We start from the raw sequence: 56776 nt of genomic DNA on the forward strand, positions 1-56776 counted from the left end.
AGATTATAACAAATACTGAAGGGAACACTTTTAGAAAACTCCTCCTTTCACTATGAGAAGGCATGGCTGACAGCAAAGAGTTAACTGCCACTCTTCTTAAGAGGGGAGGGAAGCTACAGATGTCATCACAGAGTTGCTCATTCACCTGTGGCTAGGCAGAACTACATTATTCATACTGTTTACATAGGGTAAAATGGCGCCTTATAAATATGACTTGAAGTCACATTGAAGCAAGTATTCCTATGCGCACGCTTGCTTGGGCACACACCCTCCTCTGGCATGAATTTGTCAGTATTGTGAGAACTTTATTACAGATAAGGCTGGCCCGCAATGACCAATAACCTCGCCTTACACTCAACCAATCAAGCCAGCTAAGGACTCCCTCACAACTGTCAGAGCATCAGACAGAGCTTCGACCACCTGAAAGTGTTTGAGACACGGCTCCAGGCATCCTAATGACCCTCTCTTTGACACATCACTGCCTCATGACCTGAGGGCCACCATCATCTGTTACAACCTGACGACTGCAACAGCCAACCAGAGAGGACCACTGAGGTAAAGCCTACATAGACTCATCCACCACCAGAGGAGCTTGGGACTTGAGCTTCTGACTAACCGGTATCTGTATTGTGACTCACTGTGGAACTCTTCAGCACTTTGACAAGAAGACAGTCCTTTGACTGACTCAAAGACAGATATCCAGAGTGACAGTCTATCAGCTCAGACAGCATCAGCAGCCTACACCTCTGACCAGGTAAGTCTACGGGCACACCTGGGCTTGGGAGAGATGTTTATAATTTTGTAATTTTTTTATTTAACCTTTTATTTAACTAGGCAAGTCAGTTAAGAACAAATTCTTGTTTACAATGACAGCCTACCAACCTTGTTCAGGGGCAGAATGACAGATTTGTACCTTTTCAGCTCGGTGATTCGATCCAGCAACCTATCAGTTACTGGCCCAACGCTCTAACCACTAGGTGGATTTTTAATGATGAAGTGGTAGACTTGCTTGAACTATGTAAGGATGTAGAGGTGGTGGTTTTGATCAGTGTGATTTAAAATGAGTTATATTCATGAGGATAGCAAACTATGAAACCAGTTTGATAGGATGTGTTTCAGCCAGGGACTGAGACTGTAGCAGTGGACAATTGGTGTTGTAGCTACAGTACCAGGCCATTCTTTACAGAAGGGGTCACAGTTCAAGACACTGATGATGCATGTTTGAAGGAAACACTAAGTTTATATTCACTTTTTCACTCTTTTACAGTTTTTGAGCACTTTCAAATTCCCTTGTTTTTACTCGCAATATCAGAGGTGATTCTCTTTTTCATGGCATTTTCATGCCCCTCAGATATAAAGTGCAGGTGATTTTCTTTCCTTTTTATGCACTGACATTTCCTGATTTTTTCTTGCATCCATGGAAAGTGCACAAAACTGCTTGTTAGTAATCACTCAATAGCAATGTTTTTCATTTTTATTAACAATACCCCAAGGGGAACAAAACCAGTTCAACAGGTTGTAATGAGAGTTTAACCACTCTCTGCTAATGATAATGTGTGCCTGAATTCTGATTGAAAGTTTAGAACAATACAAACACACTCAGATTTTTTTTTTTTATGTTGGTAAAGTAGCTAGATAAAGAAATAGGTGTGCATTTGAAAGTAGCCCTCCCTTTGATTAATGTGTGGGAGAATGCAATGAGTAATGCATGACCAAATATCTTCATGTCGACTGAATTCCTCTGATATCAGTTTACCATTGTTACCTAGCAAGGTATATTTTTGGAGCCAGTGCTTTGTTCTAAAGCAGTATTTCTTTCATGTGTAGTATAATAGTCACGTGCATGCACACATACCCACAAAGGAAAACATAGAAATGGAGCATGACTGTAAGACACTTCAATAAAGGGAAAGTATTCTTTGAGTAGAACACCATGTAAAATCATTCATGTTTTAATAGTTTTGAGAATTCAATTGAGATGTATTCATTCTAATGAGCTATTTCATTTTCCATAGAAGATGAATGGCCCCCATTTTACAGTATTTAGTCAATTAACTTCCCTGTAATAACTCACCAATTATGTTACACTTAGTCTTGGAAACGATAAGCCATATGATCTGACCAAACCCCTCAAGCACTAAATAGTAATAAAACTCAGCAGTGTAAAGTACTTAAGTAAAAATACTTAAGTAGTTTTTGAGGTATGTGTACTTTACTTTACTATTTATATTTTTGACAACTTTTACTTTAACTCCACTACATTCCTAAAGAAAATTATGTATTTTTACCTCATACATTTTCCCTGACACCCAAAAGTACTCGTTACATTTTGAATGCTTAGCAGGACAGGAAAATGGACCAATTCACGCACTTGTCAAGAGAACATCCCTGGTCATCCCAACTGCCTTTGATCTGCCGGACTCACTAAACACAAATGCTTTGTTTTTAAATGATGTCTGAGTGTCGGAGTGGGCCCCTGGCTAACGGTATATATATATACATTTTAGCTTTTTATATATATATATATATATATATATATATATATATATATATATATATATATATATATATATATATATATATATATATATATATATATATATATATATATATATATATATAAAAAAAGCTAAAATGTTGTGCAGTTTGGTTTGCTTAGTATAAGGAATTAGAAATTATTTTTACTTTTACTTATGTTTTAGCAATTGCATTTACTTTTGATACTTAAGTATTTTTAAAACCAAACCATTTTAGACTTTTACTCTTGTAGTATTTTACTGGGTGACATTTTCTATGAAGGTATCTTTACTTTAACTCAAGTATGACAAGTGGTTACTTTTTCCACCACTGTAAAAACCTAAACGTCTTTCCCATGTGATATCTGGAAGGACAGGTATTTTAACAAGCCATGTCAGTCAGCAGTAAAATGTTATTTGATGTGATATGGATTTGCTAAGATAATTGGCGTGAAAGCGTGTCATGGTCTTGCGTGCCTAGTCCATCACCCAAAGACAAAAGCACCTGAAAACACACACCTAGGGGTAAATATCTCTTCCATGATAATCTCTCTCAACTCTAGTCATTTTGGGAGGAAAAGCTCCTAGGCTCAAACAGCTGCGCTATACTGTCGTTTGTACACCTTAGTGTCAATGGCAACAGTACAAGCTGCAGCATAAGTCATACATAAGGATGGTGCATTCTGGTTTTAGTGCCCAGAGGCACAGCACTTCTCAGCAGTGTAATCCCTCCCGCTAAGTGAGCATGGACAGGGCAGCATTATGAGCTGTTGCGGTCACACCATGGATATGGGCTGGGTTATTCATTATCCACCTTTTATCGAATATGCCATGACGGCAAGGACTTTCTTTTTTACTATTAAGCTCAAATCAATCTTGGTGCCTGAAAAACTTAACCCTGTCAGTGTCCACCAGCACATGAGCAACCAGCCAAACTTCCTAGGCCTAAGACCTTAGTTAATAAGTGCTGATTCAGCTGTCATTGATACAGTATTGTATGACATTATTACTTGACATTACAATATGTCTGTTACCTCAGGGTAAGATAAGAGAGTCAGTGTCCCCCCCCCACCCCATAGAATTCTGTTCTCACTGAACTAACTGTCACTCTGGTATCCAACTGAACTGTCATGTTTCACCTGCAGGGTTTCATCCTATAGGGTTACTAATTACATCACAAAAAGTCAGGCATTCAAGATTCTTACACACCATACTCAAATGTGCTACTCTACATAATGAAATGTTGTTTTTATGAAAAGAGATTGTTTAATTCAACATTTTGAAGAAAGTACCAACAGACCAAAGAAAATGTATGAAATGTCATGTTTGCTTTAGGATTACTACTGTTTAAATATTTGGCCATTTGGTCTTGGTTTCAATGCAGCATAAAGACAGAACTGTCTGAGAGAAAATAATTCCATGTCAATTTAAGGAAGATAAAACAGTCAAACAAAGTGACTAGAAAAGTGTAAATAGAAAGTGTCACTCATGGATGACAGTTTCTGTTCTTCATCAGATATTATTTAAAAAAAAAGTTTGTTCTTACTCATTTAATTTACTATGTCAATATATTAACAGTTTGCCATTGAGTTCGCTATTGTTTCCAATTGAGCCTCATGAGATACCGAAATTATATTTAGGTGTATCCAGTATAAATCCCTTTATACAACATGACTGATGGAAGTCTTCCTTTGTTTTCTCCAGCACTGTTGAAGCTATGGGGAGTCCAGGCTGTGACCGCGAGGGGAGCACAGTGCCCCTTCCCCTGATGAGTTTCAGTGACTACTCCCACAGTGGGTCTGCCCTAAGGGCCTGGGAGAAGGAGGAGGACACCAAGCCGCCCCGGGGACTGATAAGTGTGCCTAAACACACCGCTCCTGAACGCAGTCTGCAAGGGGTCTTCCTGCCCTGCTTCGACATGCTCCTCACTGAAAACAGCTCGTGGCTGTTGAAGAAGTCTGACGTAGCGCCCCCTGTGCTCCCCTGTAAGGCCCTGGAGCAGTGCCCTGTCATCAACAGCCAGGGCCTGGGGCTCCCCTCTGGGCTAGAGGGACAGGTTGAGGAACGCTGTCTGGAGCAGGTTCAGAGCATGGTGTTGGGAGAGGTACTGAAGGACATAGAGACTGCCTGCATACTGCTCAACATTACTCCAGGTAGGAAAACTGTTAAATTACCAAGCTATTGTTTGCCTATAAGTTGATACAACACCATGTTATTACCACCTTATCCTGTGCTATAAACTGTGCTACCGTTTCATATGTTAAGTTCTCCGAAAGGTATAGACCTCATGCCTCTATCAGTCTCAGGGTCTATTATGTTCTCTACAGTTGAGCATGTGACCTGTCACTGTCAGTAGATTGGCTGAGGATAAGGATTAAAGAGCACAGAGAAAAGAGCACCTTTCATGCACTACTTTAACAGTTGAAGTACCTCCTTATGCACTATTGGATCTTACTTACAGCAAAGCAAACTAAACAGTGAAGGTCACCACTTAGGTTGGTCTTTCTTCATGCGACACTCCGACTTTATGCTACTGACGATAGGCTAAACCCAATGAAAGGAAGTGTCTAGGGCCTCCCCGCCCTGTGCAAATGGCTCTGTTGACAATTCATCATTTCACACACTCACCAACTCGGTACTTGTCATAAAGCAACACAAATATGAGTTCAGAAATTGCGTACAGTACAATGCACACACACCTCATCTCCTTCTCCTCAAAGGCTCCTTAAAGATGCACTAGCTCACATTTGAATAGGTAACCTATGCATTTGCATGAGTGCCAACCAGTGATTTATATATAGACTAGATGACTGACGGGGTGCTGTTTTGAAGCTTCCGCGACTCCATCTTGACACTCCCCCACCATGTTTAAGCTATAGAAAAGCATTTGTTCATGCTTACATTTGTTTTTCCCACATTTATTTGATTACAGACACCTTATTAATGCATACATTTAATTTAAACCATTCACAGAGACAAACTGCAATCTTTCCGACAGATAAGATCTAAACCAGGCCAGAACTTGTCCGTGTAGACCAATTTGTGTTTCCAATCTCTCCAAAAGAATGTGGTGATCGATGGTATCAAAAGCAGCACTAAGGTCTAGGAGCACGAGGACAGATGCAAAGCCTCGGTCTGATGCCATTAAAAGGTCATTTACCACCTTCACAAGTGCAGTCTCAGTGCTATGCTGGGGTCTAAAACCAGACTGAAGCATTTCGTATACATTGTTTGACTTCAGGAAGGCAGTAAGTTGCTGCGCAACAGCCTTCTCTAAAATTTTTGAGAGGAATGGAAGATTCGATATAGGCCGATAGTTTAAAAAAAAATATTTTCTGGGTCAAGGTTTGGCTTCAGCCAAAACCTCAGAAAAAAATGGTAGACCTCCACAAGTCTGGTTCATCCTTGGGAGCAATTTCCAAACACCTGAAGGTACAACGTTCATCTGTACAAACAATACTACGCAAGTATAAACACCATGGGACCACGCAGCAGTCATACTGCTCAGGAAGGAGACGCGTTCTGTCTCCTAGAGATGAACGTACTTTGGTGCGAAAAGTGCAAATCAATCCCAGAACAACAGCAAAGGACCTTGTGAAGATGCTGGAGGAAACAGGTACAAAAGTATCTATATCCACAGTATATCCACAGTAAAACGAGTCCTATATCGACATAACCTGAATGGCCGCTCAGCAAGGAAGAAGCCACTGCTCCAAAACCACCATAAAAAAGCCAGACTACTGTTTGCAACTGCACATGGAGACAAAGATCGTACTTTTTGGAGAAATGTCCTCTGGTCTGATGAAACAGAAATAGAACTGTTTGGACATAATGACCATCGTTATTTTTGGAGGAAAAAGGGGGATGCTTGCAAGCCGAAGAACACCATCCCAACCGTGAAGCACGGGGGTGGCAGCATCATGTTGTGGTGGTGCTTTGCTGCAGGAGGGACTGGTGCACTTCACAAAATAGATGGCATCATGAGGACGGAAAAGTATGTGGATATATTGAAGCATCATCTCAAGACATCAGACATCTCAAGTTAAAGCTTGGTCGCAAATGGGTCTTCCAAATGGACAATGACACCCAGCATACTTCCGAAGTTGTGGCAAAATGGCTTAAGGACAACAAAGTCAAGATATTGGAGTGGCCATCACAAAGCCATGACCTCAATCCTATAGAACATTTCTGGGCGCAACTGAAAAAGTGTGTGCAAGCAAGGAGGTCTACAAACCTGACTCAGTTACACCAGCTCTGTCAGGAGGAATGAGCCAAAATTCACCCAACTTATTGTGGGAAGCTTGTGGAAGGCTACCCGAAATATTTGACCCAAATTAAACAATTTAAAGGCAATGCTACCAAATACTAATTGAGTGTATGCAAACTTCTGACCCTCTGGTAATGTGATGAAAGAAATAAAATCTGAAATAAATCATTCTCTCTACTATTATTCTGCCATTTCACATTCTTAAAATAAAGTGGTGATCCTAACTGACCTAAAACAAGGCATTTTTACTAGGATTACATGTCAGGAATTGTGAAAAATGAGTTTAAATGTATTTGGCTAAGGTCTGTAAACTTCCAACTTCAACTGTATAGACATTTAATCCTTAATAGTATATATTTTTAAATGTAAAATGTTACTGTCCCCATTACAACAACAAAAATAATTAAATACATGTTATTTTGTCCTTGAAACATTTAGCTGACTGTTCCTTCGGGGGAGTGCCAATATGGACGACTGGTGGCTTCAATGCCTCTCACTGGGCAGTACATAGCATCAGCAATACAGGGTTTATATACATCATTGGTGCCAACAGTGCCATTGTATTTAACTGTATATATAACTTGCTGTGGATAAATGTTTACCATTATATTGGTCCATCATGAACAACTCCTCTCCTGTGCAGACCCCATGGAGTGGAATTGTGGGAACGTCCAGAAGTGGCTGCTGTGGACAGAGCACCTGTACAGACTACCCCAGGTGGGCAAGGTGTTCCAGGAGCTCAGTGGAAAGGATCTGTGCTCCATGACAGAGGAGGACTTTAGGCAGCGCTCAATGCAGTGTGGAGACCTGCTATACGCTCATCTGGACATCTGGAGATCAGGTAGGACAACTGACAACCTTCAATGGGTCTGTTTACTTGTACTGTGGTATACATAACATGGCATGTATTTCATCTTCGGTGTGGGTCATTCCATTGTAAAAGTATTGCGTGTTTTATAGCCACAAGCAGAAGGAATACCTGGTTCATTCACTACACAGATTGCGCTGTAGTTTTCAGGTATTTTCTTGTGTCAAGATCACAAATGTGTAATTCTGTTCTATGTTGTTTTGTCACAGCTGCATGCATGAAGGAGCCCTGCACACCAGGCGATAACAGGTTACATGGTGCTGAGGAGTCGTGGCCAAAGGCAGACTCCTCCTGCTCAGGCCAGCCCATCCACCTGTGGCAGTTTCTTAGAGAGCTGCTCCTCAAGCCGCACAACTACGGACACTGCATCCGCTGGCTCAACAAGGAGAAAGGTGAGTGGGCAGGGAGAAGCCATAAGGGTGGAGTGCATGCGGGTGTACGGTGTACATTTTAGGGCAACCCTCCTAGGTTTGAGGCTGAGGGTGTCCTAAAATGTACACCATACAGGTGAGAAAAGTTTACCATGGGTGCTGACTTGGATTATTCAACATTGGGGCTTATTGTGCATTGGTTGCTGAAAAAGGTGAAATGTTCCATCTCTCAAAAGTAGTTTTTCTTATAATCAACAGGAATCTTCAAAATAGAAGACTCGGCTTATGTGTCCAGGTTATGGGGCATCAGGAAGAACCGTCCAGCTATGAACTATGACAAGCTGAGTCGCTCTATCCGACAGTACTACAAGAAGGGCATCATCCGTAAGCCTGATGTGTCCCAGAGACTGGTCTACCAGTTTGTCCACCCTGTATGAAGCTGTGGGGCAGCCAGCCAGAAGAGAAGATTAGTGTTGATGATGACTGGAGACCACTATCTAGCCAAACAGGTTTTGGCAAAAGGATTGTTTTAGCTCCAGCAACGCAGTGTATAGACTGCTTCCTGCATTGTGCACTCCTGCCTAATTCATATATTATTAGGTCAACTGATTGGATATGGGGTTTTGTTATTTTTTATTGCCACATTGCATTAGATATGCAAAGTTTTACATTTCAAATATTTTCAATACTAATTGTCCAATATTTCATTTTCACAAAGGTCAAAGTCTGTATTCTTTTTCTCTGATTGTGACTTCACATTACTGTAACCACCAGTAGTTACTTTTTAAGGTGGTTCCTCTTTCATTACCATTACACAATGTCCCTCGGATATAAAAGCATTCGTACAGTTCATGGCATTTTGTTACATGCCGGGTGAATATTGGAGTGAATGTGTGCAATGTGTTTACTACTGATCTGTAGTGGTATTCCCATGTGTGGGGCTATTCATGAGTCACAAGTAACCACAGCTGTTTAATCACACAGATCTGATGTTTACGTTGGTAATTTCATTTAAGTATAGAGAAATTATTTGACTCCGGGGCCTGTTCACTGGCGGAAGAATCAAGTCTAATAGGAATTTGTGAATACAGTAAACTACTGTAATAGAAGCATTTCAATATCATTGCCACATTTCAAGTGCTAGAATCCATATGTAGAGACAAACACCAGTGATAGAAGCCCTGTTTATACCTGGTTCTAACATGCTGCCTTTGTCCTGATCTTATCCACATTCTGATTGTGCCCACATTTTTAGACAAGTGAAGACGATTAAAAGAAACATTATGATCAAATCTTATAAGTGTAAACAGGCAAGATCAAGTCAAGATCATGACGAAGGACGCGTGTTAACGGCAGGTATAAACAGGGCTAGAGATTAGTGACTGAATCCATACTGTACACATGTTAGAACATAATATTGAATATTTATAATGAGTGTGAGCAAGATGTCGTTTGTAAATATTTAGGTATAATGACCTAAAGCATACTGTATACCCTTCTATGTGTTTACATACTGAATGTGTCTAAAATAAAATGACACAATAATGTGTATTTTTTCTGCTTTCTCATCAAGCACCCTGAGACTACAATCCTAGCATATCACAATGTACAGTCAAAATCCATTCAAGAAACACACAAATGACACAAAACGTTTTGTTTGTATTCTCAACAAACTTGTTTTCCCCTTTCAAACCAATATCGCAATATTGACACCATCACAACAACTTTGATTCAGGATTTTCATTACTATCATAATTATTATCATAATCATAATCATCTTTATGCATATTTAAATGAACCTTTTGTTACATTAAGATGAACAGGCACTACACCAGTTAGGAGATCCAATTACATCACTAACTAGAAACATACATACACTGCTAATACAGGGGTTTCACGACATGAGCCGTGTCCCCCTTGTGTGCATAAGGAAGAGAAAAATCAACATTAAAAAGCATTTACATATACACTGTTTTGACTGCCTCAATGTAGTTAGGTTTCCTTTCCAACTCAACACAGTTGTACAGTTACAATAGAATATCATCTTTAAATTACATCATCATATACAAATTTGACAGCGTGGGGTAACGTCACGCTCTGGTACATTGACAATTCCATTGCAATGAAATTCATACGATATGGTACCTATTACTTAATATGCTTTTCCTTTGCTGTTAACACATTTACATGTATGACACTACATTTTTCTTAGTATTCGATCACTTGCATTTGTTCTTTTTTTTTTCTTTACAATTACACAACTCATGATGATAAGGATGTTTGACCCCAAAATATCTACCCGAGATGTGTGTGTTCCTGTGTGTGTGTGTGCGTGTGTAAAGGACATAGGATATCTCAATGATATGAATTATTTTTGCTAGGCTGGACAGCTTACACTAATACACATTACTTGTGAGCTGGTGATGTGATCTCTCAACAGTGATACCTAAACCTGGTGAAGTCTCCTCTTAAGCCTCAACATAAACACATCCTGTCGTTAGAGAATGTTCTACGACATCAAACTTGAAGAGAGACCTACTGCATAACCTCATGTTCATGAGCATTCTGCTCTCACAACATCATTGCATATCTGATTTAAACAGCTTACCATTGGCAACCATATTTGCATCGGACAACATCTGATAAGTTTGATTTCTCAACAAGTACTGTAGTGTTTTCTGTATATTTAAGCAATAAGGCACGAGGAGGTGTGGTATATGGCCAATATACCACGGCTAAGGGCTTTTATTATGCACGAGGCAACTCGGAGTGCCTGGATACAGACCTTAGCCGTGGTATATTGGCCATATACCACAAACCCCAGAGGTGCCTTATTGCTGTTATAAACTGGTTCCCAATGTAATTAGAGCAGTAAAAGTACATGTGTATTCAAAGTGGGTGCTGCATTAGGTGTGAGCATGTGAAGTATACTACTGGGAGCATTCTAAAGTAGAGTTAATTACTGTAGACAAAGAAATGATTTATTATGTACTGTGGTCACTGTTGTATGCAACTGGCCTACCTGGTTAAATAAAGATTAAATAAAAAATAAATATAAAATGCTCTTGTCTTCCCCCATGTGGATCGCCTATTGAATGAACACAGAAATATTCAGAGGACAGGAAGCAGTTAGTTGCATGAGTTGCATCTTGACAAGAAAATCCTTGACAGGGTTATGTGAGTTATTGCATGGATAGAGAGAGTTTTATGCATTTTCGGATTTCGGTCATTCTTTGGCCTAAGTAGGTAAAGGGGCTCAAAACCACTTTTTTTCTGGTAGCGTTCTCTATGACAATGGAGCAAAACATGCCTAGTTAAATACAGCATGTCTCCTTCCATGCCCCTACAATAGTACATTCATGTCCACGTTTCCATTTTAAGACAAGGATCTGCAGCATGGTACCGTCAAGATTGATGTTCCTATTTTACCAGGAGACAACCATCGAACAGTAACATAGTTCAAAGCCATTTTTCCTATATGCTGTTTTCCCCCTACAGCAGGAAAACAACTAAATTCACATTAAATATGCCTGAATACTTCACCTGAACAATCAAATTGTCCAAAACGTTCTTGTCAGCATGACAGATTAAATCAAAGCAAGCTGGTGATAATACCTTGCCTACTGACCCTAAAATGTTCCCTCACAGGTATTCTAGATAGAACACAGCAATAGATCCAAATGAACAGATATTCTAAAAATACCTCGCAATGAAATGGAAATGAGACGTTATGATTCAATGGTGGTGATGGGGAAGAGAGAGAAAAACAGCTATCCAGCCTCTCCACTTCCGGGGATGAAGGCAGACACAAGCTCATGGTGTTATTCCAATGCTGTGTCTGTGTCTAATGGTGAACTCTGGTCCTCTGCATTGGTCATATCAGGGGATTAGTTGCATCTTGTAGCCGTAATATGGCTTGGAGGTTAAGGAAATGCATGTTGCATAGCACATGCTGCTATTGCAAACCAATTGAGAAACAGAGACAACAGATACTGTACCACTGCACAACTGGTAAAAGGGATGAGACCAAATCACAAAAGAGAAAATAATCAAATCTAGGATACATTTTGTGGTACTTTTAACACTACACAGCATTCCCAATGTAAGGAGGAGGACTGAACACACAGCATCGAAACTGCTACACAAAACGGTGTCATATATACACAACGCAGGCCGAGTAGCTTGTTCTGGTTAAACCGGCAGGTAAATATAATTGGTTACATTATCGTCACACTGTTATAGGAGAATATACTGCAAAAACGTTGAATCATCCGCATCATCTTTATATTGAACACAGCTACACAAATGTGTCCCTGCATTGGCTTGATATTACAGTATGTTTGAGTGTGTGTACTCTGGAATAAATGCTGCTCCTGTTTTAGTGTTTATGTCCTCCTCACTCCAAATACTGGATAAATATAATATAATATACTACTAATATACTAAGATTTTATTTAGGCAAGACTCTGATTTGCGCATCTGTTGGGCAAGGGATGTGTTGCTCATAAGTCTCTGGCTATGTGCAGTGCGATTGGATGAGACAGTCCGAGCTGCCTCCAATGGCATGTCCTCCTCCTTTGGGGTCATTAGATCTCCTCGACGTAATTGGCCGGGTACAGTCCCTCTCGGCCTGTATCCAGGCGACCTCTACACCAGCCTTGGTCATCTTCATCCTCAGTCTTGGTCAGTTCATCACCTGTGAAGAACATATGTACATTACTTAGTCAACATGCATTCTATGCTCTTTTCCATGGTCAATAGTACATCTGGTCACCTTCATCGTTTCCTTTATCATGTCACTATTAGCAAAGATCAGGCAGGATGTGCATCATGTGGTTATGAAGGCCCTACTAACACCATCTAACATAGGGACATTCAGAAGACAATTGCTAATAACTAGCAGGTGCCTGTAATTGAAGGAAGTGGAATATGGCCATTATTGACAAACCACTACTATCTTCCTCCAGTAATAGAAGGGCTTCGAAATGGGATGAACAGAGATAGCGGGACATTTCCTGTGACCTCATCTCCACCCCCTATCTAGCCAGCCTGTCCATGATACACCATGTGATACTGATAGTGTCAATTACAGAGTTTGTCTTACACTGTTGGACTGAAGAATAGGCTTTAGCTGCAAATGCATTGTAGCAAAAATGAAGAGACATCAAAGATGGTGAAGTGTTGTCGTTGCTTACCAGCTTTGAAGGTGAGTTCGTCTTGTTCCTGTCCGTCATAATCATATAGAGCACGCACTCGGACCCCGGATGCGGTCCCGGTCCCTGCACCCCCTTTCCCTGCACTGCCAGAGTCTTCCTCGAAGGAGTTTCCATTTCCACCCCCGTTGGTCTCACCGCCTGAGTAGGCTGCAGGTGCATCGTCATCGGACCACTCAGTGGAGTAGGCCTGGTTCTTTTCATAGCTGCTCACACTGCAATGGAAGAGTTAGGGAAGATACAGGGGTTTGATCTGGAGAATTGTATCAAGAATACAAACATTGCTGTACCGTAGACTAGAGCAACTGTTATTAACAGAGTGAATGAAATACAAAAATAATCAACATCAATCCAGTTAATTATATGGAGACTGCAAAAAAAGTCATGGCATCATGTTAGATCCCAGGGTGTATGATACAATTTAAATAGTTGGACTAGGGTAGGTCCCGGCGTTGCAGTAGCTGGTGTGTGGCAGTAGCAGGTGTGTGTGGCAGTAGCAGGTGTGTGTGGCAGTAGCTGGTGTGTGGCAGTAGCTGGTGTGTGTGGCAGTAGCTGGTGTGTGTGGCAGTAGCTGGTGTGTGTGGCAGTAGCTTGTGTGTGTGGCAGAAGCTGGTGTGTGGCGGAAGTAGCTGGTGTGTGGCAGTAACAAGTGTGTGGCAGTAGCTGGTGTGTGGCGGAAGATGGTTTGTGTGGCGGTAGCTGGTGTGTGACAGGAGCTGGTGTGTGACGGTAGCTGGAGTATGTGGCAGTAGCTGGTGTGTGTGGCAGTAGCAGGTGTGTGTGGCAGTAGCAGGTGTGTGTGGCAGTAGCTGGTGTGTGGCAGTAACAAGTGTGTGGCAGTAGCTGGTGTGTGGCGGAAGATGGTTTGTGTGGCGGTAGCTGGTGTGTGACAGGAGCTGGTGTGTGGAGGTAGCTGGAGTATGTGGCAGTAGCAGGTGTGTGTGGCAGTAGCAGGTGTGTGTGGCAGCAGCAGGTGTGTGTGGCAGTAGCAGGTGTGTGTGGCAGTAGCAGGTGTGTGTGGCAGTAGCAGGTGTGTGTGGCAGTAGCTGGTGTGTGGCAGTAACAAGTGTGTGGCAGTAGCTGGTGTGTGGCGGAAGATGGTTTGTGTGGCGGTAGCTGGTGTGTGACAGGAGCTGGTGTGTGGAGGTAGCTGGAGTATGTGGCAGTAGCAGGTGTGTGTGGCAGTAGCAGGTGTGTGTGGCAGTAGCTGGTGTGTGTGGCAGTAGCAGGTGTGTGTGGCAGTTGCAGGTGTGTGTGGCAGTAGCAGGTGTGTGTGGCAGTAGCAGGTGTGTGTGGCAGTAGCAGGTGTGTGTGGCAGTAGCTGGTGTGTGTGGCAGTTGCAGGTGTGTGTGGCAGTAGCAGGTGTGTGTGGCAGTAGCTGGTGTGTGTGGCAGTAGCTGGTGTGTGTGGCTGTAGCTGGTGTGTGTGGCAGTAGCTGGTGTGTGTGGCAGTAGCTGGTGTGTGGCAGTAGCAGGTGTGTGGCAGTAGCAGGTGTGTGGCAGTAGCAGGTGTGTGTGTGGCAGTAGCAGGTGTGTGTGGCAGTAGCAGGTGTGTGTGGCAGTAACAGGTATGTGTGGCAGTAGCAGGTGTGTGTGGCAGTAGCAGGTGTGTGTGGCAGTAACAAGTGTGTGGCAGTAGCTGGTGTGTGGCGGAAGATGGTTTGTGTGGCGGTAGCTGGTGTGTGACAGGAGCTGGTGTGTGGAGGTAGCTGGAGTATGTGGCAGTAGCAGGTGTGTGTGGCAGTAGCAGGTGTGTGTGGCAGTAGCTGGTGTGTGTGGCAGTAGCAGGTGTGTGTGGCAGTTGCAGGTGTGTGTGGCAGTAGCAGGTGTGTGTGGAGGTAGCTGGAGTATGTGGCAGTAGCAGGTGTGTGTGGCAGTAGCAGGTGTGTGTGGCAGTAGCAGGTGTGTGTGGCAGTAGCAGGTGTGTGTGGCAGTAGCTGGTGTGTGTGGCAGTTGCAGGTGTGTGTGGCAGTAGCAGGTGTGTGTGGCAGTAGCTGGTGTGTGTGGCAGTAGCTGGTGTGTGTGGCAGTAGCTGGTGTGTGTGGCAGTAGCTGGTGTGTGTGGCAGTAGCTGGTGTGTGGCAGTAGCAGGTGTGTGGCAGTAGCAGGTGTGTGTGGCAGTAGCAGGTGTGTGTGGCAGTAACAGGTGTGTGTGGCAGTAGCAGGTGTGTGTGGCAATAGCAGGTGTGTGGCAGTGGTGTTTGATCAGTGTTTTGGTCCTCTCACCTGCCACGGTCACCAGGTGGTGCCACATGATCAGCGCTGATGCTGATCAATTGAAGGAAGACAGAAAAACAAATGATATGGCATCATAGGAGATATTGATATGAACCCTGGCATGTCATTGTGTGTGTGTGTGGGTGTGTGTGTGTGTGTGTGTGTGTGTGTGTGTGTGTGTGTGTGTGTGTGTGTGTGTTTGTGTCAGTAGTAGTTTGACCAGTGGAGTGGTCCTCTCACCTGCCACGGTCTCCAGGTGGTGCCACATGGTCAGTGCTGGGGGTCGGTGGGGCCCCAGCCGGCTTCTGCACCTTCTCCCTCTTAACAACAGCAGCAGTAGCATCTGGGTTGTACTCCTGGAGGTCAGAGCAGAGGATTAATACTTCTGAAAGTCTATACTGAAGCAGAGCCTCAGATCTGGCCAATGTCCTTCACTTTTCCTTTTAAATCAGAAAGTAGGCTAAATCAACAATCTTACAAATATAAGAAACGGTATTAAGAAGTCGTAACAAAAAGCAATATTTGCATCTGTGGGGGAATTAATTTTAAAAATACCTGAACCTTTGTTACATGTTGTAAATGATCCTGAAAAGCAAGCATATGGATGAACTACAGAGTATATAGGCCGCAGTACCTCAAACATCGGCCAGTTCATATGCATGCCAGGGCCATGGTGGTTGCTAAACCACTGCAGGTCCTCCTGTGTGTTGGCACCCAGGATGGTGCGCTCCAGTTCTCTGTAAACTGTGCCATAGCTGGGGAGAGGAGGACAGAGAGCACATTGTGACACGCAGAGAGAGAAGGAGCCTGTTTAATTAAGCAATAAGGCCCGAGGGGGTGTGGTGTATGACCAATACACCACGGCTTAGGGCTGTTTTTAGGCACAACGCAACGTGGAGTGCCTGGATACAGCCCTGACTGTTTTGTCATACCCATGGTGTACGGTCTGATATACCATGGCTGTCAGCCAATCAGCATTCAGGGCTTGAACCATCCAGTTTTTATGGGACAATAACACATTAGGGCTGCCAGCGCCAACTGTCCAGCACTAATGGTGCTGTTTCCTGTAGAGTTTCTAGTTGTTTATGAAGCTCCACTACTCAGAACAGGGTGAAATAATTGAAAAACAAAGCCATTCAGTCAATTCATAGCATGAGGTGAAGCTACACAGAACACAGACAGTACATTTGCATTAAAATTGGCGTAGTGAGGTGGAGTCTCGACAGATGGATATTATTTCACCAGAAGGTGGAGACAAAAACACAGAATAACTGACAGTCAAGCCCTCCAAATGACGACATTTCATGGTGATAAAACTGCCAAGAATTGAGGAGTAAGATGCTATAATGAACAATAAAATGGACGATTCAAATGCATTCACAGCACATAAAAGTTACAAGTGATTTTTCTCTTTTCACCGCTGTCACTGGGACACTGTCTGTATTTGCATAACTGTATTAGAGGGAGCTGAGGACTGGGTTTTTAGCTATTAGCTTACCATTACCCTGTCTATGGTTGATTTATGGGTTATCACCAATACTGTGGCTGAAAGGCCCATGTTAGTACTCCACACCACACTATAAAAGCCTATACTCATCCTCCATTCAGATCATAAACCAAGACTGTGCATCCAGGAAACAGCTTGAATTAACTCCTTATTCCAATCACCATGGAACCTGGCTTTGTATCACATGCAATTTGATCCACAGTCAAGAATATGACAAGAGTTCACTCTGACATGATGCAATTTGGCTGAAATGTCATTAACTGCATCCTCTGTATAATTGGTGTTGTGACTCTGAAAGACTGAAATGTGTTGAAACTCATCTATTTGACAGGAACTGTAATGAAAGCAACATCATAAGCACATTGGAGTAAATTCCCTCTGAATGTAATATTTCAACTAATCCATAGACACGACTAATAACAAAAAGGAATGCCGACGAGCGCTTAAAGAAGAGATCAATACTGTAATGAAGGTATTCGGACTATATTAGATACACTAATGTAGAAATCTTTTCAAGGCAGATTTGCTGTTGTGTAGATGACTCCAAGTTGATAATATGTACATACGTATACGTACTGTACCAACTGAAATTGAAGACACACATGTTTTTCCTCTATAACCTTTCAATTCAAAGGCCATGTGGGAGGAAAGGTTGATGGAGGTGATTTAATACAGCAGGATGGGCTACAGTATGTATGGGACGATAGAGGATAACACCAGTCACTGACCTTTGGTTCTCAGTGAGATTGAGGTGGCGTTTGATGTCCAGCAGGATCTCCTTGAGGAAGGTGAGTCTCTTGACCTCATGCTGCTGGCACTGGTCAAACACCTGCTCCATGCTCTCCTGGTACGGGGGAGTGACAGCACTCAGCTCTGACAGAGACTTCTCATACTTCTCCTTAGCCTGGGGGAAGATAAGGACAATATCAGCTCTGACAGAGACTTCTCATACTTCTCCTTAGCCTGGAGGAAGATAAGGACAATATCAGCTCTGACAGAGACTTCTCATACTTCTCCTTAGCCTGGGGGAAGATAAGGACAATATCAGCTCTGACAGAGACTTCTCATACTTCTCCTTAGCCTGGAGGAAGATAAGGACAATATCAGCTCTGACAGAGACTTCTCATACTTCTCCTTAGCCTGGGGGAAGATAAGGACAATATCAGCTCTGACAGAGACTTCTCATACTTCTCCTTAGCCTGGAGGAAGATAAGGACAACACGAGGAGTTGGACACAGTGTATTTCATCCACAAGAGGTGAGAAGAGCTGTGTTACTGCAGATAGATGTCATGTATAATTATAATCAACAATAGCAGTGCAAACATTTCTGCTCTTTTTGTTTCCAGAGCCCGTGAATAGAGTGGGAGATCCACCTTCATGGATGATTGTGGTGGCAGGTAGACTAGTGGTTAGAGCATGGGGCCAGTAACCAAAAGGTCCTGGATCGAATCCCGAGCTGACAAGGTAAAAATCTGTCGTTCTGCCCATGAACAAGGCAGTTAACCCACCGTTCCTAGGCCGTCATTGTAAATAAGAATTTGTTCTTAACTGACTTGCCTAGTTAAATAAAATGAATGTCCTGTCTGATCACTAGAGTAATCTGCCACACTGCATTGATTCTGTTTTTCACAGCTTATTTCACTTAAGCCGCTAACAGAAACAGATGAATGTACTTACGGTAGTATACTGCAATAACACACACTATGGTGTTAATAGCACCATATATGTTTTAAAACAGATGGAATGACACTAGATAACATGGAATTTTCTCCTGTTTGATATGGAGAACGTCAAATGGCATTGTGTAAAGTCTTACCTTTTCATACATTTGTACAGAAAAGGTTGTCATGTCATTTTGTTGCTCTATCTTCCATTTGTCAGACCCTGAGCCTCTCTGTCTCACCTTCTGAACGTCGTGTTTGCACTTGTCTGTTTTCTCGTGGAGTTTCTTCTGCTGGTCAGTTGTGACGGAGGCCTGTGTCTTCCCATCTGCCTCACGGGTGGCGGCCAGTTTCTCCTCCTTACATGCCATGTGGTATGTTTTCTTAGCAGTCTCCATCTGTGGAAGCACACACAGAATCTTAGTATCCCTATAGATAAACTGTATAAATACTAATACATCTAAGCATGACAGTGACTTAATTGAGTTACTTTCGCAAAGACAATGTTGTTCTCTGATGCTAAGCTTGGATGAGTGATGCAGCAAGAGTCATTATGGTACACAAAACAGAACTAACACATATGCCAATAGCTACAGTACCTAGATGTTTGGCAGAGCAACTTTTATGTTGACTCAGATGTAAGTAAAACAGCCATTGTTTTTAAGATGGCCTCTGTAAACCCTATTAGGGCTGATTCAAGTGGGTCCTAGTCCAAGGACAACTGTGTAGTATGCGTCACCTATCCTACACACATGCAGTACCTTTGCAGCCAGACACACACTTCGGGAAAAAAGGAGATAACTAGAACCTTAAGGGTTCTTCGGCTGTCCCCATAGAAGTACCCTTTGAATTCCCTTTTTCATTTCAGGTAGAACCCTTTTGGTTCCCCTTCAACAGAGGGTTCTACCTGGAACCAAAAAGGGTGCTCCTATGGGGACAGCCGAAGAACCCTTTTGGAACCCTTTCTTCTAAGAGTGCAGACTGATGCACAGCCAAATGAACTAATCTAACCAGTTGTGGTCTCAGAGGTCAGTCATGAAAACAGCCAAGTGCATCAAATGCCTACTCACATATCAAATATAGTGTCCCCTGTATTGGATTTAAAAATAACATGGTTTTCCTGTTAGAAATGCAAGTACACATGGAGGATACAACAGATCCCCTTCCCTAACCCTTCCAGTCCATTTACCTCTTTGAGCTTCTTGGCCCATGGTTTCTGGGCCTTCTTGAAGCCCTCGTCGGCCTCTTTGGCCTCCTTGAAGCCTCCGATCATCTGCTTGTGGTACGCCTCCTTCTGCCAGTTCTTGACCTTCTCCAGGTCTTCGTTGAGCAGGCCGTTCTTCACCTCCTGGTGCAGCTCACTCACCTTCTCAGCCTCGGTCATCACACCCAGCCACGCCCTCTCCACGGTGCCATACTGTGGTCCTGGGGTTAGAGAATATCACAGGGGGACATTCAATCACAACATATAGGTGGCAGAAAAATATGATGGAAAATATGAACGTGACCAACTCAGTGTTAGCCCTGAGATTGGAAGGTTGGGAATTTGATCCCTGATCAAGTCATACCAAAGACTGGAAACATGAGACCCAATGCACTTGTGCATGGCACTAAGCATCAAGGAGATAGATTGGGGTTAAGGCCCTGCGATAGACTAACATCCTGTCCAGGGGGTGTACTTGTACATCAAGCTGCCTCGTGCTACAGAAACAGGAAATAGGCTCCTGCTCCTATGAGGTGTTCCGGCTCATGCAAGGCTACTTACATTCAATCAAAACATATATGTTTCAGAAAATATGACTGTTGTCATCTTACAGAAAACACTCACAATACAGCTGAGCAGTGAGATTAATCAAATTAATTTAATATGGGATGAAGACCTCAAAACAGACTGCAACAAAAGCCACCATATGAGTAGCTTCTAATCCACACAGTAAGATTTGGTTCATTGATTGAACCTCTCCAATCCCGATATTGACCTTTCTCGATCAGCTGTCTCCATCTCTTGGACCAGGCGGTCAGCTGGTCACCATAGGCCTTCTCAATCTTGGCACGTTCCTGAAGGCAGCCCATGAGGTCATTGCAGAGCCGGTGGCCGTCGTCAATCCGCTTGACGGCACGCTTGTAGTTCCCCACCTGAGAATAGTGAGAGGTTAAATTAAAGGTCCAAGTTACATAAAATAGGAAAACACAAGGCTTTCCTTGAATTGACATACTGGTATCAATGATTGAGGATGAGGATGCAGTCATTTGCACACAAAAAAATCTAAAATATGTAAGTGCAACACGCCAAATCTCTAAGACCACTAAGATATTTTGAAATGGAAATAACTAATCTGATGGGCCAACATAAACTGTAAATTAATTTTCTTTCTTGGGAGAGTCAAATTAGAAATGTAGTCAAATGGAGTTAAATACTACAACTCTGATGTAGTGATAAAAATGATATATTATCTTTTAATACCCTTGAGTAACAAAGAATCATCTGTACTCTCTTTCATCATTCTCATACTACCTTAAGATATGCCACCTTAAGAGATGCCACCTTAAGAGATGCCACCTTAAAGACGTCATCCAGTGATTTTGGAACTATTCCTGCTGAAAAGTGATATCCCAAGAATCAATGACAGTGAATAGCACACACTAAAGGGTCAAAAAATATGTTTTTAGCAAAATAGTGTTTTTTAGACACCTGCAAACTTCAAGGAGTAGGCCATTCTAGGAGTTGGTCTGATGGTGACTTTGTGATGTCATCGGCCTTCCCCCTTGCTTGAGGAAAAATAGAGGAGCGATAGAGAACAAAATAGGAAAGGCCCACCCCCAGCTTGTGCCATGTCATGAGGATACCTGGACCACCTTTTGAGATGTGCCTTTTATTAAGTAAATCAGGTCTTAAATGAGGTGAAAGGGAGACTGGAATAGGACTTTATTATATGCAGTACAGAGATCTGAGGCCCCTCCCCCCAGTGCCTGCAGGGGGCGTGAGCTCATGGTGCATGATGGAGGGAGAGGTGGTGGGGGGGGGGGGGGGGGGCTCGTGCCTGTGCATGTGTAGTTATGCAATGGCAGTGGCTTTGTGTGAGTGTGTGTGCGCTCTGTGTGTGTGTCTAATGGCCCGTGCATGTAAGTGTGTTTGTCCCTGTGTGCACGCGCGCATGTCTGTGTGTGTGCTTGTGCACTGTGACTGCTATAATCCTGTACTCTGCTCTAATGCAGGCAGACAGATTATCAGGGATAGGACACTGACAGGACGAGGCAGAGACAGGAATGCAGCCCACAGTCACAGACCACTCTGTCCATTCAGACAGGATGGGCCCTGGGATGGGTGGGACAGGTGTGGGGTACAGGGTACAGTGATTGCATCTGATTGCAGCAACAACAACCCGACATACATAAACTTGAGTTCTCAACTTCAGGTTATCAACAGTGTCTGTAGCCATACATTGTCCTCTATGTAAGATTAAAAACAAAGCCCATTTGAGTATTGTATTTGGTGTGTTTTTTGTCAGATATGTGCTTTTCATATCAAAACATCTAGCCCTGTGAGAGTCATTATGCTATTCACTATGCTGTGGCCAGGGCTTTCTTGGCCACATAGAGATCTATACAGGGCAGGTGCATGTAGGCTGAATGGCTCCCTCAGTGCTGCTTCTAACTGAGAGGCTCTGTCTGTCTGTGTGTCTGTGATCCTCCTCCATACGATGACACAAAAGGGTCTCTGTGTTCAGTGAATTCATTAGCACTAATTGGATATGTTCTGTGCAACAACAACAATATCAACGCATTGGAATAAGCAACCATATTCCTATGGATCTTCGCGGAAATTAAATGACCTACTGTATCATGTTTGTTTTCTGTTGTCAATAACCTTTTCAAACAGAGAAAAGAAGATGGTGGCCAGTCATGTCCATGTTTAATGTCTCCTAAAGAGGGATTGTTGTGTCTGACTTGGCTTATAAAGGTCGATAGGTTTTCCTTCACAGCCCAAAAGAACAGCATGGATGGTGTTTTCTGAAGTACCTCCCAAAAGCTGTCCATGGCGTCGTCAGCAGCAGCAGCAGATTCATCGTAGGACCCCGACATTTTCCTGGTTGTGGCAAAGCAGGCTAAACTCTAAATGTGTCAGCAGCAGAGCTGGGTTCCTCATGCACTGGAAGAGAAAGAGAGAGAGAAAGAGGAGAAAAGGAGGAAAGAGTGAGAATGCATAGCTATATAAATGCAATACAGTAGAACATCCTACACACCTAGAAAAAAAGGTGCTATCTAGAACCTCAAACTATTCTTCGGCTGTCCCTATAAGAAAACCATTTGAAGAACCCTTTTTCCAGGTAATGGAATCCAAAATAGTTCTACCTGGAACCAAAAAGGGTTCTCCTATGGGGACAGCCAAAGAACCCTTTTGGAACCCTTTTTTTCTAAGAGTGTACAACATTCATCATTTACATGATGTGATATGATATAATAATAATACTTGGGCTCTCTATGGTATTCAGAAACCATGTTTTCTATAACCACTCAATGAGCAGCACCGATGAAATGCTTCCTTTGGAGGCTCTGAGACAGCTCTAATAGTAAGGTAAAAATAGTATTCTGTCCCCATGAATACTACTCCCTGGCCCCGGGGAACAGAAAGGCCATTTTCCACACGCCTGTCCCAGAAACCATAGCACAGACACCACACAGACACCACAGCATCACTGTCATCATGGAGGTATGACCCTGCGTTGTACTACATAGTAGCTAAGCATAAAGTGTTCCTCTACCCTGACATATTCCATCTGGAAGACTGCAACACTACACATTCACTGCACACAGACAGGTAGGCATACTAACACACATGCATGTGTGCAAACGCACGCAAGGCTGAGCACATTGACACAAGCACACACATGGACACACACAGACACACACAGGACACGCACACCTGGATTTCCGTTTGGAAAATGTGGCGCCAGACAATGTGACCGGGAAGATTTTAATTTACCTTCCAGTTGAGAAATTTACCGGACCCATATGCACTGGGTGCATAACCCATTAATCCGTCCATCCACAGAGTTCAGAATTATAGAAATCCCATTTAGATTATGGAAATGTTTCTAACAGAACATGCAACTCATGTAATGTTGCAGCCAATAAAACGTCCTTTTCAAATATTCGCCAAAATACAATTTGCGGGAAAACACCATTCTAAACAGCATACATGACAGCGGTTCCATATGTGACATACCGGGGAATCTGAAGATGCAATCAACTAGGTTGGGTTGCTATTATGACTAGGATTCTACTTTCGGCTTCTGGACAACGGAAGAAAGATGGCATTAAAACCAATAGAACAGAAGAGAAATGGCAAAGCGGTGGGTCCAACAGGGAAGCAAATTGAAATACATTTGACAAAATAATATAATTACTCCTGTCTATACTAAAATAAAGAAATAATGAAAAATACTTCACCAGAAAGCAAGACTTAGCAACAGAAGAATAATCATTAGCTTATTATTATTTATTTTGGGCTGTGGATTGTTTCAAATCACAAGCTCGTAGAACTATGCCTATTTGGAAAACCCCAAAACCCCTATTGCTCGCGTGGCAATAGGCCAAGTTGATTATTTAGCTGTGGCTGTCAGTGAAAAGTATCTAAAATATGTCTGAAGATAATGTGGATTGAGTATAATTTAAAATGTTGAGACAAGAAGGGAGGGGTGTGTGGCAAAGATACAGACGAGTCTCTCTCCAGAATGGCTCTACTGTCTCTTGCCAATTCCTTGTGATTGTCTCCACCCCCCTCCAGGTGTCACCCATATTCCCTATTACCCTCAGTGTATTTATACCTGTGCTCTCTGTTTACCTGTTGCCAGTTCATCTTGTCTAGTCAAGTTAACCAGCGTGGTTTTTCTGTGAACCTGCTGTTTCCAAGTCTCTGTTTTTCTAGTCCTCCCGGTCCTGACCTTTGCCTGCCCTGACACTGAGCCCGCCTGCCTGACCATTCAGCCTGCCCTGACCTCGAGCCTGCCTGCCACTCTGTAGCTCCTGGACTCTGACCTGGTTTATTATCTTTTGACAGTCCCTTGTTTTATAATAACTATCAGAGACTCGAACCATCTGCCTCCAATGTCGGCATCTGGGTCTCACCCTGTATCGTTATAGAGACTGCGTGAATCAGGCCTTCATGGTCAAATTTCTGCAAAGAAAGCACTACTAAAGGACACCAATAAGAAGAGACTTGCTTGGAACAAGAAATAAGAGCAATGGACATTAGACCAGTGGAAATCTGTCCTTTGGTCTGAGGAGTCCAAATTTGAGATTTTTGGTTCCAACCGCAGTGTCTTTGTGAGACGCAGAGTAGGTGAATGGATGAACTCTGCATGTGTGGTTCCCACCGTGAAGCATGGAGGAAAAGGTGTGAGGGTGCTTTGCTGGTGACACTGTCTGTGATTTATTTAAAATTCAAGGCACACTTAACTACGGCTACCACAGCATTCTGCAGCAATACGCCATCCCATATGGTTTGCGCTTAGTGGGACTATCTTTTGTTTTTCAACAGGACAATGACCCAACACACCTCAGGCCAGGACCTGGTTTATTTCATAACCGTTATTTATGAGATTTGACTTTTTAAAATTTGTCGTTTGTTTGGAGTGCTCCATGTGAGCAATGAGCATGTCTGGTTTCTCTTTCCTGACAATGTTGAGGGAGTACGCCCACCTGAGCACACATACGAGGTCCTGGCCTGCCGTGTGGAAATGTAGGGAAATGTATATACAGTGGGGAGAACAAGTATTTGATACACTGCCGTAGTGTGTTACTAATGGTTTTCTTTGAGACTGTGGTCCCAGCTCTCTTCAGGTCATTGACCAGGTCCTGCCGTGTAGTTCTGGGCTGATCCCTCACCTTCCTCATGGTCATTGATGCCCCACGAGGTGAGATCTTGCATGGAGCCCCAGACCGAGGGTGATTGACCGTCATCTTGAACTTCTTCCATTTTCTAATAATTGTGCCAACAGTTGTTGCCTTCTCACCAAGCTGCTTGCCTATTGTCCTGTAGCCCATCCCAGCCTTGTGCAGGTCTACAATTCTACCCCTGATGTCCTTACACAGCTCTCTGGTCTTGGCCATTGTGGAGAGGTTGGAGTCTGTTTGATTGAGTGTGTGGACAGGTGTCTTTTATACAGGTAACGAGTTCAAACAGGTGCAGTTAATACAGGTAATGAGTGGAGAACAGGGGGGCTTCTTAAAGAAAAACTAACAGGTCTGTGAGAGCCGGAATTCTTACTGATTGGTAGGTGATCAAATACTTATGTCATGCAATAAAATGCAAATGCATTACTTAAATCATACAATGTGATTTTCTGGATTTTTGTTTTAGATTCCATCTCTCACAGTTGAAGTGTACCTATGATAAAATTACAGACCTCTACATGCTTTGTAAGTAGGAGAACCTGCAAAATCGGCAGTGTATCAAATACTTGTTCTCCCCACTGTATATATATATATATATTTATTTTACATCAATTGCAAATGATAACATTAAAACTATAGTTCCTCACAGTAAGCTATTTGAAAAATCTTTCCAACATTCTCCCTCGCAATAATCCCCAATCCTCGGGGTGATATAGCAATGGAAATTAAAGGATTATTTTGGCTTTTTTTTCCTCCCGGTCATTTTGGCCAGCAACAGTTTTTTATTTATCGCCTTTTCATTTTTTTAATTGGCCAAAAGCCGGCTATTGCCAACTAATGGAAACCCTGATGCACACACTGTATATCCTTTCTCTGAAAAGTCTACAAGAAGTTATACAGCCCTAGATATCAAACAGTAAAAGAGACCAAAATAGACATTTATTTCACATTAACATCTAGTGTAAGTTTATACAACTGTAGGTGCCCTCTAACAATGTGATTCAACTGCCAATTACTTTGTAAACCTTTCCACTTTCTAAAAGATATAGTGCTTCCTGGCTTTCCTCCAAGATTTGAGATGAATAGACGATTAGTATCTACTCCTTTGACGGCTGGTCGATGTTTCCCTGCGAATAATAAAATAGCACAGACTATTCTTGTATTGAGCTCTAATTGAAACCTAATCTATTTTGCTCTCCTTTCCTGTCTCAATGAACTATTTATTAGTGGCACCTCCTTCAGGCCTAAAAGTCTCCACAACTACCCAGTGCAAAATAGCAAGCACATGGAGGGATACACTACATAAAACAACATGAAATGGTCCCTAAACAAGGAAGGAAATGTCTTAAAGACAAAATCCTGAGCATGTGTGCCAGCCCAACAACAGCACCAATACTTGGTTTGAAACAGAACAAGCTACATAACAAGCTTTGGTTTATTTACAAATCATAAATGACAAAACATAAACAATGGAGCAATACAATCTCGGATTTGGGTTGATCGTAGAGTAAAACGCTAAGTTAGCAAGCCATGTAGACATATTTTTCTCTGGTGATGCTCCCTAAGAGGACAGAAGTAAAGGTGGCATGTCTGTTCGTTCTTCGGCTGTCTGCCATCTAGCATCTGTGTCACAAGGAATCACCAGGTGAACTGACTTACACACTGACCATGTTCAGTAAATCCTTAGAGGGACCAACATAACATTTACCAACATAAGGTGAGTGTTGTGATCAGTTTGAGCCAAGCTGACATATTAGTGTCTTTAACACCTTACAGATGAGGATTGGTGGATCTCAGAAGCCAAGTTGTATGCACTTGATAGATAACAGCTACACATTTTCAGCCATAATCTGTTACAAGGTCACCATAATCATGAACAGTCTACATTAAGACAGAAATTGTGTGGTTTGTGTGGTTGTGCCTGGGATTCTATAGCAGTGGTTCCTAACTCCACTTCTCAAGTAACCCCAACAGTACACATTTTTGTTGTAGCCCTGGATAAACTCACCTGATTCAACTTAACAATACTTGGTGATTAGTTGATAAGTTGAATCAGGTGTACTTGTCCAGGGCTACAATAAAAATGTGTGCTGTTCGTGGTACTCGAGGAGTGGAGTTGGGAAACACTGGTCTATGGGCTACTTGATAAAGTATGCAATAGAGAGGCAATATAGATAGACAGTGTGTTTACTTCTTCAAACACATTTCTGCAGTATATGACCTTGAAGCCTTGATGATGGGCTACTCATCTCAATCGGAACCCTGGAACATTTTGTTCCTTGTGTGATGAATCGTGACTAGCAGGAGCACCCAGCAGCACAGGCAGGGCAGCTATACTGCAGATACAGGACAGCAATGTCTGCATCAGCCCCGCAGTAATACAAACACAACAGTTATCGTCACTGCGCATCACACTATCTTGCGTAAATCCAAGGCAGTTACACTACTGGTCAAAGGTTTTAGAACACCTACTCATTCAAGGGTTTTTCTTTATTTTTACTATTTTCTACATTGTAGAATAATAGTGAAGACATCAAAACTATGAAATAACACATATGGAATCATATAGTAACCAAAAAAGTGTTATACAAATCAAAATATATTTTATGTTTGAGATTCTTCAAATAGCCACCCTTTTCCTTGATGACATATTTGCACACTCTTGGCATTCTAAACCAGCTTCATGAGGTAGTCACCTGGAAAGCATTTCAATTAACAGGTGTGCCTTCTTAAAAGTTAATTTGTGGAATTTCTTTCCTTCCTAATGTGTTTGAGCCAATCAGTTGTGTTGTGACAAGGTAGGGGGATATACAGAAGACAGCCCTATTTGGTAAAAGACCAAGTCCATATTATGGCAAGAACAGCTCAAATAAGCAAAGAGAAACGACAGTCCATCATTACTTTAAGACATGAAGGTCAGTCAATATTGAATTTTTCTAGAACCTTGACAGTTTCTTCAAGAGCAGCCACAAAAACCATCAAGCGCTATGATGAAACTGGCTCTCATGAGGACCGCCACAGGAATGGAAGACCCAGAGTTACCTCTGCAGCAGAGGATAGGTTCATTAGAGTTACCAGCCTCAGAAATTGCAGCCCAAATAAATTCTTCACAGAGTTCAAGTGAACGGACACATCTCAACATCAACCGTTCAGAGGAGACTGTCAGAGTCAGGCCTTCATGCACGAATTGCTGCAAAGAAACCACTACTAAAGGACATCAATAAGAAGAAGAGACTTGCTTTGACCAAGAAACATGAGAAATGGACAGTAGACTGGTGGAAATCCTTTGGTCTGATGAGTCCAAATTGGAAATTGTCTTTATGAAATGCGATGTCTTTATGAAATGCGGTGTGAGTGAACGGATGATCTTCGCATGTGTATTTCCCACCGTAAAGCATGGAGGAGAAGGTGTGATGGTGCTTTGCTGGTGATGCTGTCAGATTTATTTAGAATTGAAGGCACACTTGACCAGCATGGCTACCACAGCATTCTGCAGCAATATGCCATCCCATATGGTTTGGGCTTAGTGGGACTATAATTTGTTTTTCAACTGGACAATGACCCAACACACCCCCAGGCTGTGTAAGGGCTATTTTACCAAGAAGGAGAGTGATGGAGTGCTGCATCAGATGACCTGGCCTCTACAATCCCCCGACCTCAACCAAATTGAGATGGTTTGGGATGAGTTGGACCGCAGAGTGAAGGAAAAGCAGCCAACCAGTGCTCGGCATATGTGAGAACTCCTTCAAGACTGTTGTAAAAGCAATCCAGGTGAAGCTGGTTGAGAGAATGCCAAGAGTGTGCAAAGCTGTCATTGAGGCAAAGGGTGGCTATTTGAAGAATCTCAAATATAAAATATATTTTGATTTGTTTTTTAACTATGTACTCCGAGAGTCGGGAAGGAAGTTCAGGGAGTGAATACAGGAGCGGACCGGTCACCTCTGCTAAGGCGTGGGAGCATGATGACCTAGAGGCCGGAGAGAGAGCATATGTGACAATACCGTCTCCTCGGCGCGTTCGGCTCCAGCCGCAGGACGCCAACCACAGGGACGATCCCGGGGATCCAGAGCGGACCGGTCGCCTCCGCTGTTTACTGTTTACTGTCACAGAGTTATTGCCTTGTAGTTTTATGAGCAATAAGATCTATACCATGCATGGTAATCAGAAGTCGTGACTCAGCAAGGCATTAAATCTGTTTGATATGCTGCAGACAATGTTTCATCCAGGGGAACCAAGACATTTCACACTTTGACCCGCTGGTCAGTTTCTCTAGATAATCTCAACCAAGTTAGGACCAGCCCATTATTATTGGTGCGCTTCTCATTTCAGTGAGATCATAGGTCCGCCTACCTGTCTGTCAGTCTGGCCCTCCAATTAGCCTCTGGATCCCTGGCTAAGAGGCATGCTGTCCTCCAGAGCCGGCTAAGCCCCTGCAAGACTCTAAAAGCTGAGCTCATGAAGAAACCCACATGGTTCTATACCGCACACTACTATAATATAGTTATTATACCATAGTGAGGCAGTTTCTAAATGTGAATAAAGCTAGATTATGCTTTCAACATTCATTAATTTGGGTGAAGTATGTGAATGTGAAATGTCATTGTCAAACATGCTCCATTTTGCAGGCATTTCCATACATTGAATTATATTGGATAAACAATCAACCACACCTAAACATAACTGCATACTCTTTGAATAAACTGTATAAAACCTTTGCTTTAGCGTTAAGTTATTTACTGTATTTATGTGCAAAAACAAAAACAAAAAACATTTTACATTAACAATGCTAATACTGTATATTTACATGTAAACACGCTTGTGACATTGAAAAGCTAACTAAGCACACCTAACCTTCAGCAGCATTACCATTTTTGTGAAATAACAAGGGAAAAACAGAACTTATACCATTCCAAAATCATCTTGTGAGACAAGCTACATGGAAGGTCACAGTCCTTTCATGCATGGTTAACCTCTCAAACTATTATAGGGTCAAATGCTTATTGCTAGATTGGTTACTGGCACAATGTTTGTTAATACTAAAGGACAATGTGGACACAAAGGTCCTCAGGCTCAGATGGTCACACTACAGAATGAGAATACATCATCCTCCGGTACTCAGGGTTGTAAAGTGGCATGTGCCACAAACAAAAGTGATCATCACTTGAGGGGATGTGTACCCCCTGTATATAGCCTTTTTATTGTTATTTTATTGTGTTACTTTTTTTAAACTTCAGTTTATTTAGCAAATATTCTCTTACTTAAAAAAAATAAAAATATAAAAAAGTTTGATTTAATTTAATTTGGGAGGTAGGGAGACATGCTGTTAATTATTGTGGTCAATCTGCCAGTAGATTGTCTTCCTTTGCAATGCGTGGTGAGGAGATGAGAAAGACAGAGAATAGCCTAATTGATTGAAACATCAATTGATGTTCAGTATGACAGGTGTCAAATCTAAACATGAAAATAGCTACATCAAAGTTTCAATATATTGCACATCATTTTCATGTTGCTTGTGGGTTTCAAGGCCACTAAATGTGCCAGTCCAAACAGATTCTACTTCTCCTTTTCAGAACAAGACTCAAAAGGTTATTTTCACTTACTGTACCTAAAACTGATACAGTAAGCTGATCTTAGTATCAAGCCTTTTCCACCATAAAAAAATGATTGAGTATATTTTGCTTAATGAGGAGAATATGCCTATAAAAATGATCCAAACAGTTCTAACAGGCTACCCTGTTTTCTTGACAGTTTATCAAACCATATCTCTAATATAAACTTGGTGCCCATATAAAAAACACGACCAGTACACAGTCTCTCCCTTAATAACTAGAGGATAGACAATTTGACCAACTGAAGGCAACATTAAATGACTTGGATAAGAGACATACATCCGAATGTCATATAATTGGGTCCATTAGAGTTTTGATCCAATCCTTGGGCAATTAATGAATCAACGACCTCTCTTGAAGACATAGCTTGGAGGATATTGCACTGTACAATCAACATGTCTAACAGCACAGCCAGAAGGAAATAAAGGCAAAGGTCAAAGCCATTATGGCTCAGAAATGAGCAACAATATTAATGATTTTCGCTTACCCTATTTGCACCCATGAAAACAGATTGAAGGACACTATCAAAAATAAATGTATATCCACAAGCCCTTGTGGGAACCATACACGGGCTACTCCCTCTTCGAGTCTTATTTTGTAGTCCAGATTTGGCTTCTGTTTGAATTCATTAGCAGGGAGAACAGTGGGCTCTGTTGAACTTCTTTGTTTTTGGCCGTCTTGGCCCGACCCAGTGTGAACAAGCCAGTGTTTCTCAATGGTGGACAGATAATCCTGCAATGTTCCAATTGAATGGCTTAGAAGGGGAGGGAGGGTGAAGAAGAGGATAGGAAAAGATAGGAGGAGCAATATAAATGCATTGCAGAGTGTGAGAGAGAGGAGGATGCAATGAAGGAGTCTGAGATTACACTAACTACCAGGATGTGATTATGTATTGATAGGCTAGCTAGCTAAACGTGCAAGGCATCCCAAACGTGTGTGAGAGAGAGAGGGAGATATATTGAGGCTGTGCTCGGTGTGTGTGATTGTGTATGCAAAAAAGCAGCATGCAAACCTACTGCCTGAATACAGATGGTATATGCTTAGATGAGGTGACTGGTGTGGAATAATGGAATAAGGAGTGGTATTGTTAAACATAATGATATATTATCTATGACTTCGTATATTGTGTAGCATGGGAGAGCATGTTCATACTTTCGTCATAGGGCTGTTTGTCGCTCTTCTAAAGCCTTGTGAGTGAGAACCACAAAACACTTGTAAACCTATTACAGTAATCAGATTTCAGTCAGGTTCTAACTTTATTCTCTCACACCCTACCATCCCCCTTTCTGACACATTTTAGAAATGAGGCTGATTACCAAACCAGGTAGCTTACTCAAATACGCCTGAACCCATCTATAACTCACTCTTATCTAAACAATATGAATTCCATAAACACTGGTGGTTGTCATGGCTACTGTTGGACAGAAATACACTCTGAGAAGACCTTCAACTGAGAAGCTGATAGGGAGGACACTCGAGGAGAGAGGGGAGGAAAGAGGAGGAACTGGAGAGAGAAAGTGATAGGGAGGGGGAGAGTGAGGCTTCTGAAGGAGAGCGAGAGAGTGAGAGCGAGAGAGAGACAGCGAGGAAGGGAGGTAGGGAGATGAGACTTGGTGGAGCAGGTGCATAGAGCAATGGAAGCTGTTGTGAGAAAACAGTTGGTGAGCGGAATAGAGAGTGCCACCGGGTCAGAGTGGTAGCTAAATAGATCAGGAGAGAGACGTGATTCATCTCCGGGGCGTGCGGGCACTGCGGTTACAGCGGCAGGGTGGAATAAACAGGCTGTTGAATGTTGCTAGGAGACAGACAGAGCTACAGCGCTGTGTGCAGGGGGCTTGCATCATCACAGTGGAGATGAGATGAGGGTGGGAAGCTGGCCATTATCCACATTCAGGCGAAAACATAAGGGGTGGTTAGGTGGATGAGTGTCGTCAGGTGACTCTGCAATCAACTCCTATAGGGTCTTCTCATATCCATAACAGCACAGCACCTGCACTCCAGTGAAAATGAGCAGACTATCTCGGTAAACACATCAGGCATTCAGCGGTGTGTATGGATGGAAGATTGGTGTTTGTAAAAGATTGTTAGAAAAGAAGGGGCAGAGGGTAAATGTGACGGGGGGGGGGTATTGTTGTATTTATCAGTGGAATGTGTTCTACAGTGGGTCCTGTGCTCTGCTCTGCTCGCTGGGCCATGGATTGTGAGAGTTAAATCAGAGCTGACATGGCCATCCAGATGGGGAGACTGCAGCAGTATCTAAAAAATAACCTCCCTCTCCCCTTCTCCCGTCACACAGACAACAGAACATGTTCATAGCCTCCCTCTCCTCTATACCTGTACTGCTATACCCAGACAACAGAATATGTTCATAGCCTCCCTCTCTCCTCTATACCTGTACTGCTATACCCAGACAACAAAACATTTCCATAGCCTCCCTCTCCTCTATACCTGTACTGCTATACCCAGACAACAAAACATGTCCATAGCCTCCCTCTCCTCTATACCTGTACTGCTATACCCAGACAACAGAATATGTTCATAGCCTCCCTCTCCTCTATACCTGTACTGCTATACCCAGACAACAAAACATTTCCATAGCCTCCCTCTCCTCTATACCTGTACTGCTATACCCAGACAACAAAACATTTCCATAGCCTCCCTCTCCTCTATACCTGTACTGCTATACCCAGACAACAGAAAATGTTCATAGCCTCCCTCTCCTCTATACCTGTACTGCTATACCCAGACAACAGAAGATGTTCCTTGAAACGATTCAAATGTATTTTGGGTCAAAAAAATCTCTCTCAAACATGTACAGTTCTATGCAATGGCTGCTTCCAGTAGTCCGTGTTGCCATACCTCCAAAATCACGTCGTTGTCACGCCTCCCTTTGAGATTTGGAGAATGTTGTATTGCAAAAAATGGTTTGAATGGTCTGCTGGTACCAGCGGCACAATTTTGATTGTATGTTTCATTTCAAGACCCCTCCTTTGACACGCCCATAGAAGGGGTGCTGTAAACGTTACTGTTTTCCTGTCGGGTAGTTGCTGCCTATGCTAGTTTCAAGTGCTAGTTTTCACATTATAAAGTGTGGGTGACAGTCTGTGATTTATATTTATTGAAAGTGGATTACGCTGCTAAAGACAAACGTCACAACACGTTCTAAATCGCTCGAGTGACACTTTTTTCCCATTCACCATTCAATGTGAACAAGACAAAGGAGCTGATCGTGGACTACAGGAAAAGACAGGCCGAACAGGCCCCCATTAACGACAGGGCTATAGTGGAGCGGGTTGAGAGTTTCAAGTTCCTTGGTGTCCACATCACCAATGAACTACCAGATCCTCAAAAAGTTCTACAGCTGCATCATTGAGAGCATTCTGACCAGTTGCATCACAGCCTGGTATGGTAACTGCTCTGCTGATCACACCGCTCACGTCGCGTGCATGCTTCGCATTGCAAAATACATTTCCACACGTTATTCAATCATTGCACCCACACTGCTTGCTCATGCCAACGAGCATCTGTGTTGCCAGGCGCTAAAATAGAAGCTGCTTCTATTTGTGATGCAGATCGCGCTGCAAGTCCTGCCTCTCCCATCTCCTCATGAGTTTATAGAAGCAGATACCCACATACCATCTCCTCATTGGTTATACCCACATGGGTGATTGAAAGAGGAACTGAGGTCGATCATCGTCATGGTAATACTATTAGATGACAATCGCCATGTAAGGTCCAAAGAAGAAAAAGCCTGAAAGGAGGAGAGATGACTAGAAACAATTCGGTTGACCGTTTTATTTGATCCACATGGTTGCTGGTTGTGCTTTGCTACCACCAAAGATATTGTCCATTATTTCGTTTTTGTAAGAACCCAAAAAACAGAGGCAGTTGGAGAACCTATTCAAGTGAGTAAATACATTTTTTCAATAAAAAAAACGATGTATTATATGATAGATAGCTAGCTAGCTGGCTACAGTAGGCCACTTTGTAGGCTAACTCATCTAAGCTGCTAGCTAGCTAGCTAACTAACTTTACACACTGTTTAGCTAAGTGAATTAAATGTCATTAGCTAGCTATCTTCCTATTAGCTAGGTATCTTATTCACTGTAAATAAAAAAATGCAGTCCCCAAGTGCATTTGTAGATAATAGCCATGGAAGAGGATGAAATTGCAGCTCCAGACGTCAGTAAAGGGAGAGTGTAGGCTACTGGATAAGGGAGGTCATTTTTTGGAAGGACATTTTTTAAAGATTCACCAGTTCCAGTACCTAGAGGGGAAAACTTTGAGGACATGGAGATAATAGCAACATAATGTTAAGTGCTGTCTAATTTGAGTATAATGAAACCCGTTTCTTTGTGATGTTTTCTGTCCTCAGATATGGAAAGCTGTGAAAGCCTGTTTCCAAATTAAGAGAGAGGTCCCAATGAATATCATAAGAGACTAATGGTATATCCTAAATGCCATGGGTTATGTGTGTAGGCCTACCTATGTTAGAAAATGTTGTATACAAAAATACAGTTAATCACTCACAATGTATAAACCTATTACAATTGGAGCAGGCCAACCTTGCTGGAGGTCTGCAGGGTTCTATTTCAGCCCAGCAATAACACACCTGATTCAACTCAAATCTAATGAGTTGATAATCAAGTGTGCTATTGCTGGGCTGGTATAGAAGTCTCCTCACCCAGTAGATTAGGGATCAGTGGAGCAAGGTAGATCAGTAGATTAGGGATCAGTGGAGCAAGGTAGATCAGTAGATTAGGGATCAGTGGAGCAAGGTAGATCAGTAGATTAGGGATCAGTGGAGCAAGGTAGATCAGTAGATTAGGGATCAGTGGAGCAAGGTAGATCAGTAGATTAGGGATCAGTGGAGCAAGGTAGATCAGTAGATTAGGGATCAGTGGAGCAAGGTAGATCAGTAGATTAGGGATCAGTGGAGCAAGGTAGATCAGTAGATTAGGGATCAGTGGAGCAAGGTAGATCAGTAGATTAGGGATCAGTGGAGCAAGGTAGATCAGTAGATTAGGGATCAGTGGAGCAAGGTAGATCAGTAGATTAGGGATCAGTGGAGCAAGGTAGATCAGTAGATTAGGGATCAGTGGAGCAAGGTAGATCAGTAGATTAGGGATCAGTGGAACAAGGTAGATCAGTAGATTAGGGATCAGTGGAGCAAGGTAGATCAGTAGATTAGGGATCAGTGGAGCAAGGTAGATCAGTAGATTAGGGATCAGTGGAGCAAGGTAGATCAGTAGATTAGGGATCAGTGGAACAAGGTAGATCAGTAGATTAGGGATCAGTGGAGCAAGGTTGGCCACTGCTGGTATGGAGTTTTTTTTTTAACCTGAAATAAAGTTTTTGTAATAATAGCCTACTTGTTACTGCTCAATTATCTATTGTTGTTTAGACTAAGATGTCTAATCTTTACATACGAGTTAGCTTATTTGTACATTTTGAAGTGATGACGTGTTGATTCTTTGAAGTGATGTGTTTATTCAAAATGAACTAGTGAACTAATGTTGATTAATCACCTATCACAATCATGCAATAAAGAGGGGAAGGGGTTCTGTCTGTAATGGGTCTGTGTTTTCAAATGAATATTTCCTTTTTGTCTAGTTGTAAGATCTCCAATGTGTTTTATTTGATTGTCACTCTCTCTCTGTATATCAACGATGTGAATCCATTCTGCAGCTCATATGGCATGCATCGCCAACGCAGCCATAGGCCTACAGTATGACGGCATTACTGGCCTTATGGGCATCTGTCATCTGAAGCAGAGAATAGCTCAACTCACACGTTGAGCTATATGTTCTCAATTCAAAATGATACCAGTAGACAATGTATATGAGGCAAACCATGTACCAGATTTTTTACATGCCTTTTAAGTGCTGAGAAATACATTGGTTTAGTGCAAATCCAACCCTTGTAATTTAGTGTGAAAATAAGGAGATGACAATTAGGCTACGGGAGATGAGCATTACAGGTATTAACATTTTATGAGGTTCATTTTATTTAATTCTATACAGTAATGTCGCTTGCAAAATGATTGCAGTTGTTCCCATAGATATTGTAGACAGTACATGGTTGCTCTATGTATCACTGACTCTGGATAAGCTAGAGACACAGCTAACCTTTTATAAAAAATTTGGTTGGCTTTATAATCGTGAGAGAAAATGAACTAGCTATTACGTTATACCTAGGTAGATTACAAGGTCAGCTGACTTTTCTCAAAACTAACCTGTCTTGGTCCAAAAAAGTGCATTCGGAAAGTATTCAGACCCCCTGACTTCTTACACAATTTGTTACATTACAGCCTTATTCTAAAATTGATTACATTTTCCTCATCAATCTACACACAATACCACATAATGACAATGCAAAAACAGTTTTTTAGAAATGTTTGCAAATGTATTTAAAAAAACTATTCAGACCCTATACTCAGTACTTTGTTGAAGAACCTTTGGCAGCGATTACAGCATTGAGTCTTCTTGGGTGTGCAACTACAATCTTGGCACACCTGTATTTGGGGAGTTTCTCCCATTATTCTCTGCAGATCCTCTCAAGCTCTGTCAGGTTGGATGGGGAGCATTGCTGTACAGCTTTTTTCAGCTCTCTCCAGAGATGTTCGATCTGGTTCAAGTCCCGGCTCTGGCTGGGCCACTGAAGGACATTCAGAGACTTGTCCAGAAGCCACTCCTGCATGGTCTCGGCTGTGTGCTTAGGGCCGTTGTCCTGTTGATTGGTGCAGAGTGCTGCAGAGATGGTTGTCCTTCTGGAAGGTTCTCCCATCTCCACAGAGGAACTCTGGAGCTCTATCAAAGTGACCATCGGGTTCTTGGTCACCTCCCTGACCAAGGCCTTTCTCCCCCAATTGCTCAGTTTTTCCAGGCAGCCAGCTCTAGGAAGAGTCTTGGTGGTAACAAACTTCTTTAATTTAAGAATGATGGAAGCAATGCTGCAGAAATGTGTTGGTACCCTTCCCCAAATCTGTGCCTCGACATAATCCAAAAGGTGCTTCAACAAAGTACTGAGTAAAGGGTCTGAATACTTATGTAAATGTCATATTTCAGTTTTCAATTGTTAATAAATTAGCAAAAATGTCTAAACCTATTTTTGCTTTGTCCTTATTGGGTATTGTGTGTAGATTGATGAGAACATTTTTTAACCAATTTTAGAATATGGCTGCAATGTAACAACATTTGGAAAAAGTCAAGGGGAATACTTTCCAAATGCACTTTGTTGAGATTGACATAATCTATTTATTGTGCTATTGGTTGTGTGGTGCATTGGCACACAAACCTATTGGTGGATTTTTTTGGGCATATATTTTATATACCTACAAATATGGCATCAAAATGTTGAAAATCTGATTTCGCCCTAGCCAATGATTGTCTGATTGTAGTGTAGGCCTCAATGAAACAGGCAGGGAGATTAAGCTTGTTCGTTGTGGTCTTTGAACCCTCAACCTTCTGGCCCGTAGCCCTCAGGGGCATTGACTTTACCACAAAAGTATTTTTAATGGGCAAAGTCGATATCCACGTTTATAAACACAAGATTGCTATCGTTATTGTTATTTGTGGTCGTAAACATTATTTTGAGTTAATTCTATGAAGGGGAAGGGTGTGCTAATTTTTTACAGTACAAGGGGAGAGTCACTTTTTTATGACACCTTCAATTGGACCAGTCCCTATGACACCTTCAATTGAACCAGTCCCTATGACACCTTCACTTGGACCAGTCCCTATGACACCTTCAATTGGACCAGTCCCTATGACACCTTCAATTGGACCAGTCCCTATGCCACCTTCAATTAGACCAGTCCCTATGACACCTTCAATTGGACCAGTCCCTATGACACCTTCAATTGAACCAGTCCCTATGACACCTTCAATTGGACCAGTCCCTATGACACCTTCAATTGGACCAGTCCCTATGACACCTTCAATTGGACCAGTCCCTATGACACCTTCAATTGGACCAGTCCCTATGACACCTTCAATTGAACCAGTCCCTATGACACCTTCAATTGAACCAGTCCCTATGACACCTTCAATTGAACCAGTCCCTATGACACCTTCAATTGGACCAGTCCCTATGACACCTTCAATTGGACCAGTCCCTATGACACCTTCAATTGGACCAGTCCCTATGACACCTTCAATTAGACCAGTCCCTATGACACCTTCAATTGGACCAGTCCCGATGACACCTTCAATTGAACCAGTCCCGATGACACCTTCAATTGAACCAGTCCCTATGACACCTTCAATTGAACCAGTCCCTATGACACCTTCAATTGAACCAGTCGCTATGACACCTTCAATTGGACCAGTCCCTATGACACCTTCAATTGAACCAGTCCCTATGACACCTTCAATTGAACCAGTCCCTATGACACCTTCAATTGGACCAGTCCCTATGAGACCTTCAATTGGACCAGTCCCTATGACACCTTCAATTGAACCAGTCCCTATGACACCTTCAATTGGACCAGTCCCTATGACACCTTCAATTGGACCAGTCCCTATGACACCTTCAATTTGACCAGTCCCTATGACACCTTCAATTGGACCAGTCCCTATGCCACCTTCAATTAGACCAGTCCCTATGACACCTTCAATTGGACCAGTCCCTATGACACCTTCAATTAGACCAGTCCCTATGAGACCTTCAATTGGACCAGTCCCTATGACACCTTCAATTAGACCAGTCCCTATGAGACCTTCAATTGGACCAGTCCCTATGACACCTTCAATTGGACCATACCCTATGACACCTTCAATTTCTAACTTTCCCTAATCTGGTGCACACATTTGGAGCGCCGCCCAAGCAAGGCATTTCATTGGCTTGACGTGTTGCGAGGTGTCACTGATTTACATCAGCTTCCGACCAGTCTTTTTAGCTGATTTCTGCCATGGAAGTTCTCCAGGCTTCCTGTTTTAGGGAAGCCTGTTTCGCGATGAGGCTACCCTTGCAACAATGTGAGGAGGGTGAAACGTCATATGAGGACGACGATATGCATACTGCCCCACCCCCACTACACACCCACTGATGTATGAGACTGAAGTACTGTTGCAACATATCAAATGTCCTCTCAGAGAGAGGGAATGAAGGGGCTGCAGCACTGAGTGAGAGATACGTTCTACAGGCTGCTCTTTGGAAGCTCTTTGGAGAAAGGACTGGACATTGACTGGAAGCAAACCTAATCCAAGGCAGAATCTGAGCAGTATTGAGCATAATGTGAATGCACTGCAGTTTGTGTGCGTGGGATACATTCCTCCTCGTGTGAGTGGGAGGGAAACCAGTATGGTGCAGAAATGCATGTGGGCGGGACTGCGCTGTACACCATCACAATGATCATAATGAGCTCAGCCAGAGTGATTCAGTACAAATACACCAGTAACCACTGCATTCACATTGCCCCTAAATGTCTACTCAGATCTGGCCTTAACAAACAGACACACAGATGTGATACATCCTGCTCATACAACTAATCTCTGTCATCATGAATACACACACCCTCTCTCTCGCTAACTCACACAGGAAAAATAAATGAATTACCATTTGTAAATATTAGATTTTTCTCTTTCGTTACTGCAAAATATTAAAACATGTTTTAAAGCTCCCTAAGTTGTCTGTCTGCACAGAGCGGTCTGGCTGGAAGGGATCACTATTTGGGGAGACAAACGTGTGACTCAGTTCTCTGATTCAGAGGTGGCCTACAGTAGATAACAGAGCTCTAGGGCTTGCTGCAGGGCCAGGCCTTCCGCCTCTCCATCTCTCCCTGGATGGTGGAGGAACAAAGCCACCACACCCAGCTCCCTCACATCTTTCCCTGCTTCCCTCCCCATTACGATGAGCTCTCATGCTAGATATTTCATCCTAGCCTGCCCAGCCCAGGCCCAGCATTCCGTTAGAGTACAGCAGGAACAGCTGCTGATGTCATTGCTCCAGCAGGCAAGAGCCACTGACCCGGTCACATGGGACAAGCTTAGCCTGGTCAGTATTGAACTCTGTGGTCTTGTTAAGATTCAAGGGACAGACAGATTTGGCCCTCTGTCCCTGTCAAAAGACTCTCTGCCTTTCTTTTTCTATATCTCTCTTTCTCATTACGTCTTTCTTTTCTTTCTCCTGAGAAAATGAAGATGGGTAAAGCAGACTCAACCTATGTTTTCAGGGGGACTTGATTCATTTCCCACCTTCACACCACATACTAAATCACTCCTGTCAAATCAACAAGAGTCAATACACAGTGTCAACAAAGAGCGGATCCAGCCCTGAGCATGGTGCTGAGAACAAGCACAGCTACAGGATGAGTATAATAGCCACAGTAAATGTCTATATGCTACAAGACAGGCCAGAGCCAAGTAGACTAGCCATGCAGCAAAGCCAAAACCTTGCCATAATGTTAGAATAGCAATATCGGAATAAGCAGCTTTGAGTTTTTTTATGTGATTTTATTAGGATCCCCATTAGCCAGAGCTAGTCTAGCTAGTCTTACTTGGATCTGACGCGTAACAAAAAAGACATTACAAACAAAAGCCTTTACAATTTACATACATTTACATAACTTAGCAGAAGCTCTTATCCAGGAGCAATTAGAGTTAAGTGCCTTGCTCAATGGAAATGGCAGATTTTACCTTTACCTTTTTTACCTAGTCGGCTTGATTCGATTCAAACCAGCGACCTTTCGTTTACTGGCCCAACACTCTTAACCCCTAGGCTACCTGCCGCCCTAGCATCTGGGCCAACGCGGGAACAATGAGCTACTTCTCTGGAGCAAAATAGACATACTATCATTCCCTGTTATACATTGAACGCCGTACACCTTAGTGTGATGTCATATGTGGAAAATTATTTTGTTAATTCATGAGCGACAACCTACCATTTTCTATTAGAATGTTATTTTAAAGTACCATTGCATACTCCATAATCCCTGAGGGGGCATTGACTGACTGGTCTGGTGTGAAAAAGCTCTTAAAAGAAAAGGAGGGAAAAAAAACAGAGAATGTACATAAAATAACTCACAGTCTATCTTGGAACTGTAAGATGGAGGAATGTCAAAATTACAACATGAAGAGATCAAAGTCAAGGTATACTGAACATAGTTCCATTCATTGTAATTGAGAGATTAATAGAGTTGAATGCAATGTTTGAATAGCAGTTTTCTATCAAGAGCCTCAGAATATACAGGTATGAATTCCCTGTGCACATACTGCATTACACATTTCTCTCTGTCTTGAAAGTCCTCACTGCACACACTGCATTATGATTAGCAATCATTTTCATTACAAAGCTTCAAGGAGAGCAAAATGTTGATGCAAATGTATAGCAGAGTACAATGGGGCAGCATGGTTTTCATTATTTTGATGGCGGCTCTGTTGCTGGCTGTGTGTGCAATTTAAGGACTGCATGTCCCCAATGTTACAGAAGCCTTATTATTAGAAGCCACTGTGTAGCATCATACTCATATTCTACAGCCCTGTCCAGGTAACAGAGAGAAAGAAAGACAGAGAGAAAGAAAAAGAGAGAGGTGCTGAATGGATAGTGTGTAGATCCCCAGGCTTGGCACTGCTGATATCGCACGGTAAGCAAGGGTGTTAGCTTTGTTCAAGGCACAAATTGCAGAGTGCACATACGTTGGACACACACTTCCATCCACACACATACACGCTAACCTACAACACTGACATGTATTGCCCCCATACATCAAACCACCACACACACACACCCTTAGCACATGTGACGCCTAGTCCTGATTTAACACACCCCTGTCCAGATAGTGCTGCTGCAATGCTTATGGAACCCACAAGCCTCCTGGTGACATTGAGTGTGGCAAACAGAGAAACCCATGGAGGGAGGGAAGAGAGTAGGGTGGAGAGCCGAGGAGGAGAAAGAGAGAGGAGGAGGAGGAAGACTGAGATATTTTAAAGGGTTTTAAAGGAAGGAAAGAAAATTAGCTGCACCAAAGATGATCTCGCCTCTTCCTCTTTGGCTGCACTGTACAGGAAGCAGCAACGTCTGTCCGCTCCACCACTTCCTTCTAACTGGGAGAGAGATAGTGAATGTGGACAGGGCTCTCATGGCCCTTCACACCGGTCCAGGTTTTCACAGAGCCGGGGTTGAGATACAGAGACAGAAGGAGCAGGGAAAGGAGTGAAAGGAAGGAGGCGATAGTAAATCTGTGAGCGGAGCTCTTCAAACACCAGCCTTCTTCTTCCTTCTCTACGTTTAACTGCCTGTCGCTCCCCAGAATACTGATGGGGGCTCTTCAAAGGCACGGTAAATACTGCCAGAGTGTGTGTGTGTATATATATGTGTGTGTGATTCTTTTAACATGGCTGAATTAGGATGTTCATTCATTCTAAGTCAGACAGCTTCAATAGAGAACTTCTCCATTTTCTTCTCAGAGTTCTCACCTTCTCTCAAATGTTCCCCTGGCTTCAATAGGTCTTAATAACCTGAATACATGTCTGTAATAAGAGGATATAGAGAATAAAATATGTTTGTGGAATACATACATGATGGATGGTTAACAGCACTGAGGTGCAAATTGACGTTGTGATAACAAAGTTACATTACATACCTTGACACACTCTCACAATAATCCCATGTTAATCTAGAATGATCACAGTGTGTGCCAATGGAGTACCTGCCCATCTTCCAAAAACATCTGAGACCCTACCTATTCAAAGAGTATCTTAAATAAGACATCTCAGTCTTAGCCCCACCTTCTTCTTATCCTACTGGCACTGACTTTGCTGATTACTTCTTTATTGAGGAAAAATGTGCTTACTACGATTGTGATATGTGGTTGTCTCAACTAGCTATTAGATGAATGCACTAACTGTAACTTGCTCTGGATTAGTGTGTCTGCTAAACAACTAAATGTAAAAATAACTATGTAAATGGAGGGTAAAAATAAAACGGCAGAAGCCCTATTTCATTTTTTTTTTTTTTTTACTTTTCTAATTAATTCGGTTTTTTTTTCAGAAGGACTAATGATGACTGACATGAATCTACATGCTATATAACACCATGTCTACCTACTGACATTAATCTACATGCTATCTAACACTGTGTTTAAACTACTGACAATCTACATGCTATTTAAAACCATGTCTAAACTACTGACATTAATCTACATGCTAACTGCTGACATTAATCTACATGCTAACTGCTGACATTAATCTACATGCTTTCTAAAACCATGTCTAAACTACTGACATTAATCTACATGCTAACTACTGACATTAATCTACATGCTAACTACTGACATTAATCTACATGCTATCTAAAACCATGTCTAAACTACTGACATTAATCTACATGCTATCTAAAACCATGTCTAAACTACTGACATTAATCTACATGCTAACTACTGACATTAATCTACATGCTAACTACTGACATTAATCTACATGCTATCTAAAACCATGTCTAAACTACTGACATTAATCTACATGCTAACTACTGACATTAATCTACATGCTAACTACTGACATTAATCTACATGCTAACTACTGACATTAATCTACATGCTAACTGCTGACATTAATCTACATGCTATCTAAAACCATGTCTAAACTACTGACATTAATCTACATGCTATCTACTGACATTAATCTACATGCTAACTACTGACATTAATCTACATGCTATCTAAAACCATGTCTAAACTACTGACATTAATCTACATGCTAACTACTGACATTAATCTACATGCTAACTGCTGACATTAATCTACATGCTATCTAAAACCATGTCTAAACTACTGACATTAATCTACATGCTATCTAAAACCATGTCTAAACTACTGACATTAATCTACAGCTTAGCCTTTGTAACACCTATACATAACACCTACATAACTACCTTACTACAATGATTATGGTGTGTCAGAGAGAGTTTAGAAGTGTCAGAGAGAGTTTAGCAGATGCATACATACAGAGCAAAGTGTACGGGGTCTACTACGGGTTTGGTCGTATCACAACCTCAAGTCAATCAAGGCAGTATATGAGCAGCACCAAACAGACATGACCAACCATGCCTGACAGCTGAGATACAAAGACAGGAGCTCTGTCTAAATGTGCAGACCATAAGCATCTTATGCTTCTATTAATACACAACTCTTAAGTCCACAGAGAGATCAGTCACTTTAAGGTCTAAGGTCTTGGTTGATGAAGGTTAATCTGACTATCGCGTACAGTCAGTGTATGCATTATGACTACAAAAGAACAATGGGTAACCTGACTGACTATTTTCATTCTTGCAGTTTGTGCATTTGATGGATCGCACGCTATTGATTTACAGGACTTCATGCATGTACTGTACATGCACACACACAATTCCTGGAGTCCCTATTTTCCCACCAACACAGATCAGTATGCTTGAGTGGTTTGGAGTGTGCAGGTTAGGTCCCCTGTGTTTGTTCTCGGCTCCAGTTTGCTCCCATGTAGCTCCCTTCTATTCCCCAGCCCAGACAGCTGTGCTTCCCGGAGTAGAGTAGACCCACAGATCCGGGCCATGATGTGTTGATGATGAGCAGAGAATCCACTCTAACGACCCTGCATATGCAAACAACATGTCTGTGCTCTCATCACCTCCCAGGAGTGGGAAGGAAGGTGCTCTTTTACAGACCACAAAGAGGAAGTGATCAAACAAGAAACTCTGTAATTATTCCAGAATTATTGTTTGACAGTGTATGTGCTATTTTAGGGGATATGATGAAAGCGCTTGTGATTTTATCATTTACTTTGCAGGCAAAACTGCAAGGGGAAGTCAGCAGTAAAGGATTGAACTGCAATCCATAGACCAGGTGAGACCAAATTTGGAATGAAAGGTTAAATACTAGAGGACACGAAGAACAAGTCAGAGAAGGTCTAGGGTATGTGGACATAGGTAAGTATTTACTGTATGTCACAGGTTACATTGGATGGAATAGAATGGACAGGAAATAGAATGGCTGTTTATCTGAGTGCAGTGCCCTTTTACAGGAAAACCCCAGTGACCCCGGGGCTGTAACGGAATGACCTCCTCATGAAATATTAGTGGGGTTGCTGATGTGCTTTTTATTAGCCCAATGGGAGTGCTTACTTAGTTAAAGATTCATGATCCAAACGGACATTAGAACAATGCCTCAGAGACTAAACTACAGCCAACAACATGTGGTTCCTCTGAGAAGCCTGATGACCATTGCAGTGCTATCCCATGTAAACAGACAATCATACTAAATCCTACAGAGAATTAGACAAAGAGGACAAGGTTGAAGACTCACCTTCACCGCCGGATGAGAAATCAGGTTTCCATAAACCCTGGAGAGAGCTGCTGTCCTTTACAGGAGGTCACCTACACAGAGAGACAGACAGAGAGACAGGTTCAGGGATACGTGTCGCGGACGCCCTCTATTTTCTGCAGTCTTATTTGAATAAAACTGATCTGACCATGATTCAGCATGTGGAAGATAAGATGGCAGTGTGTCTCCTTGGCCAAACACATGACCACCAGACACAGCACAGAAGATGGGACGGACTGTCTATGGATCTGAGCCAACGACCAGCTCTTATAATTCACCAACACAAGAATTGTTACTAACCATGATATTTTCTTCACTCTCCTACACTCACACTCTTTCCATGCATTTTAGCAAAACTGTAGAAATGCATTTAGCTGTTTTTGTTAAAGTCATATTCAGCTCCCTGGAGTAAATTCTAATTGTTCCTGAAACAGAGAGGCAAAGTTTTCAAAGTGCCACTTTGAAGCCGATAACAGTCATTTTGGTAGCTACAACAGTAAACCCATACCCTCCAATTGCTCCTCCTTGACTGTGGAGCCATGAGTTACAAATCCTTTAAAAGGGTAACACAGCCCATTATCTCTCCCTTGTGTCCTCCATGTTCCTCTCCAATGTGTGACTGCATGTCTAGTCTGCTTACTTACATTTTGGAGGACTCAGTCTCTGTGTTTGACTCTGTGGCAGGCCAGGAACCTTCTGGGACAAGGAATTATGAGACTATAAAAATATGCAGTTGCCTCTGATATCATACCACTCCATATGCATCCCACACAGACCTAGTGAGAGGGAACCGACTGTAGCCAGGATTCTCAGCAGCACAGTTGATCAAACATTTAAAGAGACACTGCCTCTGATATACAATGTCAGTGTGAGCATCACTATGAAAACCCCCACATCCACACACATATAGGCTGCTCATGCCTCTCACTCTGAACTGAGGACACACAAAGGCAACATTACATTATGGGAACATATCTGGAACATTTGAAGAGAAGCTAATGCACACACATGCAAACAGATACACCTCAAATGCTGACCAGTTCAAATAGTGAGGCCCTACGTTAATGAGGAATACAACCCCTAGTGTTCAGAATGACACACCTGAAACCCAACCCTTCAGTGGGTAACCAACCCTGGGTGGTTACAGTATTACCACCATAAACAAATGTGTTTATATACATCCTTGATTACCACCCATCCAAAAGGAAATAAAATAAACAAACCAAAGCTAGGAGAAAACGCTGATCATTGAACGTGACAGACAGGCCATGTAGGTGAGACAAACAGGCCATGTAGGTCGCCATTATGGGAAGCCCAAAGCCACTTGTATGACACACTGAGTCAGTCCATCCCTTGAGGCTGGGGCTGAAGCTGGGTCATCCAGTCCATCCCTGCAGGCTGGGGCTGAAGCTGGGTCATCCAGTCCATCCCTGCAGGCTGGGGCTGAAGCTGGGTCATCCAGTCCATCCCTGCAGGCGGGGGCTGAAGCTGAGTCAGTCCAGTCCATCCCTGCAGGCTGGGGCTGAAGCTGGTTCAGTCCATCCCTGCAGGCTGGGGCTGAGTCATCCAGTCCATCCCTGCAAGCGGGGGCTGAAGCTGAGTCAGTCCAGTCCATCCCTGCAGGCTGGGGCTGAAGCTGGTTCAGTCCATCCCTGCAGGCTGGGGCTGAGTCATCCAGTCCATCCCTGCAGGCGGGGGCTGAAGCTGAGTCAGTCCAGTCCATCCCTGCAGGCTGGGGCTGAAGCTGAGTCATCCAGTCCATCCCTACAGGCTGGGGCTGAAGCTGAATCATTGTCATCTTTTTCACAATGGCCAACGATCATGTTAAGATAAAATGTCAGAGGTTGGAAGATAAAGCATTTTGTCTTAAGCACAGACAAGAGAATAATGATTATTAGCTGTGCCTCAGCTACCTATTGGTAAAGGCTTCATCCCAGCCAATAAAGGGAGATATCACATTATTACTTCCTTCCTGTTCTCCCCGCAGCCTAGAGAGATAAGACAGCCGGGCTATCCTTCAGACTCACTGTTCTCACATTCCCTCCTTTCCCTCTTCCACTTTCACAGGTTGTCAGACACCACTGCCTGCTCTGAGAACAGGACTCCATATAGTCACAGCAACAACAAATGACTATCACCTCCCACTAACAGATTGGCTCTCACGGTGGGACCCCTTGGACCCGCACCATCCAAGAGCTTCTCTCTTGGTAACACTATCACATAGGTCATGTCCACACACATTATATTATGTACAAAACATTAAGAACACCGGCTCTTTCCATGACATAGACAGCCCAGGTGAACCCAGGTGAAAGGTATGATCCCTTATTGATGTCACTTGTTAAATCCTCTTAAATCAGTGTAGATGAAGGGGCCGAGACAGGTTAAAGAAGGATTTTTAAGCTTTGAGACAATTGAGACAAGGATTGTGTATGTGTGCCATTCAGAAGGTGAATAGGCAAGACAAAAGATTTAAGTTCCTTTGAATGGGGTATTGTAGTAGGTGCCAGGTACACCAGTTTGTCTCAAGAACGGCAATACTGCTGGGTTTTTCCATGCTCAAAAGTTTCTTGTGTGTACCACCACCCAAAGGACATCCAGCCAACTTGACACAACTGTGGGATGCATTGGAGTGAACCTGGGCCATCATCCCTGTGGAACGCTTTCGACACCTTGGAGTCCTTTCTCCAACAAATTGAGGCTATTCTGGGGGCAAAAGGGGGGTGGGGGTGTTCCTAATGTTAGGTATACACAGTTTGTATGCAACAAATATGAGAGCTGTAACAAGATAGACACTCAATAACAGCATGCCTGTCCTGTGAAAGGTCACCACTACCGTGGCTTTTAAAATCAAATAAAAATGTAACCTTTATTTAACTAGGCAAGTCAGTTAAGAACAAATACTTATTGACAATGACGGCCTACGGGGAACAGTGGGTTAACTGCCTTGTTCAGGGACAGAATGACATATTTTTACCTTGTCATCTTGGGGATTCAATCCAGCAACCTTTCAGTTACTGGCCCAACACTCAAACCACTAGGCTACCTGTCGCCCCGGGTTTGAAGCTGCAACATGTAACTTTTTGGATGACCGGACCAAATTCCCATAGAAATGTGAGTTCTCATTGAAAGCAAGTCTAAGAAGCGGTAGATCTGTTCGATGTGCACTATTTCTATGATTCCAGTTCTTAAGTTTAGTTTTTGTGTCTTTTACTTTCGGTGTTGTACTTGTACAGCTTCAAACAGATGAAAATATAAAGTATACATATACTCCCTCTCCGGCCTCTAGGTCATCAGGCTGCTGATTATCCCGCACACCTGTCACCATCGTCTCGCGCACCTGCACCTCATAACAATCACCTGGACTCCATCACCTCCTTGATTTTCTTCCCTGTATCTGTCACTCCCCTTGGTTCTTTCCTCAGGTGTTATTGACTCTGTTTTCATGTCGGTGCGTTGCTTGTGTCTCTCCCTGAACTTGCTTCCCGACTCTCAGCGCACTCGTTACAGGTACAAGGATTCTCTACACTTGCTTGTTTTTGAATTTTTTTTTTACATAAACTGAAATTAGGCAAACTATTAGAATTTTTGCAACCAGGAAATGGTGGAGTGATTTCTGCATATTGCATCTTTAATAATAAGGCCTCTCGCTCCAGAGGAGCAGGAGCTCTCTCTCTCCCTCCCTCTTGTATTTCAACTAATGAGATCTGAAGTGAACATCAACTGATCAAACCAAAAGTTGTTACTTTGGCAACATATTTCCTAATCTGAGTAAAAGACAAACAAGTGTATTTGATAAGTAAATCTACATTGGAAGACTTTGCATTTGAAAATAAAAATAGTTAATAACATCATAAGTTAATAGTGCAACTTCTTGTTCCACTTTTGGAACTTTAATTTTGGATTATTAGAGAGGCAGGTGAGACAAGGGTGCCTGTGAGTCATGGCAAATGTGAAGGCAAATGTCAGTGTACCGGGCTTCCCACAGAAAGTGAATGTGTTGTGTTTTATGAATCACTGGATAATTTGACTGAGACATGAGTAAGGCTTCCTAACATTTGGTTGGGAAAGTCAATATGGCTGAATCAGGTTAGCAGTAGTTCTCAGAGGAGCCATTCGCCATCCAAGCTCCCAGCTTCCTATATAGGCCAACTTGAATGGAGGCTGCTGAGGGTAGGATGACTCATAATAATGGATGGAAGCCATGTGTTTGGTGTATTTGATACTATTCCAATTATCCCACTCCAGTCATTACCACGAGCCCGTTCTCCCAATGAAGGTGCCACCAACCTCCTGTGACCTACTCCCCATTATCTTGCTAGGGATTTCCTCGGAGCAGAACCTATGAGAGAAAACGGTCGCTGTTTAGGTGCTGAATCTGGCTGAATGGTCGCTGTCCATTCTGGTGTCACTGAAACGCTGATAATACTGTTTTGTTTTATAAACAAAAATGTATCCACTCACTCATAAGAGCATCTGCTAAATTACTCAAATTTCAATGTAAAAAAATTATATTAATACTACTGTTTGTTAAAGCACCACCAGCCCTTTGCTCTTAATCGTGATATATAGTCACCGCAACAACCTCTTCATGAAAACAAGGTTCAATCTTTGAGGATCATCCAATGTTTTATATAAATGGAGACTGGTAATCTGTTATTCTGTTAGCAAACAAACCCAACACCGTGTTTATATTTGTCCTGTTTCGCACTTGTACAACCATGTAACCTATACAAGTGTGTAGTGTGAAAAGTGCATATCCCATGTCGGTTTAGGGATTTGAACTAGCAACCTTGGAGTTACTAGCCCAAAGCTCTTACCACTAGGCTACCTGCTGGGTGTTAGATAACACAGTTGCCAAAATGTTGCACTGACCATACAAAGTTGTTGTCGTTTACAGCCAGTTTGCAAATCTGATATCAAATTTCAAGTGACACATCTCAGAAATACAATGTGACGTAATCTTCCATGTTCCGCAAAGCTATATTTGTTCATCCTCAGTTAAGTTTCAACACATAAAAAACAGATAAACACTGAAGAGGAGGAGGGGGATTAAAAACTACATAGAGTGCCCTATTCTATTATGGTTAGCTTCCTCTGTTGTGATTAAGCTTGCTATCTATTCCCACTGCTTTTCTTCGGACAGACCGGTCACTAGCAGCAGAATTAAAGAGCATTCCATTACTCTCTGGATCAGTGGCATTCAAAGTCAGGGTCAGGGGGGACCTGCAGTGGGGGTCGCCAAAATGTACACAAAATCATGTCATTTTTTTAGGAACAAAATTTGTGTATTGGACAATATACAAACGTTTTTGAGAAAGATGTAAATGTAGTTATTGGTTTCGTTTCATTTTGATAAGAGATATAAATGCAATGAATTCAAGGTTATTTGTTGATGTAAAAAGTTTTTTTAAATGTATTTACCGATTGTGTCATTAGATTTGTGGTGGGGTCGCAAGTATTTTTTTAGGGGAAAAATTGTGTCCCCAAAAGTTATGGTAAAAAGAATTGGGTCCTTGCTGAAAAGGCTTGAATACCACTGCTCTGGATGATAACTACAGTGATAGAGCCGTTTGGATGCATGAGCACAAATCATAATTGAATGCTAAAAAACAAACGTTCAGGCTCTAAGCAGCAGCAGTTTCCACAACCACACTGAGAAGCAAGAAAAGTGAAGCATGTTATTATACCTACCTACACAGTGCTTGACTTGGACTGAAATAAGTGCCGATACTCATTCTCGGTGCCGGTACTGTTTATATTTAGGTGCAGGAGCTTCACAATACTTTTGAGATCATTTTCTACAAGAGGAACAGGAGCTCAAGCAGTAGAACATTTGAGGTGCCGGTACTCAGCTCCAGTGAACTCTTGTCTAAGTCAAGCACTGGACATACAAAACAACCCACAAATGTGATTGTGGATAAAACTCACATACATACAGTACCAGTCAAAAGTTTGGACACACCTACTCATTCAAGGGTTTTTCTTTATAAAAAAAAAACAACTATTTTCTACATTGTAGAATAATAGTGAAGACAGCAAAACTATTAAATAACATATATGGAATCATGTAGTAACCAAAAAAGTGTTAAACAAATCAAAATATACTTTATATTTTAGATTCTTCAAAGTAGCCACCCTTTGCCTTGATGACAGCTTTGCACACTCTTGGCATTCTCTCAACCAGCTTCATAAGGAATGCTTTTCCAACAGTCTTGAAGGAGTTCCCACATATGCTAAGCCCTTGTTGGCTGCTTTTCCTTCACTCTGGAGGCCAGGTCATCTGATGCAGCACTCCATCACTCTCCTTCTTGGTTAAATAGCCCTTACACAGCCTGGAGGTGTGTTTTGGGTCATTGTCCAGTTGAAAAACAAATGATAGTCCCACTAAGCGCAAATCAGATGGGATGGTGTATCGCTGCAGAATGCTGTGGTAGCCATGCTGGTTAAGTGTGCCTTGAATTTTAAATCAATCACAGACAGTGTCACCAGCAAAGCACCCCCACATCATCACACCTTCTCCATGCTTCACGGTGGGAACCACACATGCAGAGATCATCCGTTCACATACTCTGCATCTCACAAAGACAAGGGCGGTTGGAACCAAAATTTGGACTCATCAGACCAGATAACAGATTTCCACCGGTCTATTGTCCATTACTCGTGTTTCTTGGCCCAAGCAAGTCTCTTCTTCTTATTGGTGTCCTTTACTAGTGGTTTCTTTACAGCAATTGGAACATGAAGGCCATGAAGGCCACACAGTCTCCTCTGAACATTTGATGTTGAGATGTGTCTGTTACTTGAACTCTGTGAAGCATTTCTTTGGGCTGCAATCTAAGGTGCAGTTTACTCTAATGAACTTATCCTCTGCAGCAGAGGTAACTCTGGATGTTCCTTTCCTGTGGTGGTCCTCATGAGAGCCAGTTTCATCATAGCGCTTGATTGTTTTTGCGACTGCACTTCAAGAAACTTTAAAAGTTCTTGAATTGTTCCGCATTGACTGACTTTAATGTCTTAATGTAATGATGGACTGTCATTTCTCTTTGCTTATTTGAGCTGTTCTTGCCATAATAAATACTTGTTGTTTTACCAAATAGGGCTACCTTCTGTATACCACCCCTACCTTGTCACAACACAACTGATTGGCTCAAACTCATTAAGGAAATAAATTCCACAAATACAATTCTAACAAGGCACACCTGTTAATTGAAATGCATTCCAGGTGACTACGTCATGAACCTGGTTGAGAGAATTCCAAGAGTGTGCAAAGCTGTCATCAAGGCAAAGGGTGGCTTCTTTGAAGAATCTCATATGAAATAATGTAGGCTATTGAAGATAATAGTGTAAGCTAGGGAAAACAGACAAAGGTTAGAAGGGCCTACCGGGATGCAATAACCATGTGAATTGTGCAGATATTATAATTCTAACTAATTGCCCACCACACACTTCTCTGATCTCAGTTACTGTATGTCATTACAAGAAAAAAAATAATTGCAACAGGTTCTCAGAAACTAAGAGCACAATACAAGTCCAGAAATCAATGGCAGTTGTGTTTGCCTCTGGCAAGCTTTGTGTTGAGGGCCGGTGCCCCACTTTTATTAACGCCTTCTTCCATCACAACAGAGATGCATAGACACATTTTCCAGATGACTCATATTACATGATGGGCACTGGGCACACATGGCACTTGTAGCAGTTTGCTTTTGAATCATGTCACTGTGGAGGCTTCCCTGTCTGCTTCCATTTTGGGAAATTATAGGAACTGAGCATCTCACCCACAGACATGTAATTTTGGTTAACCAAGAACTAAAGTATCACGTAATTGGTCATATGTAGTCTGCCCACAAGAGATTAACAGACATGACACAGAATCTCAACTAATCCAAGATCAGTGACAAACTGACATTGTCTGTGAGAACAAACAAATGGGTGAAGGCAGGACACAGTTTATGTCAAGAGACTTGGATGCAGTGCATGACCTCTTTGAATGTTGGTGCCAACAAGACTAGCTTCCCTCCAAGAGATTGTGTGGGCACTTGGAACACTGCAAGTGTGTTTTTGCAATGCACAATGAATAAAGAAAATATTCCAGATTAATCCAAGCATGGACTCAGTTTCAATCAACAAGAGAGATTCATTTTAGTCAACTGATATTGAACGGTTCCTGTTGAAAGACTCCACTCCAAGGTATAGGAGAGTACATGGAGTCAGCTAATTAAAAGAACCCGCTACAACTGCTTATGGCGCACTACAATTGGATTATTCCCCTCACTGCATTATGTCCATCCTCTCCCTCCTCTGCAGCCACATCTCGCTCACTCAGGGGCACTGGCACCTTTGCTGACAGGCTTACAGACAGTGCGGTCCACCAGAGCTCAATTTCAGCACCATGGACAGCTCCCAAGAGACAACGGACAGAACAGATGGCAGTAATAGGCTACCTTCCCTTCCTCAGCATCAATAAACTATGCTGAGGCAGTCAATCCCCTCATGGACAGTGTTGACACCCTGATGAGCGAGGCATAAACAACCCGTTTCTCTAAAGTGCCTAACATCCCCTTATTCAACCCCTTAACACAGCCTACAACTGGGAACTGGCTATCACCTACAGCCATCACTAGTGGTGCAGAAGAATCACTAATGATATAAACATCTCCAAACTGCATAAATGTTTAGGCATGTGCATTCTACCAGACTACCAGATCTTCTGTTTTGACTGTGCTGAGATATATTTCCTTAAGACACACGATAGGAAATACAATTCCATGAATGGCAATAATGTTATTGATACGTGAGGCGAGCAGCAGTGCTTCCACCGAGAAAAACAATGACGATAGAGTAACGATGGCACTGTGTTATGACAGGCTATTACATAACAGCAGACCGGAATGCCCTCATTAGTATTCAATACCCTATTCATACCCTATTCTGCATTACGATTTTCTGGCATTACATATTACAAATGTTGCACCTGATAGCCTACTAAACAATAAATATAGACTACTATTCATCGTTGGTCGACTGCTTTATTAAATAGTTTTCAGAAGCATCATTGCGACCTTGCTTATTCGTCCAGGCTACCTCAATTGTCTAGTTCCTCTCACTGTTCGTGCTAGGAGGGGGCATAAACGGCAATCTCACAACCTTGGTCAGTCTGTTTTCTTAAGGACGTGTGGTGATAGCATCTGCGGCCGATAGCCTGTAGTCTTTTATCCTAAAGTCATTATATTCGATCTCTATTCATACACAGTTTAGGTTATATTGTTACAATTACCCCCAGAAAACGCTTAGCCATGCTTCAATTTCTCAAGGAAAACATGAGCCTATATAGCCCATATAAGGTCAAAACTCAGGAATAACCAGGCAATATAACTTAATAGTGACAGTATGTGATCAGAGGAAAACATCTGCATGGTGGAAAACATAATCTCTCGTAGAATCTCATGAAATAAAACATTTTAATAAAAAAAAACATTCACGTAGCCTAAAGCAATAAGACAATTGCCAAATATGTTACAATTTAGCACAACCACATTTTTGAAATGACATGTGAAACATAAAACAGTCTACAACATACAAAATAACAACATACCTGGCATAAGATAGGCTATATCAAGGTCTTGACAACAATACATTAGAGTATTCATTTCATATTTATGAAGAATACGTCGTTTAGAGAGAAAAATGTATGGGAAGGAACCATGCGAGAGATCCCTTCATCCCTGTGTTGCCCTAGCGTTATATAACCATGGACAGACACTATGTAACGCCAACAATGGACAAACATGCATGGCTGACTTACCAGGGTGTAGGCTAAGCGTGTTATCCAAATATATTCTAAATGTTTATCAGCTCTCTTTTTGGAATGACAGAAGGTGACCCTGCTTCTTCTGCAAGAGGCTCTGCATCTGCGAGATCACGATGCACGCAGCAAGGGGGAGCTGCAAAGCACTCGCGCACATTGGGGGATGGTCCAACAAAAAGCTATCGCGTGTCTCTTTAAACGCTTCAATATTGTCCACAATCAGAGTTTTGTCATTAACATAATACGATGGATTGGAAACATTTTGGTCTGGTCATACAGTAATTTCGATATAGTCACATTGTAGCCTATGGTGTGATATGATTAGCGAATGCTGCGAGGCTGTAGCTCACTATGGGTCATGGGCCATTGCTATGGGCCCACTCCTATAATTAAAAGTGCAATCAAGATGTCCTGCTACATATTGGTAATTACAAATGTTTTGAATACCCTTTGAATATGACATAAATGTCTCAATGGGCGTAGTACAACTCATACAAGGCTATTTCGCCTAATTAGTCATACACAAGGTAAATACTACTCATGTGTAATTACAT

At 42.4% G+C, this 56776-nt stretch overlaps 2 protein-coding genes across 8 annotated transcripts; one reads left to right on the plus strand and one right to left on the minus strand.

Moving 5' to 3' along the window:
• Positions 1-218: 218 nt before the first annotated feature.
• LOC110532424 (SAM pointed domain-containing Ets transcription factor-like) lies at positions 219-9569 on the plus strand. Its single transcript, XM_021616317.3, has 5 exons — positions 219-754; positions 4221-4669; positions 7427-7624; positions 7861-8043; positions 8281-9569. The coding sequence occupies exons 2-5, from the start codon at positions 4234-4236 to the stop codon at positions 8457-8459; spliced, it is 996 nt and encodes a 331-aa protein (XP_021471992.1). The 5' UTR covers positions 219-754; positions 4221-4233; the 3' UTR covers positions 8460-9569.
• A 92-nt stretch (positions 9570-9661) lies between these two features.
• LOC110532422 (protein kinase C and casein kinase substrate in neurons protein 1) lies at positions 9662-56489 on the minus strand. 7 transcript variants are annotated; one of them, XM_036988383.2, is made up of 12 exons: positions 56220-56441; positions 46400-46470; positions 22640-22769; positions 20599-20755; positions 19809-20044; positions 18862-19017; positions 17686-17861; positions 16085-16205; positions 15691-15806; positions 15460-15501; positions 13218-13450; positions 9662-12718 (listed from the first exon to the last, which is right to left on the minus strand). In XM_036988383.2, the coding sequence occupies exons 3-12, from the start codon at positions 22700-22702 to the stop codon at positions 12609-12611; spliced, it is 1410 nt and encodes a 469-aa protein (XP_036844278.1). In that variant the 5' UTR covers positions 22703-22769; positions 46400-46470; positions 56220-56441; the 3' UTR covers positions 9662-12608. The 7 variants fall into 7 exon arrangements, with proteins under 7 accessions (XP_036844278.1, XP_090040959.1, XP_090040960.1 ...); XM_090184833.1 differs by lacking the exon at positions 56220-56441 and adding an exon at positions 47062-47185; XM_090184834.1 differs by lacking the exon at positions 15460-15501 and having other exon boundaries at positions 56220-56489.
• Positions 56490-56776: the final 287 nt, after the last annotated feature.

The sequence above is a fragment of the Oncorhynchus mykiss genome, chromosome 9 (genome assembly GCF_057628025.1).
Source record: "Oncorhynchus mykiss isolate SJ-2025 chromosome 9, ASM5762802v1, whole genome shotgun sequence".
Classification (NCBI taxonomy): domain Eukaryota; kingdom Metazoa; phylum Chordata; class Actinopteri; order Salmoniformes; family Salmonidae; genus Oncorhynchus; species Oncorhynchus mykiss.

Bases quoted from the DNA above. Each gene is read 5' to 3' on its own strand.
- LOC110532424 (XM_021616317.3), top strand. From the start codon at position 4,234: ATGGGGAGTCCAGGCTGTGACCGCGAGGGGAGCACAGTGCCCCTTCCC. The intron at 7,625-7,860 runs GTAGGACAACTG...GTTTTGTCACAG, and splicing joins TCTGGACATCTGGAGATCAG to CTGCATGCATGAAGGAGCCC. The intron at 8,044-8,280 runs GTGAGTGGGCAG...TATAATCAACAG, and splicing joins CTGGCTCAACAAGGAGAAAG to GAATCTTCAAAATAGAAGAC.
- LOC110532422 (XM_036988383.2), bottom strand. From the start codon at position 22,702: ATGTCGGGGTCCTACGATGAATCTGCTGCTGCTGCTGACGACGCCATG. The intron at 19,018-19,808 runs GTAAATGGACTG...GTGCTTCCACAG, and splicing joins GGGCCAAGAAGCTCAAAGAG to ATGGAGACTGCTAAGAAAAC. The intron at 15,502-15,690 runs GTGAGAGGACCA...TCAATTGATCAG, and splicing joins CCACCTGGAGACCGTGGCAG to CATCAGCGCTGATCATGTGG.